The sequence below is a fragment of the Peromyscus maniculatus genome, chromosome 12 (assembly GCF_049852395.1).
Source record: "Peromyscus maniculatus bairdii isolate BWxNUB_F1_BW_parent chromosome 12, HU_Pman_BW_mat_3.1, whole genome shotgun sequence".
Classification (NCBI taxonomy): Eukaryota; Metazoa; Chordata; class Mammalia; order Rodentia; family Cricetidae; genus Peromyscus; species Peromyscus maniculatus.
The window spans coordinates 4,854,763-4,925,108 of NC_134863.1; the positions used below are offsets into that span (position 1 = coordinate 4,854,763).

Genomic DNA, 70,346 nt, shown 5'->3' on the forward strand with positions numbered 1-70,346 from the left:
TTAATCCAACTTCGAAAGTCCCCATAGTCTTTCATAGTCTCAACACTGCTTTAAAGTCCAAAGTCTCTTCTGTGACTCAAGGCAATCTATTAACTATCACCCTGTAAATGCAAAAGTCAAATTATACTTCCAACACACAATGGCACAGAGTATACACACTATTCCAAAAGGGAGGAAACACTAGACCAAAGCAAGGCTGAAACCCAGCTGGGCACACTCCAAATCCTCTCTATCTGATGTCCGAGGGCTCAGCTGGCTCTTCAAATCTCCAGCTCCTTCCAGCTTTGTTGACTGAGCACACTGCTCTCTCTTGGGCTGGTCCACTCCCTGTCTGCACTATCCTTGGCAAGTGTATGTCTCGGGCATCCACAACATCTTGGAATTTCCAGCACAATCCAGGCTTCACCTTCACAGCTTCACACACTGGCCTCGCTGGGCCTCCACACAGGGACTCCCCTGTCACACACCTGGCCTCAGCAGCTTCCCTTACTGGAAGGAGATTCCACAACCCCTTTTCTCCTGTGTCCTTCATGACTCTAAATCTAGAACCACACAGTGGAAGATGCCAAGTTCTTTGCCTGCTTCGGATGCAGCCTGGCCTGCTTGACTAACGTTTGCATCCGTTTCCATTTGTCGTTACTCTTTACCAACAGACCATTCCTCAGGGCCGTTCTTTCCACAAATTGCAGGATCAGCTGGCTGGAGTCTCACCCCAGGCACCACACTCCCTTTATTGCACTTCACATCAGACTTCTCTTTAAACTCCTCATCTCCTTGAGCACAGGACTCGATCCAACTTTACATTTCCTGGTGCTCTTGTGTTTCTCTTTGCCCTGCTTGCTGGCTTTCACCGTGGATCTGTATAAGTGATCAATAAAGACCACGTGGCGCAGTCAGTGCTAGGCTGTCTTGAAATCTCCTCTGCTAATGATGCTAGTCCAGAGCTCTTCCATTTAGCTTCCGGCAGGATTTTTTGACAAGGGCAGGAAGCAGCCACATTCTTTGCCACAATATCGTAAGAATGGTCTCTAGGTCAATAGCTAATATTGTTTCCCCCGGAAACCTCTTTAGTTGGGCCTCCCTAGTCACACTACTGTCTTCTGAGACACTCCTGGAACGGCCCATCAAGTCTCACCCGTAGCATTCAACTGCTTTTCTAGTCAAAGGTCCTAGAGTCGTCCATGTGTCCCCAACAAGCCGCAGGTTCAGGCCTGTCACAGCAGCACTCCAGTCCCTGGTACCAGCTTCTGTCGACGTCACTGTTCTGTTGCTGTGAAGAGTCACCATGACCAAGGCAGTATAAAAGGCTTATAAAAGGGAGCATTTAATTGGGGTCTTGCTTACAATTTCAAAAAGTGGGTCCAGGGCTATCAAGGCAGGGATCACAGTAGCAGGCAGCAGTCATGGCGCTGGAGCAACAGGTTCGAGCTCACGTCTGATGAACAAAACGGAAGCAGAGAGAATGTGTTTCTGGCATGGGCTTTTGGAACTTCAGAGCCGGTCCCCAGTGACGCACCTCGCAGTCCTTTCTAAACAACCTTCCGGCTGGAAGCCAAACATTCAATTACATAAGCCTATGGGCTCCCCTGGGCCACGGCCAGAAATGTCTTTCAGGAACAGGGTAAAAAGCAACGTGGGCTGGTGGGGCAGCTGGAGGAGGGTGTCCCTCTCTCGAGGAGACCGGCTAATGTTAAAGCTACCATAGGGAGCACAGAGTAGATCAAGAGGCCGCTCCTGCTCCTCAACCCAGCAGCAGCAAGCATGGTGGCCAGAGGCTGGGGAGCTGGGGTCCTCCCTCCTGATACTGCAGCCTGGGGAGCTAACAGAAACAGAGTCGAGTGTCGGGGGGCTGAACCCTGGTAGCATGGCAGTGTTACTGGAATTTGTGGTGGTTTTAATGAGAATGCCGCTCATGTTTTTGCATACTTCTGTCTCCAGTGGAACTGTTTGGAAGGATTAGGAGGTGTGGCCTTGTGGGAATAGGCGTGTCCATGTTGGAGGAGGCGTGTTGCTAGGAATGAGGTTTCAAAAGCCCAGTGTCTGTCTGTCTGTTTCTATCCATCACCTATCTATCTGTCTGTCTGTCTGTTTCTATCCATCATCTATCTATCTATCTATCTATCTATCTATCTATCTATCTATCTATCTATCTATCTATCTATCATCTGTCTGTCTGTCTGTCTATCTGTCTATCTATCTATCTATCTATCTATCTATCTATCTATCTATCTATCATCTGTCTGTCTATCTATCTATCTATCTATCTATCTATCTATCTATCTATCTATCTATCTATCTGTGTGTCCCTCTCTGTCTGTCTGTCTCTCTTTTTATCTATGGATCAGGATGTAGCTCTCAGTTACTGCTCCAGCACCATGTCCGCCTGCAGGCCACCATGCTCCTCACCATGATGATAATGGACTAACCCTCTGAAACTGTAAGCAGGGCCCCAATTAAAATGTTTTCCGTTATAATGGTTCCCTTGGTCATAGTGTCTCTTCACAGCAATAGAACAGTAGCTAAGACAGAATTGAAACATCTCATGAGGGAGGCCCATGAGACTCAAGAAGTCACATTTCTGGGAAATTAGAAACTTGGGAAGATTCTGGAAGACCCCTCTAGATTTATAGGAGTGAACAGCTGCTGGGGGAGGGGACTCTGACCAGCTGTGGGGAGAAGAGATTCTCAGGCCCGGGGAGCTGCCGCAAGCTGTGCAGAGAGCTCCAGGGCTGCAGCTTTTGGGAATTATCACCACACTTGGGTTTCACAGTGGAGGGGCTGCCTTTGAGTCACCCCGATTTCCTTAAGTTAACCCCCCCCCCGGCATAATCCCATTAGTAACCCCAATAAAAATTCATTGGTTCACCAAGTTGGACTTCAGGGCCACCTTTATTTTAGTCTGTCACGGGTTCGTGTTCTGGGGTGACTAAATGTGTGTGTCGTGTCTCCCTAGGAAGTCTCTCATACAACAGCCCTTCCCAGGGGTCCCGGATTGTTGAGTGTGGGGTGCCCACCCCAGGCAAGCCCATGAGAATTTGGAAGCATGGGTGGATCTGGAGATGTTGGGGTGTCAGAGGGTATAAGAGGATGGCCAGTCTGCTGTAGAGCACCAAGGAAGTCAGCCCGGTGGCTCACCCATGGCCACAGTATGTCATAGTGTGTCATAGTATGTCATAGTGCAGGCATGCCACACACAAACACACAGGAGAGTGCACCTCGGGCTCCAAGTCTATTTTCACGTTGAGACCCTTGGCTGCAGATGCGTGGAGCTATTTCTAGGCTCTCAGTTCTGCTCCATCGGCCTATGTGCTTATTTTGAGGCCAGAACCATGTTGTGCTGGCTACTGTGACTTTGCTATATATAAAACAGTGTGATGCCTGCAGCTTTGGTCTTTTGTGGTTCCATAGGAATTTAAAGTCTACTTCCACCCACTACTGGATCTGGATCCGAAAGAAATGACAGCAGCACATTCCTGTTGACTGCAGCCAAAGTGTAGAGTCAACCACTTGTCCATTCCAGATGCCTGGATGAGGTCCATGTGGTTTGTAATACTTCCTGGACATTAAAGTTGAAATCCTGTCGTTTGCGACACTTTAGATGAACCTGGAGGATGTTCTATTAAGTGAGATAAGCCAGACACAGAAAGACAAACACTGTTCTCCTCCACATGAGAGGCCAAGAAACAGACCCCTAGACGCGGTGAGCAGGATCATGGCTATGGATGGTCAACGGTTATTAGTGGTAGCCAGACTAGAAGACGTTCTGGGTTCTATTTCGAAGCAGGATGAACATGGTCAACAAGACCACAGCATGGCTTCCCAAAGAGCTGCAAAACCTGACAACTGTTTGAGGTGCTGGGTATGCTAATTACCCTGATTTGATCACTATACAACATCTCTAAACATCCATTGTGCACAATATCTAAACATCTAAATATGCAGAATAACTTTGTGTTGGTTACAAATAAAGCCTTAAAAGATAAGCAAACAGAGCCTTGCTCCAGCCCCCTGCCCCGGTGCAGCGCACATCCTCCAGCGTACTGTCTGTCTGCTCCACTCACGGCTGTCTCCTTTTTGGCTGTCAAGTGGCAGCAGGCTTCAGTAGCCACCGAGAAAGAGAGGAAGGAGGACGGAGAGGAAGGAGGACGGCGCAATGGCTGCTCTAAAACCCCAACACCGTCAGGGAGCCGGAGAGGATGTCGGGCATATTTCTAGCCAGTCTCCTTTCCTGAGCACACGGATGCACGTGTGTGTGAGTACACAAGGGAGGACAGTTGTCCCAGGCCATGCGTGTGAGGCACATGCACACCCACCTTTAGAAGAAAGAGACACATGCACACAATGGAGGGCACCTTCTGCAGGACCCTAATGTCACAAGTACTGTCCCTGAGGCGTTTGCACCAGGCCTTACCTGTCTGCCACCTGCATGCCCTCCTTCCTTCCTGGGAATTCTCACTTGTCCTGTTTTTGTATTACTGGTGTTCCAGTTCAGTGTCTAGCCATATCACCACAGGGGCATAAACATCCCAGAATAAGCCTGGGACAGCTCCAAGTGGCAGATGCCGGACAGGCCATATCAGTGACATGGCTCTCCATTTGCTGAAGGGCCCTTGGGCAGATTAGGAGACTTTAGCAGCTGTGCCCACTAAGTGCCAGTGGGGGTGGGTGAAGCAACGACTATTGGGAGGTGCCCAACACACGTTCTGGATGGATGTCCTGGGAGGGCATGATCGGTGGGGGAAGGGGTGGGCGGACAGAGAGAGGGAAGGAGAGAAGGAGGCAAGCAGGTAGTCAGGCTTGGGGGTCTGAGGGATTCTGTCCAACAGGATCTGTTGACACTTTCCTCCTCCCCACATGGGACAACTCAGCCTTCAGTCAGACTCAGCCACTGCTCCATACAGGCAACAGGACACCCTGTTGGCAGCCGCCGCCGCCGGGCTAGGTGGACAGCCCTGCACAGCGGGATGGGGAATGCTTGGAGGAGCCTCAGTCCCACAGAACCCAGTTTTTGTGACAGTGGCCACCATTCACTGAGCTCTGACAGCAGGGTAGTCTCCATGGGGTCACAGCGATGCTCAGTTCACTTGTTCACAGCAGGAGTGAGCATGGGGAACCCGGGGCTTTCTCTAGTAAACAATGGACCAGAGGAGGCCAGAGTGCAAGCAGGTCTGCAGGCTCTTTCCTACCCTGGTCTCCAGGTTCCAGCTTTCCCAGTCCTCTACAGCCTCGCTAGGGTCTCCCTACATCCTCCCTACATCCTCCCTACATCATCTCTACATCCTCCCTACATCCTCCCTACATCCTCCTTACATCCACTCTACATCCTCCCTACATCCTCCCTACATCCTCCCTACATCCTCCCCATAACCTGCCTACATCCTCCCTACATCCTCCCTACATCCTCTCTACATCCTCCCTACATCCTCCCTACATCCTCCCTACATCCTCCCCACATCCTCTCTACATCCTCCCTACAGCCTCCCTATGACTACCCAGCACGTGCACCCCCCCCCACGTCCTTTTCTGGGGTCTCCACTCTCCTAAGTCCCTCCCTCCCTCAGCCCTGCCTCCCACCTCTGGCCCCTGCTCTGGGTCTGGCCTCCTTGGGTCCTCTACCTCCTGCTCCAGGAGTGTCATGTGTGTCCAGGGGGCCGGAAGGCTACAACCCGGAGTAAGGGCGAGGCTCTGGTCCAGCCTGCCCCTGTCCCTGGTGTTAGCCTCACTTTAAGCACACCCCTGTGTCCCGCATCTGGGGCTGCTCAACTTGAACGGTAGGAGCAAGCCGCTGTGAAAGGACCCTCCTCCGGCCTGGAGGTCCCTGCTCAGGAGACAAGGTGGGATGGCCTTAGATTCCTGAAGCTCTACCACGGGGAACACAATCGGGACTCGGCAGGATTTCCCGTCTCGGAAACCCATCCTTCCGGACACTATCCTGCCTCCCTTGCCCCCTACTGGGGAGAGGAGTCAAATACAGCTGCTAACCTTCGAGGGCTGCTGAACCTCTGCGCCCTCCTCCTCTGCAGCCATTAGAGACCGCCACGCTGCCCACCGGGCCCTGCTGACCCGGCAAGGCTAAGGATCGGCCTGGCCTAACAACCGACTGCACTTCCAATCCCACAGATGGCCAGACCCGAAGTGTCAGAGGCGGCCAGCAGAGGGCAGCAGAAGGCCATGGAACCATCGCTCCCGCATCCCGGAGCAGCTTTGTCCCACGTCTAGGACGCCCGGACTCGAGCCCAGCTCTGCAGGAGAGTATCAAGCCTCACGTCCTATACCTACCCCAATACCAACTGCACCTTCTCACTGCCCTCTGAACTTTCTGGCCAGTTCAGAGCCCCCTCAGGCCACCACAGGAACACGTGAGCCCCAGGGCTCAGCCCTAACCTTCCCTAACATATGTCCCCCACAGCATGCAGCCTGAGATCTGGATGACAAGTGAGCCGATGGGACCACATATAACATCTGTGGACATCACAGCGCGGCTCCTCCAGAGTGGTGGTCCTGTGCAAGCCTGTGGCCACACACTGAACTAGGTGCAAGCACTCTTACACCCTTCCCTCTGGGGGCCCCCCATATTACCTTGGACCCAGCATCATGAGGACTGCGGCTGTGGTTAGTCTCTTGCCATTATCCAGGAAAGGGGATCTCACTCCTTCAAGATAGAAGGTTCTAGTTCCTTCCCGTTAGCCTACAGGAAGAGGTCTTAGACTTTGTCAGAGACCTCCCATAAGCCCCTGACAGTCTTTCTTTGGTGACCATATGTATAACTAGTCCTCGCTCCAAAGTGACCACTCCTCAGTCCTGCTCACTCACCTAGACCCACACATCCTGGCTAGAACTGTCATACCAAAGCCTCACCACTGGCCATGACTCCCCATGGCTCTGCCAGTTTCTACCTTTCCCAAAAGCTTCCTGCCCTGAAGTCCCTCACTGTCCTGTTCCCAAACCTCTTTTCTTAGTAAGGATTTCTATTGCTGTGATGAAACACCACAGCCATAAAGCAATTTGGGGAGGAAAGGGCTTATTTGTTTACATTTCTGTATCATAGTGTGCTATCAAAGGACGTTGAGGCAGGAACTCAAGGCAGAAACCGGAACACAAAGAGCTGATGCAGAGGCCATGGAGGAGTGCTGCTCACAGGCTTGCTCCCCATGGCTTGCTCAGCCTGCTTTCTTATACCATCCAGGACCATGAGCACTGTCCCCCGTGGGCTGTGAGCAACAGTACGGACGTGCTCAAGGAGCTAAGGCCCTGCCAGAGCTTGCTTCCAGAAGCTGTGGGCAGTGGCTGGAGTCCATTCAAAATATGTATGATGCTGACACCATGGACTGGGGTATGGAGAGACCACAGCCGTTCCTGAATAGTGACCAACAGGAGGAACTCTGAATGCCCCTCTGTATACTTAGAACTTGCTGTGTTCCCCGCCTCCCACCATCCTCTCCCAGCCCCCTCCTCCCAGCCCTCCCTGGTCCCCTGAGTCCTCCCTCAGATCCCCACATTTAGCACATCAAAGACTAAAGGGATCCCAGCCAGTAGCTCTAGAGACCCAGGCCTTCACACCAGTGAAGCGCTAGGCATTCGGACAACACATGACACAGTCTGGTGAGCACTGGAGAGGAGAGCTGAGGTAGCTGGGGCTTCAGGCTCCAGGCTCCAGGCTCCAGGCTCCCAAAAGGCTTGAGCACTCCTGAGGCTCCAGAGCTCTGGCCTGAAGTGGAAAGGATGGTATCTTTCATCAGTTCCCTCAGCCCTGTGATTGGATTTTTCACAAGTCTGAGAACCTTGCAAGTGGGTGACCTCCAACACTCTCTGAGTGTTGCCTTAGCTAGTGGCAGAGAATACCGAGCACAAGCTGGTGGCTCAGACAGTGCTGGTTTCAGATGGCCAGTGCGGTTGGTTCGCCCATCTCACGGAGTAGCATTGTATTTCATGCATGCTTGAGGAAAAAGGGATAAGGATGAAGGGGTGGATAGCAGGTGGATAAAGGGCTCTCTCTCTCTTCCTCCCCCTCCCTCCCTCCCTCTTCCCTTCCTCCCTCCTTCCAATCTGGGATTAGACCCTTTAAAAAACTGAAATGCAGGCTGGGTGGTAGTGGTGCACGTCTTTAATCCCAGCACTGGGGAGGCAGAGGCAAGTGGATCTCTGTGAGTTCAAGGCCAGCCTGGTCTACAAAGTGAGTTCCAGGACAGCCAGAGCTACACAGAGAAACCCTTGTCTCAAAACAAACAAACAAACAACGTGAAATTCAATATCGGCTTCAGGGTGCCAGTTCTCATTGCATCCTGCATCTGGGGTCAGAACTCCCCCGATACACGGCACCAGGAATGTTGTCTCCCGTGTCGTGGAGTCTCAGAGAACAGGGTTTGAGCCCTGAGGGGAGAGGTATGGAGAAAGGTGAAGCCAAAGGTTAGAAACCAGGACTGGGCTACAGCCTCCTCACCTGTGACAGGAGGGTCATTGCCACCAGTGCTCAAGGTCCCCTGTGTGCACAGCCAGGGTGGCATAAGGAGAGGAGGATTCCCGCGCTGGACTAGCTCCGCCCTTGAGCCGCCCACATTCCCAGCCATCCCGATGTTCTCAGCTGTCTGCCTCTGTGCCTTTGTACAGGTGCCTCTTCCTGTGTCTGGCTAATTCTAGTCTCTCTCTTTTAAAATATTTTATTAACACTTGAGAATTTCATGCATGCTTACAATGTTTGTTTGTTTTTAATCATATCCACCCTCTAACTCCTAGATCCAACCCTCTCCCGACATTGGTCTCTTGTTTGAGATTTTTCCTTAGAATTCTCTTTTTTAAAATTTGTGTGTGTGTGTGTGTGTGTGTGTGCGTGTGCGTGCACACGTGTGCACCTGAGTGTATATGCATACCACACGTGCATAGGTACTAGCAGAGACCGATGTGTGATGGGAACCAAACTCAGGTCTTTTCTAGGCTCCACTTCTGCACCAGCATGCTGTCGGGGGGCGGGGGGGGGGGTCTCATCTCCTCACCGCTGGTCAAGTAGGTAGCCTTCATGGCCCCTGTCCTGGTACATGTGCATAGACACTGGTGTGGTGGATGGTAAAGGCTCCTTCACTTGGGGGCAGCTCTCTGAGTACTGAGTACCAGCCCTGCCCGTCACCTGTCCATGGGTCGGTGCTGTGCCTGGTGGGGACTGGTTCTGAGCCCCGGGCTGTGGGGTAAGGCTACACCCTCAAGGACAGTGCCGGAGTACAGCCCGGTGCTCCCATGTTCCCTTACCATCACCAGCTTTCCTTCCTCTTCCCAGCCTTGCGAAGCCACTGCCTGCTCACCAGCCCAGCCCTTTGTGCCCACGTGTTGCCATGGAGATGGGCCATTCACAAGCCTGGTACTTCAAGGCTTCCTACCTCTTCTGGTGGGCTAGGGAGTGAGTAGCTGGAATGACAGTCTGAGTTCCCAACAGAAACAGCCTCCTCTCTTTGTCCGGTCGAATGCCACACCCTGCCAAGGCGGGCGTATCGCACCCAGTAGTTCTCACTCTGGTGTGGGTGGCTGTCGCCGAGCCCTACCTTAGGAACAGGTGTGCTTTTACAGAGATATCCAAAGTGAACATAATGAGGGAAACGGAAACGTCTAGTCTGTGAAGGAGGTTGACTCTTGGGTCACCCTGCAGCCTGTGAAGATACTTGACACACAGGACACCAAGGAGTGGCTGACGGCAGCCAGCTGAGGGGAGATACCCTTCCTTCCCGGGCACAAAGTGCCACCCCTCCACCGACAGCTTCCTGCTGGGACTCTGAGCTCCAGGACGCGGCCCCAGAGTTCCTGCCATCCTTCCCTTAGGCCCCAGAACCAGGGCCTGACAAGTGGGGGATCTGGGGTGAGCTGCAGTGCCTAGGGACACCTCGCCTGGCAACAGAGCTGGTTGCTAGCCCTCTCCACGTGTCCTGCCTATCGACACTGTCTGAGTCACCCGTCGAGAGCCTAGCGGGGTCTTTGAGGCTCTCCACTTCCTCTCCATCCTGTGTGCTACTCGGAGTTTTCATCTCCCCATGACCCACCCTTTAATCATCTCAACTCTTGCAAGTAGAAAAAATCTGCAGCAGGATTTCTGATGACAGCTAGTCCCTCCCTCCAGTCCTAAGGTAGGAAGAGGGATGTGTCACCTTCTCCCAGTGGCCCTTAGGGCAGGTCTGGGACCACCCAGCCTCAGTTTTCCCTCTGTCCTGTAGCCAGTGCCCTTGACTGTCTGGGGGGGCTGAGCTCTGTGCTGTGCCCAGGGACATTATGTTTCTTTAGGGACATCTTGACTCTTGCTCCAAGCCAGGAGTTCCTCAGTCCCAAGGCAGGTCTGCCTTTCCACTGAGACAGTCAAAGACTTCCTGAAAGTTCACTCGGAGGGAAGGAAGTCGGAGCACAGAGCACAGGACAGACTGGCCCTACAGCACCTGAGCTCTCTGCCCATTCCTGACCTGTCCTAGACACCTGTTCCACCTCAGCAGCCAGACCCAGTCAGGTGTGCTGTATGGCTGGTGACCCAAGCCCTGGCTCCAGGAGCAAATGTGGAAAGTCAACCCAGTGAGGTGTGGGTGGACAGGTCTGGCGGTTGGGTTGGTGATTTACCGTAAACCCTCTAGCAGTGGGTTCTCATTCTGGAAGGATGCTGGCGATCGACTACTTTCCCTTTCTAGTGGAAGGGTCTGTTCTTGCCGGGCAGGGCTGTCAAAAACCCACAAGGAGCTGCAAACTTTAGGAGATCTGAGTGGATGTGTCTGGACTAGGTCAGACTCTGGCTTCCGCGGCAGGAGAGACAGTGCATTGGCTGCCCACTCCCCAGCCTTTGCGGCATCCTTGGAGCCCCAAACACTGGGTCCAGTTGTCTCTTGCTGTGTGAGACTCCAGCAGGCCTGCATGGTTGTGTCTGGAGGCCCGGAGGCTGGGACTTACCCGCAAGCCCTAACAGGCCAATCCTGAGGTTCAGCACACAGCAGTTCGGGGGCAGATCAGCATGGCCGCCCTCCCATCCTGTACTTCCACAGACAAGTTCCCAGATGTTAACAGGGCTTGGTGGAGGAAACCCCCGCCATAGACGGGGTCCTATCCGGCCTCTCCTTGGGTCAGCATAACTGGAAAGACCCCATTGCCCACATGGCGACCCACACCTGTAAGGGAGTTAGAGAGGTGGCTGGTCTATCCAGAATGCTCCCACCAAGAGTAACAAGACCAGGCAGAGGTTCAGTCAGGGGAGGAGGTTTGGTCTTCAGACATCTCTCACTCTGCTTTGTACTGAGAAATGGAATGGAGCCAATGAGGCCTGGAGTCCACATCACAGCCACACTCACATGGCCAGGTGTGAGGTTGCCCACCCTCAAGCCCTTGGCCTCACCTTGAGTTCAGGTGAGGCCGCTGCCATGCTTTGCTGTCTGTGCATAATCTGGCTGACCTCAGCCGGGTTCCAGACTCACAGGGGCGGGCAGCAGCATGGAAGCCACCTGACGAGGAATCCAGCAGGATAGGCACACGGAATAAACCAGCTGGGGTTGGTGGCTCCCACAGGAAGGGTACAGGACTCGGGGGCAATGGTCACAGACTGCCTGAGTTGGGCAAGAACTACCCCGGGCAGAGACTGGGGTGGGCTCTGCTTGGCATTGCTAATAAAGTCATCATTTTAAAATAAGCTTTCTTTGAGACTAGTTCTAGATCTGCAGCAAAGACAGTACAGAAAGCTCCCATATGCCACATAGCCAGCCTCCCGCTGTTAGTACCACACTCCTGCCATCGCCGATGAGCCAACACTGAGAATCCTAGCAACGAAATCATCCCTTCTCCAGATTCTCTTAGTTCTGACCCAAGAGCTCCCTTTTTGCTGTTCCACGATCTGACTGTCGGTCCCAAACTCCCCATGAACAGGGACAGATGCGTATTTGACTAGCTGGGCCCCCCACAGACACTCTGTGACCCTCCCCCAGGCTTTCCAGGCTCATCTCTGGGGGTCAGGCCTGCTGTGGTGGTAGAGAAACATCAGCTCAGGATGCCTCCCTTTCTCCGGAGTTACTGGAGACATTCTCCCAAGCCTATTTCTCCGTCTATGACATGAGTCCGGATTGCTGCTGTGACGCCACCACCCATGGTACCCTGAGGGGCTTTTCTAACTTGTGTTGGGGCAGGCACCCCTTCTCAGGAACCTGAGGAACAGACCATGGTGTCTCTTTTTCCTACAGCCAGATGGTATGGGGTTGGAGGGGTCAGGGCCTGCTCCCTCAAGGATGGTGTGTCTTCTGAAAGTGAGAACTATAGATCTTATTCCTAACCATCACCTTCTAAGCATACAGCCATCCTCCTGCCTCACCTTTACCCAGAAATCAAGACACAGAATGGACAGGGCAGTGTGGCTGCTGATGGTCTGGAAGAATGGCTTCCTCTTCCTGAGTTTCTGGGGCTCAGGCCAGCAGCTACCCGGCATTCAGGCCTGTCAGGCACCTTATCTTGACATAGTCAAGTCTGTCTGTCCATAAGGTCAGCCATGGGGTTGAGCTGACCTCAGCCAGGTTCCAGACACACAGGAACCTAGGGCAGTGTGAAAGTCTCCTGACATGGAGCCCCACAGGACAGGCATATGGATTAGGTATGAGGAGGCCTAGTCACCACACAGGTGGACACGTGGTCTTGGTCACTGCAGGTTAGCCACCCTCTGCTCTAACCAATGAGCTCATCGGAACCAAGCCAAGAATCCCCGCCTTCTCTGGGACCCCTTCTCTTGAATCCCTCCTCTGGCCCTCTCCATTTTCAAGTTTCTCCCTCACAGGAAGTAGGTCTCTCTCTGTGGTGATCAGTCTTGTCGACTTGGATTGAGAACCACCTAAGGGATGAATGACAGATTTCCTAGTCACCTGTGACACTTTGTGTGTGTGTGTGTGTGTGTGTGTGTGTGTGTGTGTGTGTGTAGAGGGGATCAGATCATAAGGACGCTAGCCTAACTTGGGTGGTTCCAACCTGTGGCTGATGGGCCAACGTGCTCCCCGGGACAGCTGTGAGTGTGGCCTAACAAACTCTGTAAAGTTAGTTCAAACATTATGAGGTTTTGTTTTGGTTGGTTGTTGTTGTTTTGTTTTTGCTGTTTTTGTGTGAGCTTTGTGGATGATGTCATGCCTGTGGGCGGATTCACAATACGGTATTGTTGAGAGGTGTTGAAAAGGATGAGGTAGGGCACAGGTGGAGAAAGCAGGGGCTGGGGGCATAATCTTGGGGTCTGTACCTTGCCCTGCCTGTTTCCTGGATGTCCTTTCTCCACCTCGTCCTTCCTAAAGTGACCTGCTCTGCCTCACCATCCCCTCCTGCCAGGAAACCCTGAGTCACAATGAATCTTTCCTCTTTTTAGCTTCTGGTAGGGCTAGGGGTATAGCTCAGTGGTAGAGCATTTGCTTATCACACAAGAGACCTGGGTTCAAACCCCAGCACCTCCAAAACAAAAATAAAGGCCCTACATGGTCCACATGCCAGACCTCAAGATCTTTGTTCTTACCAAAGCTGGAGTGTCAGAGCCAGACATGATGGTGCATGTTATAATCTCAGCGCTTGGGAAGCTGAGTCAGGAGGGTTGCTGTGAGTTCAAAACCAGCCTGGGCTACTGAGTGAGAGCTTGTCTGGACACACACACACACACACACACACACACACACACACACACACACACACACACACACACACAGTTAGGTATCTTTATCATAGCATGCAAAAATAATACACCTCACTTCACTATCAGAGAAACTGAGGCTGGAAAGACAGAGACACTACCCAGACCAGCTGGGTCTTTGGGAGACGGGATTTCTTGGTCCCAGATGACACAGGAGGGATGTGATGAGGAGTAACTGGCTGGAGCATCAGGACAGACAGAGGTGCTCATATTCAGAGCTGGGACCAGGAGAGGCCCCAGCTGAATTTGGCACCGCTCCTGAACAGCAGGGCAAGAGCTAATTAATTAACATAGGCCATTGCTAACCGGGCGCTAATGAAGACAAAGAGGCTGAGCAGGCAGCTGTGAGCGCTTAGCATGGACCTCTGAGCAGATGGGACAGCCAAGGGTCCCCTGGCACTGAGCTTCACTGGTGGCAGCATCGAGGGTATCCCAGTCTCCTGTTTAAATGGACACTCCCCCACAGCCTGCTCCAGTCACCTCAGAGACTCAGCGCACAGGCAGAAGTCTCCCTATCCCGCCAGTTGGAGCAGCAGGTGCTTCTTTTGTAGACCGACAACCCCTCCCGCATCTCTCCAGCAAACCTCCAGGTGTCCCTAGCCAACCACTAGAGGGCGCAACCCAGGCACAACCCAGCAGGATGAGCCTCCGCCCAGTGTGGGAGGGGAAGAGTTGGAGGCTAGAGAGGTGTAGCTGTATCCCAGTGTATCATGAGCATGCATGCTTCTCGCTTAGTTTGGGTGAGGGTTGATGTAAATTGATGGGTTTCTTTTATGTCTATACCTATTTTTTTCTCTGTATAACCCAGAACAGTCCTTTGTGAAATGAATTGCTGATATTTTCATGTTTTATCGTTTATCTGTTGATTTTGTCTCTCCCATGCAGCTACTTTTTATTTTTATGAAGTTGAATATACCCATTTCTCACTTTATAGCTTCTAGGTTTTTATCATTCTTAAGAGTGATTTGAGATTATAGTTATTTATTTGTGGATTTTTATTTGTTTGAGACAGGGTCTCACTATGTAGCTCTGGTTGTCCTGGAACTCTCTATGTAGACCAGGCTGGCCTCAAACTCACAGAGATTCTCCTGCCTCTGCCTCTACAGCACTATGCCAAGCTTTGTGCCTTTTTTCAAAGAGTAGTTTATTATTTCATTTTTACTTCTTAAACCTTTGGTCCTTTGGGTACTTATTTTAAATGTGAAGGGCTGAGGCAGGGGTCCAAACTTTCCAATTGGTTTGTTAACCGAGTTGTCCTAAAACTCTGTATGAGTGTGTATTTAAAGTTAGTTTTTGAATAATTCACCTTCCTTCCTGGATTTTATCTGTCTCTTCCTCATATTGTAGTTGAGTCTTCTGCAGGATTTTCTTTTCCATCATCTGATGCCCATGGACTGTGTTAATTATTGCGGTCTTAGAATGTAATGTGTTCCAGAATTCAGAACGGCTAGTCACTCCTCTTCCCCCTTCCCCCTCCTTCTTCTTAACTTTTCCTTCTCTTTTAAAAGATTATTTTTATGTGTATGGGTGTTTTGCCTGCATGTATGACTGTGCACCACATGCGTGCCTGGCGACCTCAGAGGTCAGAAGGTGTCAGATCCCCTGAGACTGGAGTTACAGACAGTTGTGAGCTGCCATGTGGGTGCTGGAAAATGAACCTGGGTCCTCTGGAAGAGACGTCAGTGCTTTTGATCACTCTCTCCAGCTCTTTCCTAAAACAAACAAACGAAACTTTATTATAAAAACTTGCACCCGGCGGTGGTGACACAGGCCTTTAATCCCAGCACTCTGGAGGCAGAGGCAGGGGGATCTCTGTGAGTTTCAGGACAGCCAGGGATATGTAGAGAGAGCCTGTCTCAGACAAACAAACAAGTCATAAACCATAATTACTCCAACCGCAGCCTCTGGCACCGAGTGGGCTTCTGTCCGTGGAGCAGCCGTTTCGAACAGAAGCTGAAGCTTCACGTTGGATCTTGTCCTTTCACTATCAAGTGTATTTTTACTCCTTCTTCGCCAGAAAAAAACATCCATGAGAGTTAGGATTTAAAAACAGTTAGCTTTACCAGAACACCCTTTCATGACTGGCGTTCATTACTTCATCCGTCCTTTCCCACACCATCTTCTGTTTCTTCTTGCCTTGTGACCTTCAGGATTGCTCTGGATGGATAACCACGCAGTCAAGGGACAGTCGGGCCTTTAGTGGGTCGGCTCCAGCACTGGGCTTTGTCAGCTGGCTCATCACATTGGCCTTTCCCTGGACCTCAGACGGATGCTGTTAGCATGGTGCTGTCCGGGGTGGTAGACCCAGGTTCGGCCTCATCCCTGGGACAAAGGAGAGGCCTAAGGGAGGGGCCTAGCAGAGGACCTTCTCTGAAGTCTAGGAAGATAAGGTTCCTGGCTAACAGGGGAGGCTCCATGGGCTGAAGTGCAGCCTCTGTTGCATACATACGTGTGTCTGGGCACCATCAACCTGGCCATGCCAAGCCAGCTGGAGAGGCCCAGTCACCAGAGCAGTAGATGGTTCTAGACAAGGGTGTCACAGAAAGGATCCGGGAGCAGGAAAGATGGTTTTGGCTTCCTGATGAGCTTCTCAGTCCAAGCAGTATTTCCAATAGGTGGGACACAGTAGCCTGTGGGCATTCCAACGGAGCCCGAGCCTGGGGAGTGAAGTCTTCGGGAACCTAACACCCAGCCACCTGAGAGTGGTGGCCGGGCCCCTGGGATCCTTGGCTAGCCCAGTTTTAGCCACACAGACTCATCAAGCACAGTCCCACGGTGGGAGACTTGGGGTAAACCAGCACATGAGTGTGAAGGTCCAGGGCAGGGAGTGGGGCCCGGAGCAGAGAGTGGGTGGGAGAGTGGTCAGACCCTGGATGTCCACCACAACCTGGGAGACACGCATCCAAGACTGACTGCAAACCTTGGTCATCTTGGACTGTTAGCAGAATCCTGGCTAAAAACACCACAGACTCCAAGGCCTGTTTGCTGCCTCCTCTCAGAACCATCTTCACATAGCGCCCCATATGAGCCCCTGACCTCCCTCACTGGGAATGTGGAAAAGTGCATTCTCTATACTCAGTGTGTCTCAAACCCCAGACTCAGCCTCCAGAACCAGCTTTTGGGAACTCTGTCTCATCCAAAAGCCAGGTCTGGTGCCCAAGGGCAGGAATGAGAGGGGGAGGCTGGGTCTAGGACAATCTTAGCAGCGTGGCGGTCCCACAGTTCTCAGGATGCAGAACTGCTTGTGGAATGTGGAATGTGGAATGTGGGGTGCAGCTAGGCCGGGCTAGGCAATCTCCGTCCCGTCCCTTTGAGCTTCCGGCTGACCACATACCACGGATAGACTCTTTGTTCTGTATTATCTGAGCAATCCAGAGCAAGACCCTTCTCCCTGGGTGCAGGGTCCTCATTTTTGTACCCTAAAGGGATGAGAAGAGTCGAAATCCAGCAGAAGTGTGAACTAACCTCCCAAAGTACCACAAACCTAAACGTTGAGGGCAATAAGGAAAAGATGATGAAGGGCCTTCTTAGTGCCCGTTAGATGGGACCACTAGGCTGAGGCAAGCTAGTCTAGGTGTGTTCCCAGTTGAGCACTCTAAGGTAACCAATGGGGTCCCCATCGGGAAATAAATAAAATATTCATGTTCTGAGGGTGGCCGTGGCCCAGGCATGTGCCTTGGCCGTGGGAGAGCTGGGAGAGCTGCACTGAGCAGGGTCAGCAGTGGAGCTGGCCTCAGAAACCCTTCACTGAGGGCACAGGAAGATGCCTTCTACCCCCAGCTCACACAGCGGCAAGCTATGGCCACTCTGGATGAGAGAGCTGTGCCTTCCTCCCCCAGAGCTCATAAGTCTGCTCAGACCGTGCCCCCAACCCAGTTTTGACTGCCCTCTGGGCTCCTGGCCTGAACAGCAGCTCCTGGTTTAGCTATCACTGCTAGATAAGTGATTCTAGGAAAGAATCCCCTTCCCACGGTGGCCCAGGAGGGGCCAGGAGCCACAGTGACGACTTGGGATAGCCCTGGGACTGTGCTTCCCTGAGCCCTATACCAGACTTTGGGCCCTCTGGGACATAGCATTCATCTCCAGCCCTCCCGTGGGCTAGCTGTGCCCACTCCAAGATCACCAGCTCAGCAGCATTCCCCAGGAGACAACCCCGGGAATCTGTCCAACAGCAACTATCACAGTCTCCCAAGCACGCCTAAGGTCGGGAAGTTCTGGGAACTCACTAATCCTTGTGGGAGCTGGAAGAAGGGGTAGACCCAACCTTTGGGCCCAAGTGTCAGCACTGAGGCTCCACCTCTCTCCCTGCCCCGGCTCTCATCCTAAAGATGGGCCACAGGGACCACTGAGGACTGACCCTGCAGGGCACACACCCTACCCAGTATCCCCTAGAAACCTCTCAGAGGTGGGGTGCACACATGATGTTTCGGCAGGTATGCTTAGCACTGCAGAACCCAGGACGGTGCCCTGTAGGAGGCCCTGGCTCAGAGCCACGTCCAGAAGTGCTGGGAGATGGGCAGACCCAGTGGGATTCTGGGACATGCCAGGCCCCTTCCCTGCACCAGCCCCGATGCTGCTGTGTGCGCCTTTGATGAATAAGAGATGAGGAAGCTGATTAATTATGGCTTGATATGCACCGAAGTCGGGCGGAGGGACTCAGGGTGGGTTCCTCGGAGGTTCAGAGCTGATGATGGCAGGAGGTCAGGACCCAAGGTGGACGACGGCCAGAAGCCCCCGCGGGAGCAGAGGTGTGTGTGATCCAAAGGGGGCTGTCACAGTGTTCGTCTGCCTAAACACTCCGGCCCTGTTTCCTGTCTGGGAAAACAGGTACTGGTGTGGCCATCACAGGACCAACAGCACCATGCATTAGCAGGCCTGGCACAGAGTCCTCTCAGGCCTTGGGCATAAAGCCACCTTCTGTGGTGAGAGCAGATGGCCCCCATCTCCCTGGCACTGAGATCTCATCGCCAGCCACCCACTCAGGTTGGTGGCCTTGGCATGCTCAGGCAGCAGGTGCAGCCATACAGCTTGACCTTCTCGATTCTCTCCTGGTCCCTCCTTGCGCTGTCCCAGAGCATGCAGAACAAGAACCACGTCCCCTTAGTTCTTCCTGCCTTCCTAGAGAACACCAACAGCCTGAGGCGGCGTGGGTGTCCTAGAAGGATGCCCAGTGGGGCCTGTGCCCATAATCTCCCCAAGCCCTTGCCACAGTGACCACTTTCCAAGGCTGTCAGCCCTGACTGGCCCCATGCTGAACTCTGAGTGGACCTGGAGGTTTGAGTCATCCCTGTAATCCCTGCTAGGATCCCACATAGTCCTCTCAGGGGACAGGAGAGATAGACAAAGAAGGAACAGTGATGTGACCACACCCCAAAGCATTAGCCTCTGCTTCATCTACATGCAAAGAGCTGGGCTGAGGTCACACAGCCAGACAGGGCAATCTCATGCCACACACGGATCACTGAGCGGAGTCTGGGGCCAGGAGAGGGGGCAGGTGAGGAGTGCCCGAGCACTGCAGGGTCAGGCCTCACTGAAGGGTCAGGCCTCACTGCAGGGTCAGGCCTCACTGCAGGGTCAGGTCTCACTGCAGGGTCAGGCCTCACTGCAGGGTCAGGCCTCACTGCAGGGTCAGACCTCACTGCAGGGTCAGGCCTCACTGCAGGGTCAGGCCTCACTGCAGGGTCAGGCCTCACTGCAGGGTCAGACCTCACTGCATGGTCAGGCCTCACTGCAGGGTCAGGCCTCACTGCATGGTCAGGCCTCACTGCAGGGTCAGGCCTCACTGCAGGGTCAGACCTCACTGCAGGGTCAGGCCTCACTGCAGGGTCAGACCTCACTGCAGGGTCAGGCCTCACTGCAGGGTCAGGCCTCACTGCAGGGTCAGGCCTCACTGCAGGGTCAGACCTCACTGCAGGGTCAGGCCTCACTGCAGGGTCAGGTCTCACTGCAGGAGGCAGTGCTGGAGTAAGCTAACCCTAGGGGTGAGGGGCAATCTAGACAGACCTCCAGTCTCACCCTGCAAGTGCCAAGATTGTGCCCAGGCCTCCAGCCCAGGTAGGGAATGACTGATATACCCAAGGCTTTGGGGAGAGCTGTCTACAGACTTCACATCCTCTTTTGATCCCCAGGCCACATGAGCATGAGGCTGGGAGAACTCACATCTTCCAGCCCAAATGGGCCCATCCTCTCAGCACCCCTCTGGAGCTTCCCAGAAATCAATCCTTGTCGATCTCATCAACAGGACAGTGAGTGGCCCGACTTCTCCAGCTGGACCTCTGACTCTTCTCCAGGGGTCAGCTAAGGCTGTCTGTGTGTCTTAACCAGACTTCAGCCCCTACTAAGCCCTCCACCAGCCCATCACTAGCTGCCAGCTGCCCTCCCTCATCCTCGAGGCCCTGGGTGTGAGGGTGCCGTGCCTGCCCACCGGCGAAGGGATCTGTTCCTTGAATTGCCCAGTAACTGCCCACACCCTGATAAATATGCCTCTCTAAACCTCCCACACCCCCTGCCTCAGAAGAGAGCAATGTCCTCCAGCTCACTCTGCTCCATACTGGATCCCCTTCAGAGCTGGCCTACACCTTACCCGGCATCTGGAGAGGAGCACCAAAGTCCTTACCGGAATGGGTATGCAGACCACAGAAACACGCTCACAGATTATGGATACCCAGTTCACACTATAAATCTTGGCCCTGCTCCCACCACACAGACCTGTGAGCAGGCAGGGGTTGTCCAGGCCCCAGCCCAGAGCACCTAGGAACAGATCTAGAGAGACTTTGATCCAGAGACTTGTGGCTCTAGGAGCCTCCATGGTCCCAATGGCTCTCCTTCCTCTCCCACACCTATCCCAGGCCCAGCAACGGAAGGAGGGGGTCTCAGTCCCTACCTCTCCAGTGGGCAGTCAGCAGAGAAATGCCTTCTCCAAGCCTTAGTGCCAAGATTGTCGCCCAGGACTCTAGCTTTGTCCTCAGATTTTCAGCCATGTCACACGGCCTGAGGTGGTCTTTGAGGAGAGCTCAGTTTCTGGTTTGGGCACTGCTGTATTCAAGGATGCCGGAAGAAAGGTGTTGGTCTAAATGATAGGCCATGGCCTTCTGCTGGCTCTTTGAGGTTGGCCTTGGGTTATCCATCTGTCCATGTGACAAACCTCCCATGTGGTGGGGAGGGGGATGAGAATTCAGAGCCACTTCAGGGGCCAACCTGATGGCACTCAGTGACCAGTGTGCAATGGAGACGTGGCTGTGAATGCCCATTCTGGTTCCACCTCATCTCCCAGATGCCTGGGAACTGAACCCACTTTCCAGTGACCTGAAACTCCAAGACTGGGACAAGGCAGGCAAAGGTGTGGTTGGGGACACAGAGCACCAGCCAGGGAAGGCCTGAGTAGGGTAACCTCCACGCCTGGTCAGAAGGCCAGGCCACTGCAGCCACTTCAGCGGTCTCCAAGGCTATGTATGCCATGCCTACTTGGTGTTGGCATTCCCTAGTGAGGCAGGCAGACCGTGAGCCCTACCCAGCTCCCTGGGGGCTCCTGTGCCTGAGAGACACAGACAATGGCCTGGCAGCCAGCTGAAGTTTTCCAGAATGCACTTAGGAACTCTAGGTAGAGCACCCAAGCAAGAGCGGGAGACGGGGACGTGTGTGTGTGTGTGTGTGTGTGTGTGTGTGTGTGTGTGTGTGTGTGTTGCCTTCTATTAGTCTGGCTTGGAGGAGGGTGGGTCCAAAGGAGTCTTCGTACTCCATCGCAAAAAGGGAAGAGATGGGAACCTGTGCAGAGGCAGGGGAAGACAAGGCTAGAGTGCCCTCCTGGGACAGGGGGGTAGAGTGGGCTTTACAACCGGGGAGGGGAGCACCACTGCACTGTTAAGCCTCGTCCCTCAGTTTTCTTACCAGTCGCCGAGGACAGTTCTCAAGCAAAGGGATTTAAGGGGCAAGCAGGAGGCGGGCCACGCAAAGGCCTGCTGCGCCCCTCCGATGCCCAGCACTCCCTTCGCGACTCGGCCAGGCTGGGCCGCCACGCCCTCGAGCCCGCGCCCACGGCCCGTTCCGGGACGCGGTGCCTGCGGTCGCCTGCAGGGGCCGCCGCCTCTTCAGGAATGCGCCGCCTTTGTCTGGGGCCGCGCGTGGCCCGTGCACCGGGTGGCTGAGCGCCTCCTGCCACCTGGACCGCGCGCCAGGCACCCTCGTCTCCCCTCCCGCCGCCCGCCGGCGGGTCCTGCACCCGGTACCCACCGGTTCGCGCCCGCGCCGCGCGCCCAGGTGAGCGCCCCGCCCGGCGCCAGGCCCCGCCCCGGCCCCGCCCCGCCCGGGCCGGCGGGGAGACCGGGCGGATTCCGCGCGTCAAACCACATGATCCCATAAAACATTCATCCTCTCCCGGCCCGTGCTGCGAGCGCCCCGCCAGTCCACGCCGCCGCCCTCGCCCTGCGCGCCCGCAGCCCGCGAGCCCAGCCCGGCCCGGTAGAGCGGAGCGCCCGAGCCTCGTCCCGCGGCCGGGCCGGGACCTGGCCGGAGCGGCGGCGCCTGGATGCGGACCCGGCCGCGCGCAGACGGGCGCCCGCCCCGAAGCCGCTTCCAGTGCCCGACGCGCCCCGCTCGACCCCGAAGATGAAGAGGGCGTCCTCCGGAGGTGAGTGTCCGCGCGGCTCCAGAGCCGGGCTGCGGCGGGGCGGCGGGGGCGAGGGCACGGCCCGCGCTGCCGGAGCCGGGGACCGGTCGCCGGGCGCTCCCGAGGGCCACCGCAGTGCCACGCCGCGCGCTGGCCGCTAGCTGCTGGGCCCCGAGAGGGCGGAGCCCGCGGCAGCCGCAAAAGTTGCGGCTTTGCGGGAAAGTTGACGGCGACGGCGGGGCCAGGGATGGCGGGTCCGAGGTTCCAGATGTTGGACCAGGGCCGGGTGGAGGCTGCGGGCTGGAAGGGCGGGGTCCCACCTGCGAGCGCACAGGCGGCGAATGGGTTAATAAGCGGGGTTTGCAGAAACGTGGGCACTGGACCGAGATGGGGTATCTCGCCTGCCCGGCGGACTCAGCTCTGAAGCTGCTTCTTTGGGGTCAAACGAAATAGGGATGAATAGGGGTGTCGGCGGCGGCAGAGGGCGTGGAGGACAGGGCAATCCCAGCGCTGTCCCTGGGGCAGGTAGCGAGGACACACACACAGATACACAAAGCAATGCCTCCTCCTCCGAGATCGGGAGGGCTCCTGAGAGTGAGAGGCTCCATTGAGGGGCGTTGGTGCTCGAAGCACCCCCTCCCTGGCAGCCCTGTGGGATCCCTCCTCCCATCCGGGTGCGAAGTCCCCGCAGTAGGGGCAAGGGCGGATGGGCTTCGTGCAGGCTGGGCATGCCTTACCTGGAGAATCTGGAGTGAACACATTGCCTTCCCCAGGTGCCCACCCTATCTACCCTGCTGATGTCCATGGTGCCGCAGGCTGCACACACGTTTCTTTGCACGTGTCTATGTGGGCTACATATGGTCTTGCACACCTCCAGTGCACACTTATACCAAATCTGCCCTAGTGTGCACAGGCGTAAACACTATGGGTGCACATACTCTAAGGGTACATATCGCTGTCCTCACTCCTGCCTACGTACCTATGACCACACGCATGCATTTACACATCTGCCTGCTGTGATCTTCATGCTTAGCACATGCTGGGGCCCCTTAGCAGGACCCACTCACAGGTAGATATGCACCGGTTTTGAGTAGGGAGGCTCTGGGCAGCTGGACCCACAGACAGAGGGGCAAGACCTGGAGTCTCCTTCACAGTGCTTGGGTCTGTGTGTGCAAGTACATGTGTGTAACATCGTATGTATCTGCACATATGTGATTGTGTGCATGACCACGTGTGCCTGAGAGCACATCTTCATATTTCAGTTTGCATCTGGGTGTGGGTGCCCCTGTGTACCCAGGAGGGCTGTGGCTCTACCCTTCTCAAATTGGGACCGAATGCCTCGGGAATGTGTTTAGGGGTTTTGCTCAGTATCCCCAGCCCAAGCTGTGAGGTTCAGAGTCTTCCAGCCGCTCTCCCACCGGCCGGGGTGGGGGCAGTGGTGGCCTGTGGTGGCCTGGAATCTACCTGGGCAGGGAAGATTCTTTCCCCAGCTTGAGGTCAGCACCACAGTAGAGGAGTGTGAGCCTGGGCACACTTGGCTGCCTCTGCTGCTCCACCAACTGGGGCATCTGACCCAGCAGGGCCTCCGGGAGGCCCTGCCTTCAGCACATTGGCCGTTCCATCCCGGTGACCTTCTGGTGCGCTGCTCTGTGTTACCCACCCAGCTCAGGTGGGTACCAGCTGGCCACTCCCTTCGTTAAGCCCAGACCCGTCTTCCCATCTCTCTCGTCCTACGCCAGCCCAGGGGAGGAAGGTGAGCTCCCATGGTAGGACCTCAGCCAGGTGTGGTCTGCCCAGATCCCTCCTGGCAAAGGGGAGCTCACCGGGCCTGACAATTCGTCTTCTTAAAGAGCTTTCTCCCTGTCTCAGCTGCTGGTGGTCTGAGGTTGTTGGGGGCATTTCCAAGCTGATGCCCAGTCGGGTCTGTCCACATTTCCCAAGGAGGTGGCTTTGTTTGTTTGTTTTAATTTTTTATACTATATATTTTATTATATTCTTTCCCCTTCCCTAATCCTCCCAGATCCTTCCCACCTCCCTACCAACCCAACTTCATGTTCTCTCTTTTTCAAGCAAAATAAAACAACCTAAGAAAAACAACAAAAACCAAAAAAAAAAAAGAAAGAAAAGAAAAGAAAATCAAAACAGACAAAAAAAAATCAGCAAGATTTTTACAAAAAGAGCTCAAAAAAAAGGTCCGTTTTGTGCTGATCAGTTACTCGTGGGCATGGGGCCTGTTCTGGACTGAGACAGGGTCTCACTGTGGCCCTGGCTGGCCTGGTCTCTATGTAGAACAGGATGGCGATGGTCTCAGAGATCCACCGAGTGCTGGGATTAATGGCATGTGCCACCATGCCCTGTTCCAAGGAGTTTTTATTGTTGTTTTGCTTTGAGGCAGGTGCAACCATAGGACCTAGGCTGGCCTTAAACTTGGAGTCACCTCAGCCTCCCAAGTGCTGGAAATGCTGGCCTCAGCCACCAAACCTTGCTTTCCTAGGAGTTTGGGCCCCCAGCATTTCTGCTTTAAAATTCTCCAAATACGCTTTTTCAACTCCTAGTCAACAGGGGTTTCCCTGGGACTCCTGCCAATTTAAGCCCCTCCCTCCTCCTGGAAGATGTGTTGGGATATTGAAGGAGGCTGTGAGCAGGGAACGTGGTGGTGGGGAGCCTGTGGCTCTGCCCTGTACCAGCAGGGCCCCTGCGAGCCTGTTTCCTCCAGGCGGGACTGACCTGTGGTGACAGAGTAAGAGCCATGCTAGTGGGGGGTCATCTAACAAGAAGTGGAACCCCCAAGGCTGCCCAGGGCCCTGGAAGGCTGTCTTAGCCTGCTGTCTTGGAGGCTCAGGCTGGCCCACTGGCTCTGAAGAAGCCCAGACTTGCTGCTGTTTGTCCCAAGTGGTAAGTTGTCTGAGGGGAGGGGTCGGGGTTGTGGGATCACGCCTCCCTCTTGGCTTCTAGACCTGGCTTCCAGCACCCTTTTTTTGCCAGCCTCCTGGGACCATGCCCTCCTTGGGAGGGGAGGGGTCCAGCTGGCAAAGGAGGCAGAGGGAGCCCTTCTGGGGGCCGTGGCCTAGAAAGTCTCCCAGGAGCCTCAGGCTGCGCATCCATGAAAGGGGTCAGGAGAAGGAAGACTGGTGTGTGTGTGTGTGTGTGTGTGTGTGTGTGTGTGTGTGTGTGTGTACACAATGGGAGAAGTATATGAGAGGGTCTGACCCTGTCAATTACCGAGGCTCCTGGCACAGCACTGTACCTGGTCAGTGAAGTTTATGCTGCCCCCCCCCCGCCCCCCGCGCCCCCCCCCCCCCCCCGTTCCGTGAGCCCTGACTTTCAACCCCGGGCAGGGCTGCCTGACTCTCAGCAGCCAGCCAGGGCCCCCACCCTCAGACCCATAAGAACCGGCGTGGCTGTTCTGCCCGTCTCTTCGGGGCCTGGCACCCTCTGCACCCTTCAGTATGCCTGCCCTGTGGCCTGGCTACACGCAGCCAAGGTCACCTGTGCCATCCACGTGGCCAAATCCCAGATGCTGCATTTGCTCACCACCCTCCATCACTCACTTGCTCATTTGTGGCCTGCAGATCCTACTCTGATCAGACAATGGAGGAGCTGAATCCTCACTGATTCCGGGGTTAAGTGTGGTAAGGGACAGGTGACCACACAGCCCTCAGTGGGAGCCTAGCAGTGAGTGTGGGGGACATGCCCCCCATCTCCCTGCCTGTCCCCAGAGTGCGTGGGCCTGGCTGGGTCCCGTCACACCCGGTGTTTGGTACTGCAGATTCTTCTTTTGTCACTGTATTTTAAACACTTTGCACATCGGGAACTATTCTTGTGAATCATGCTTAAATGGTGAGTGTGGAATCCCTTCCTGAGAATGCACCAAAATGTACTCATTTAAACATGTCTCGGCCCTTTGCATTGACTTCAGCCATTCAGCTCGCCATATACACCCTGACAAGTCCTCGTCAGGGCCGGGACGTGTGCCCCTTCCCACACACCTGGGCCAGCTTCCAGCCAGGGCCTAATCTGCCCCACCCCGCCCCCAACCATCTAGGTCTTTTTATACATGTCACGTGGATGACATGGTAAGTAGACCAAGATTCCGGCTGTAAGGGTGGCCATGTCTTCAGCGGACTCTTTGGGGGCCACCTCTCGCCAGCCCTGTTCACATAGCTCCTAGTACTTTGTGTGCTGTGGAAGGTTGGAGGCTGAGGTGGTTGGGGTGTTCCCATGCACCCCCATAACCTTCCCCCAGGGCTGCTAGACCCAGCAAATGGAGTCAGGAAGCAGGGGCTGTTGCTCACCTTCCCAGGTGTCTTTAGGGAGGTGCCGAGCAGGCAGAAGTCAGCTCCCTAAGTTGACCCAGGTGGGCCTGGCAGGCAGTAAGCCCCATTCGGCACACTGGCACGTGGAGGTGTCCGGAGCAGCTTGCCCAAGAGTGCTCTTCGGCCCTCCTGGGAATGGGAGGTCCATGGGATCTTATTGGATTTCACACAGAGGTTTGACGGTTGAATCTGGGGTAGGCTGGGTTAATCTGCTCGGGCAGCGCCTTTCCCACAGGGTATCTCAGGGCCTTGGTTTCAGATGGGGGCAGGCATCTCCAACAGGCAAACTATGGAACGAACTGCATGGCCTGGCGTATTCAAGAAGCCATTTTGGGAAATGGTGTTGGGGGATCCTTGCGTGGGTGGAGGGACCAGGGGATGGGTAGGACGTCCCGCACCAAGCTGCACCCCTGGGGCACCTGGTGGATGGAAGGACAGGTTTCTCCTGGCATTGTAAGGCAATGTGCAAATTTAACCTTTGAATTTATGACTCTATTTCTTTGCAGCAAATGTCACGGGAAATGTCAGGGAAGGGCTGGAGCTGGGTGAGGGGCCCACTGAGGTAGGGGTGGGGCTGAACATGTTAGAGGGCCCAGGGTCTCAGACCAGAGTGAGGCTCTAGGGTGCTCGCTGCCTCCAGGGAGCCCTCTCAGATTGTCCCCGACCTGCCTGCAATCCCCTACACTGTGTCCTCGATTTGTCCCAACGATTGTGACCTTGCTAGGATGCTGGCTTTATTCACCCTCCTGCCAGGGCCCAGATGGGGCCAGCTTGGGAACCTGCCAGGAGTTCCCCCTCCTCCGAGTCCGGCAGCCGTGGGATCAGCTCCTGCGGTGCAGGCTTCCTGTGTGACCTTGGGCCCCACCGCTCTTTGCTGGTCACTGAGGTGTCATCTGTAGTCTGTGGCTGTTTACCAGAGTGGCCCTTCCAGCTTAGTGCCCTGAGGACCAGGAAAACACAGAGTCCTCCTCAAGATGAGCAGTGCTGTTCTCTGGGGGAGATGGCGGGTGTCATGAGTGGTCACAGTGGAGCTGGCTTGTGGCATCACTCGGCAGCTGGGCCAGGAGCAGGCCCTGCACACTAGCTACACAAGAAAGACTGAAACATGGATGGAAAGCAGAAAAGAGGTGACGGCGTCTGGGAATCACGGCTTCTACCCTTATGTGCCCCACCCCCACCCCGTGTGGAGTCCCGCTCAACCTGGCCTGGCAGTAGTTAATGCACAAAACCTGCCTCCTTGCCAGGTACCAGGCTAGTGCGTCCAATTAGAGGTCTGTAGTGCCCAAGACCACTCAGCCGGCACCCATCTTAGCCAGATAGGCTACCCCTTAGGGTCACCGGCTTGAGCATCTCCTAGGTGGTGCAGGGGTGAACAGGCACCCGGGCACTTGCTCACACCAGTGAGGCCACTCATCTTTGCCGATCCCCCGCTGTGTTCCCCTGAGCATCCCAGGTTCCCCAGACTCAGCCAGATGGTGCCATATCCTCTACACCCAACATCCAAGCCCAGAGTCTGTGCCTCCTCCTCCTTCTCATCCCCAAAGACAAGGCCAGTGTCCAGTCTGACCTCTTGCCTTATTCCCTTCTAGTCCTCACTGCAAGCCCATCTCCGAGCCACCCCCTCCCTGGCCCATAGGCACAGATGCTCTCCATTCCACCCCGGGCTCTCTGCTTGCCGTGTGGCCTCTGCGCCTACCTGAAGTCTCTGCTGGCTGCCCCTAAAGCTCATTTGCTCTTAGGGTGGGCCAGAAGATCTTGTGTGGGAACTGTCTCTTCTGCCCTTGGATGGGGACCTTCTTGTCACTGGGGTTCCAGGTGCCTGCCTCCCCACCTCCACGTCCTCCAAGCAGCCCACCCTGGCATGACGGTTTGGGGAGCAGGAGCAGTGGGCAGTCACCCCAGCAAATAGCTGCAGAGGGAGGTCCGGTCGGCTGCTGGGTATCAGCAGAGGCACATTCTTCCCGACCACCTGCTTGCCGCTGTGTCTGCTGGGAAATACCCAAGCTGGTGGCTCTCGGGACTGGCAGTCAAGGGCAGCCTGGTTGGCCAAGAAGGCTGCAGGTGAAGGCTCCAGAACCCAAGGCGGATGCTGGCGCCCGAGCCTCCCTGTTGGCATGTGGGTAGTGTGAAGGTGGACACGCTGATGAAAGCCAGCTGGCGACAGGGAGTTTGATTTGGCCATGCTGGCCAGTTCCTGGTCATCCGGGTGATGGGACTCCTCCCAGCAGGCTGCCACACTCCTGTACCTCCCGCGTAGACCGAGGGAACTGGCTGTGGAAACGGGTTGGTGATAGCTTTGGAGCCCTTGGTGGGAGACAGAGCCCCCAATTCCTGTACTTCCTCCGACTCTTGGTCAGTCCCACCCACCCTTGCCCCCACCCCCAGACAGAAAGTGGGAATAGGTGTGTGGGCCCTGTGACCTCCTGATCACTAGCCTGTGCATAGCACTGAGGGCGCAGGAAGAGCCCATGTCTGGAGCACCCCCACCCACACACACACACAGCCTGTCTGCCAAGAGCGTCCTTACCAGTTGTCTTGAGGGGAGTGCTCTAGCTCATGGTCACTGGGAAGAGAGGGCATGGTGGGGTGAGGGTGGGGTACACACGCCCCAGGCAGGCCCAGCAGCAGCTAGGGAATGCAGAGAGAAGCTAGGATCTCCGTTGGGGACTGGGGTGGGGGGTGTCTTTGTACCTTTGAGAAACGTGAGGCGCAGCTCTGCCTCTGGGCAGGAGACCGGCCACAGGAGCCTGGCTGACCCAGGAGTAGCACCTCCTTTATCTGGAGACTTTCCTATCTCCACTCAGCTGGCAGCCCGTGAGAGGGGCTGCTTGTGTGCCTACTTGGTCCTTGGAAGAAGTCCTGGCAGTGGACCCCAAAACTGTGGCTGGAAACAGAATTCCCCAGAAAGACAGGGTAGCTGCTATGTGAGCCTGGCCAGCCTCCAGAAGAGCAGTCCAGAGAGGGTTACAGGCCAGCCCAAGGTCACCCAGAACCTCCACTTGCAATGCTGGTGACCGCTTCTGCCTCCACACTGCCCTGCCCAGCAGCCAGCTCCCTTTCACGGGGCTCTGCGTGCCCCCGATAGCCTCTCACTCTTCACTTGGCCGAGATGTGTCCAGTGCCCCATCCTCAGACAGTACAGAGTGGCTGGTGCCCACCCCGCACCCATGATGGTGGCTTGGGAGCCTGGCAGAGCTGATCTCTCAGGTCTCCTTGAGGGCTGAAGACACAGACTTTCACCACCGTCTGAGGAAATAGCAGACTGTTGGTGTTCCCCAGGGGGACTGCCCCTTGCCTACCTGCATGCCCGTGAGGGCTGTGGTCCTCGGTGTGCCTCTGGGAGGGTCCTAGCCCTGCCCTTGGTAAAGCTGTTGGGCCCTGGGCTGCCCACGTGGAGGCTGGGTTCTGGGTGGCTCCCGTTGCAGGAAGGCGTCCGGAGGCATTGGCCTCTCCCTCCTTTTCCTCACCCAAGTCTTCTGGCATCACCAGTTACAGGCCAGCCCTGTGCTGGGCAATGGAGACCTGGAGATCTTCGTAACATCTTTTCTCCCCAAGCCATCCCAGGTTCCAAAGAGATGTCCTCAAATCTCAAGAGAGAAAGGTGTAGTGTGGGGGCCAACAGAGCGGATGGGGGCCCTGAGGCCTGCCCTCTGTGTGGGGTCCTCCCTCTCGGCTGGGGAGGGGGGCTGGCTGTGCCGGAGCAGATGTCTCCCTGCTCCATGGGAGGCAGGGGCGCCAGGGCAGGCTGGCCTTTGGGCAGGGGAAGGGAGGAGGCAGGAGGAACTCACTGCCCCGAGCCCCAGCAGGACACCCCCGTGGCTGTGTGTTCTGTGGCCTGACACGTGGTCTCTGCACACTGGGCCGTGTCCAGGCTGTCTTTCATCTCCCTGCCTCGGCCCCAATTTATGTCAGGCAGAGGCTGACACGAGGACAGGTGTGACAAGTGTCTGGCTTCCTGTTCGAAAATTGGCAAAAGAAAAACTCTTCCCATAAAGATATTCCATCTACATAGCTCCTGGATGTCAGTAGAGAGAGCCCATCACAGCCGAGACAGATGGTGGCCCTAATACGCTCCATTCTTCACCTGCTGCCAGAGCCACGGCCTGGCTAGGAGGTGGCTCGAGGTGGGTGGGTGGGTGGGGGGCATCAGACCTCTTCCAAGCCCCCCCTAACACTGACGCCTACTCCATTCCCACTCATCCCATAGGGCCTCAGTCACACCCAGCAACTCCAGGGGCAGTCCCTGGTCCCAGCATCTCCACAACCAGCCTGGTCCCCCTCTGGCTAAGCGCTCCCCACCCCAAGACAGCTACCAAGACCCAAAGCCTCAGGAGATGAATTCCCAGGGATCTCCAGACCCTTAGGTCACAGGACCGACCATCTTTATCAGCTGTGACAGCAGCCCTTGGGAGGGCAGGATTTGCCACATGTGGTTCTGAGGTAGCAGGTAGAGAGGGAGAGGGCTCTCAGGCCAGGGCCGCAGTTCTGGCCAGGTTGTGGATGGTCCCTATCCTTGCCTTGCCTGGGGACATCTGAGGTGGAGACCTGCTGTGGTCAGGATGTCCAGGACCCTAGTGCCCATGGATAGAGCTTGTGGGCACTGCCTCCAGAGGGCTCCACAGAAGCCCTGTAGGTCTGAAGGTGGGCGGGAACAAGGCCAGGAGTGTGGAAAGAGTGGGAAGGATCGGATCCAGTCTCCTTAAAGAGGTGGGTGGAGTTCAGGTGAGAAGAGCCTCCTTGAGGCCATGGGCCTGGGAACAAGGCAGGCTTGCGCAAGGAGGAGTTGCTGGAACAAAGGCCTGCAGGAGGTGAGGAAAAGGGGGGACTGGGCTTTGCCTCCACAGGGTGAGGACAGTTCCTCAGGGAGAGGCCAAGTGCCTCTGGCGGTTCTGAGCTTGTGAGCTGGACGTCTCTTACGCAGCCACGGTGCACCTGCCCTGCACGGACCAGGTAGGTTTCCTGACCTCTATTTCCAGATGAAAGAATAAACTTAGAGGTTGGGGACCCCACCTCAGCCTGCCCCCCCCCCACATACACAAGTGGACCCAGGACTCCCAAACCCTGATAAACTCAGGGCTGCCCTACAAGATTGACTGTGGTGTGCAGGGACCTCAGGACACAGGGCTGCTCGGGCACCAACATGAGACCAAACAGAACATGCCAGAAACGTTTTGGATTTTACCAGATCATACTCATGGCTGAAAACCTGAAAAGAAACTCTAAAGTTTTGAGAAGGAGGTTGTATTAGCTCATACTGCCGTAACAAAATACCGTGAATTGAGCATCACAAATGGGAGAAATTAATTTTCTCAGTTCTAGAGGCTAGGACTCCAAGATCAGTGTCAACGCAGATTCCAGTGAGCTACTTGTTCTGGCGGGCAGATGGTTTTCTTGCTGTAGGAAATGGCCTCTCTGGAGTCTCTGCTAGGCCACGGATCACCTCAATGCCTCACCCTTCAGACCTTATCTTGAGGTGTCAATCTTAGCCACCTCCCACTAACCCCTCAAATACCATCATGTCAGGGGTAGGTTACACTGGTTACACTCCTAAAGCATCAACATTTGACCAAAGCAGAAGGAGTTCCAGCTGGGGCTGGACAGATGCTCACGGGCTGCCCTTCCAGAGGACCCACATTTGGGTCCCCACCCGCATGGCATCTTATAACCATTTGTAACTCTGGTCCCAGGAGATCTGACGCCCTCTTCCAGCCTCTAGAGGCACTACATTCACATGGTACACAGATATACATGTAGGCAAAATACCCATAAACATAAACATTTCAAAAGGGAAAATAAAATAAAGGGACCCAGACTATTCTAGGATGTCACCTCATACAGGTCACACCCAGTGCCCAGCTCAGGCCTCTCATAGCTCTCACTACCAAGTCTCAAAAACCACTTACTTTTCTCCTGATCATGCTCCTAATGATTCCACAAAACATGGCTCCATCCTGTTCCCTCCCCGAAGCCCAACACAAAGCGTCCGATATCCTAGGCCTCTGGGCTCTCAAAATAAATAGATAAACAAACAGTAAGTCACATGGGGGTTGGGACTTCAGCATATGTTTTTTGGGGAAGCTGAGCACTGTAGCTCATGTTGTAATCCTGCTACTTGGAAGGCTGAGGCAGGGAATCACCACGAGGCCAGCCTGGGGTACACAGTAAATTCTAGACTAACTTTTCCAGCAGTGCAAGACAATATCTTAAAAAAAAAAAAAAAAAAGCAGTGGTGGAGAGGGACAGTACAAACATCCATCCATCACATGAGTGAAGCCACTTGTGAGGGACACTCAGAACCTCAGCACTTGGGTGCACAAGCCTCCCCCAGTCAGGAGATGATCAGTACCCCTCCAGCCCTGGCCATCCTCGGGGGATGCCATCTCTACAGCTACCCAGCATCTGCCACTTGCTGGAGTGAGCATGTGGCCGCATGTGCCAAACATGCAGAGTGTTCCTGCCGTACGCCTGTCACAGGCCATGGTTCTACCTCCATGGTGCCCCCAGGGCCCAGGGACAGAAACAAGGTGCACAGAGACTAGCTAGGTCTCTGTCCAGTCAAGTGGGAACCTTGGCATTGGATGGAAGGCTGGGACCAGCTCTCCTGCCTCGCAGATGAGAAACCCAGGCTCAGGAGGCATCAGTGATGACTGATCTCGCCCGTGTAGCTGTACTTAAGGGTGACTGAGTCTCTGCTGCCTTCCAAATCCTCAACAGTCACATGGGAAGGATGAGTGCAGCCAGACCTGGGACTAACCCCCTGACACCTGCTGGCCAAGTCATGATCACTTGGTGGCTGCTGCAGCCACCCCCAAAATAGCTAAGGAGTGGGTGGGGCCCGGGTGGAGGGAGGATGTGGCTGGCTTGTTGGATGCTGAGTTGTAAATATGCATCCCCAGGAAGAGGTGCTAAAGTAGGGGATGGTGCGGGGCCTCCGTGTGTCGGAAGAGGAGCGCCAGAGGCCCAGCTCTCCAACCCTCTAGCATTGTGCTCCAGGGAGGGAATAGAATGGAGCCATGTTTTGTGGAACCATTAGGACTATGACCAGGAAAGAGGTAAGTGGTTTTTGAGGCTTGATAATGAGAGCTGTAAGTGGCCCAGGCAGTGCCAGAGCTGGACAGTGGGCACTGGGTGTGACCTGTGTGAGGTGGCAGTCAGGTCTCCCAGATCCCCAAGGATTATATGGGAGAGATGTATGCAGCTAGATCTGGGAATGGCCCCTGACACTGTGGCCATACTATGGTCACTGGAGTGGCCCCCAGTAGGGCTTAGGGCCTGTTGGGGAGGGGACTCTCCCAGCCTGGTCCTTCCTCAACCCAAAGGGAGTCTGGGTCCTGGACTAGTATGGGGATCTTTTCACCTTACTTTTTAGACAGGGTCTCAACAAACCTAGAACCTGCTAATTTGTCTAGACATGCTGGCCAGTGAGCTCCAGGGGCCCTCCAGTCCCTGTCTTCCCAGTCCTGGAATCACAGGTTCACACTACCATGTCTGGCTATTCTGTGGGTGCTGGGGATCCTAACTCAGGTCCTCACATTACCAACAGAGCTTTGCACTTTTTAGAGCTGCAGATAGAGGCCTCAGGAAAGCCACCCTGCGAGTCTGAGCTGACCTATGTTGCACCCTGGACAGAGGCGCTGCCCAGAAGTGAGGTTAGAGGTACCCGGTCTCCCTGGCTTCACAGCTCCAGGGCCACTACCCTCCCCCCTTGATGCCTGACACAGCACCCTAAATGCAGCAGCATCAGGATGTAGCCAAAATACAGTGACCTCCTTTTCTGTAGGAGGCAAGAGTGCCTGGCTTCCACCCGCGCAGGTGAGAAGCCGCCAACAATTTCCATTCCAAATTGATTTCAAATAAGCAAGCGTTATCACACACAATCATATAGGAATAATTTATCACTCGTTAATAAAAGAGCAATTACTTATTCACATTGCCCCTGTCTGTGTGCTCTGGGCTTTGTTGCAGGTTTAAGATTGGGAAAATAGAGAAGCTGAGGCCTTGGGCTTGAGGCCTAGCGGCTGTAGTCCTACTTCCAATACAAGATGGCCCTTGCTGACTTTCAACTACGTCCCCACTCCCCACAACAGCCTGAGATGGAGACCAAAGCCCGAACAGGGAGGTAGCACTGTGGACAGCGAGAAGTATCTGCGTGGGGGTTGGTCACGGTGATAGAACCAGAGCACAGTGGAAGTGGAGGGACATCTGGGTTGGCTGAGGGAGAGGCTGCAGAGGTGAGCTAGTGAGCATCCCTGCAAGCGACTGAATTAACAGAGAGTGTAGAGTGGATCAGAGACCCAGGTACGTTCTGGGCCACCCTTGGCTGAGCAGGGGCCTGAGCCAGTGGACGGCATGCCCCTGCTCAGGATGTCCATGCTCTATGCCCTCCAGCTCTACTTCCTAACCCACGTTTGGCTCTGCTCAGGAAGGTGCACTTCCTCTTCTCTTTCACGTGTCCTTCTTTGTTCCTCTGGTGCAGTTGACTTGGTTTTTGTTTCTCTTTTTGCCCCATCTAAGAGAGCGAGCTCTTCATTGGGTCTTTCATATCCCCCCCACCCCCCACCCCCCCCACCCCCCACACCCGTCCTATCTTAGGCCCATGCCCTGTGGCTCCATGACTTTCTTCTTTCGTGGGAAGCACACTGACTTCTGGGAGTATGTTTTTGTTTTGGCTGAAGCACCTGTGAGGAAGATAGAGTGGAAGGCTGTCTGAGCATTCCCATGTTTGCAAATGTGTCCAAGCCGGACTGGCTGGGGCCGGAATTCCGTATTTCAAAGCGTTTCTTCGGAGTCCTGCAGCATTGCAGTTACCTGGCACCAGGGTGCTCCGGGGAGCTCTCTGCCACCTTGCATTACTTGTGACCAGCTTTTCCTCCTGGACTCAGCTTCCCTGAGTCCCCAGGAACCTAAAGTTTGCTGTAAATGCCCGGTGAAAGTCCAGGCCCTTGGCTCTAGGAAATTTTCTGGTATTATTTCTTGGGTAATTTTTTTTGTCCTCCATTTTCTGTTTCCTCTTCATAGACTTGCCCTAAAACACATTTGACCTATATTTGCCCACTGAATCTCATTCAGTTTTTCTTTTTGTTTTTCTTTCTGGAAGATTTTCTTGACCTTGTTTTCCAACCCTTCTATTGATTCTTTTAATTTTAGCAATTCTATTTTTAATTTCTAGACACTCTTTCTTGTTCTCTGTTGACTCCTTGGTCATAGCACCCTGCTCTTGTCTGAAATCCACTTCTATCCCTGGGTGCAGTGATTAGAATTTCCCCCCAATTTCTGGCTGTTGGTGACCCTCCGTCTGCCGCTTCTTGAATGACTTCCTTTGGTGTCTGCACTGGTGCCTTTTCCCACGTGTGTGATGGCTGCTGCTCACCTTTTCGGAGGCAGCGGGTTCAGGGTTCTGCTGAGATGGCGCATGTCAGCTGGCGGGTCCCGAACCATCAAGCAGGAGCTGCCCTGGGCTTCCCACATACTGAGTAGAGTCCCTCTCTCTGGATGGTTCTCTCCTCCCTACTCTCCACAGGGCACGCTCCCCAGTCACTGTCCTTCTGGAGGGGAGTGGACAGTGTCTGTATCTGGCTCACTGAGTCTGCTGTGTGGTGATGGCTGGGCAGAGCCGGGAGAACAGTGGTCCCTGGTGATGAAGGAGCAGCAGCTGATGCTGCCGGATTTCCGGTCTCTTGGAAGGTGTGACAGGCTGTGCAGGACACAAACCTGCTGAGACCACTGTAGAGAGCGCAGGACACACAGCTAGGCTGTCAGGCACAGCCTAGCTGCTGGGCTATTCTTCACTACAGACAGGGCATTCTCTGCACAGAGCAGGGACAAAACAGTCAGGCCAAGCCAGGGTGGTTCTGTGGCTCCAGGACACACCTGTGTTGAACTGTGCCTCACCTTTTCCAGCTCCTCACCTGAATCACAGTGACCCAGGCCAGACATACAGGCTGGCTGCACCCATCTTGGGTGTCAGACTCTAGGTTAACTCCTGGGGAGACAGGACACTAGCCCCAGCCCAGACCTCGCTGGGGACACCTCAGTGGGGATTCCAGCTAGAGGCAGCCCTGGGTCCTGGAGAGGTGGTGCTGGCCCAGCATGATTCTCACATTGCTGTTGTGGTGACCGACTTAGGGGCCTGGCCTCTTCTCCAGCTATTCAGCTACTCCCGCGGGTGGAGCCCCAACCCTCAGCTAGCCCAAGGAACCAGGCTTGGGCTAAGAGGGGCCTGCTGCAGGGGATCAAGAAGACCAGAGTAGCTATCTGTTCCTGCCCTGTGATCCCTGGGGGCTCGGGTAAGGCTGCAGGGACCCTGGGGCACAGATTACGTGCCTAGTCCCCTGGCCTCACTGTACCCTGTTGGGCTTTGCCATGTCTCAGGGCCTTTATGTATGGAGTAGAAGTAATGATCACCTGCTCACTGTGCACTGGGGTGTCTTGGTCACTGTTCTATTCCTGTGAAAAGACACCATGACCAAGGCAACTTGTATTTTTTTAAAAAGCATTTAATTGGGGACTTGCTAACAGTTTCAGAGGCTTAGTCCATTATCATCATGGCAGGGAGCATGGCAGCAGGCAGGCATGGTGCTGGAGGAGTATCTGAGAGCTGCATCCTGATTCCCAGAGAGAGAAAGAGACTGGGCCTGGGTTGGGCTTTTGAAACCCCGAAGTCCACCCCCAGTGCCACACTTCCTCCAAGGCCACACCTCCTAATCCTTCTAATAATACAGTGCCACTCTCTGGTGACCAACATTCAAATATATGAGCCTATGTGGGCCATTCTCGTTCAAACCACCACATGGGGGTTGTACCATAGGGAGGTCACGAAACCCTCAGCAGAGAGCTGTCCAGGAATGTTCCCTTCTTTCCTTCATCTTTCCTCTGTCCTGCCTTGCTAATGAGTCTCCAGTGAGGTTGAAGTTATGGTGGCCATGACAGTGCCTCCCTAGAAAACAGCTGCTCATCCAAGACACTCTGGAATGGTTTCAAACCTCTGGTGCCGGAATGGAACCTCCTTGGGACAAGGCCACTGCTCACTGACCTGTGATTCTCTGCCTTTGTGTGAAGCTGGCTGCTCTCCCTGTGTGCTCCAAGCTTGTCTCAGTGTTTTCCATCCAAATCTTTGCTTGTAGCTGGTATAGTGCTTATAGTGCCGATGGTGATGGTGGTGGCGGTGGTGGTGATGTTGGTGCTGATTGATGATGGTGGTGGTGGTGGTGATGGTAGTGATGGTGGTGGTGATGGTGCTGATTGATGGTGATGGTGACGCTGATGGTGGTGGTGGTGATGGTGGTGCTGATTGAAGATGATGATGATGGTGGTGATGGTGGTGGTGATGATGATGATGGTGGTGGTGGTGATGTTGGTGCTGATTGATGATGGTGGTGGTGGTGCTGATTGATGGTGATGGTGGTGGTGGTGGTGGTGGTGGTGGTGATGGTGGTGGTGATGGTGGTAATTTCTTCCTTCTGGATCCTGAATGTCCCCCAGAGGTTCTTGTGCTGAACGCCTAGCCCCAGTCCATGGTGGGAAGTGGTAAAATCTTTAGGAGATTGGCTCTAGGGGAAGAAGTTAAGTTACTGAGTGTGCCCTTGAACACGTGTAAGGCCCCATTCCCTTCTCGTTCTTTCTCTTTTTGTTTCTTGGATTCCATGAAGTGAACAATTTCCCTGCCTTGCCATGGGCCCAAACCTCCAAAACCGTGAACCAAAATAAACCTTACCTCCCTGATAAGTGGGCTCGGATTTCATGACAGTGACAGACAGCTGACTAACACCATGATGATGATGATTATGACAGTGTGGTGATGACAGTGATGACCATGCACAGTGATGATGGTGATTACGGTGTTGGTGACATTAATGACGACTGATGGTGACGGTGACAGTCCTCGTGGTGATGGTGGTGATGTGACAAGAGTGTTGGTGATGACAGTGATGATGATGATGGAGATGCCCACTTTCAGTTTGTGACCCTGGCCATACATAAGTAGCTGGTTCTGAGGTCATCAGAAGTGGTCCAGACCTTCCTGTTTATCAAAAAGTACTGCTTTCACCTTTTCTGAGCTAAGTATTCTCGCCCATAACAAGTCCTTTGTTCTTAACTGTGAATGTCTGTTAGCCAAGGCTAGACTCTGCCATTCTGCTTCAGCTTCCCTGTTTGATTTCCAAGTTGTGTTCTATTATGCATGCTCAGTTTCTTGCCCCCTGACAGTGTCTTCAGCAAGATATTTGATTTTCCCTGACCCAAACAGAATTTCGGTACTCACTACTTCCCTTTCACACTGACCGCCAGTCCTCCCAGATGCTGATCTTGCCCGGTGTTCCTCTGAGCTAACCCTGTGCTAAGGTGAGAGACCACCGCGCTCGGCCTGCCCAGCCACGTATGTTTGGCGGGAACAGTCTTCTTTGACCCTCGGGTTCCTTTTCCTTAGTCAGGAGGTTGCGTAGCCTTGGCTGCACACAGTAGGTGTCCAGTCACAAAGCAGATGGGCAAACTTTCTGTAGGAAGGGCCCAGCATTGTGGGCCACACCATGCATTGTGCCAGCGTTACTGGACCGAAAGCAGCCATGGATCGTGGGTGAACACATAGATGTGGCTGCTTGCCAAAAATCACCCTATTGCTAATGTAACAGCCAGCTCTTGGGCCAGGTTGTCCGGGGCCTCTCAGCCTTTCTTCTAGCCCCATGGACTCAGTGCTCTGGCCTTGGAGGGTAATTCCATGGGAGCATCTAGCTGAAGGGGTTGTATGTCCCTCCTGGCATACGTGTTCCCGCTGGCCCTGCCTGCCCGCCCTGCTGATGTCGCTGCCTCTGTGACAGACAGAGCTCTCTGGAGGCTGGGGCAGCCCAGCCTAGCAAGGTGTGCAGAGGCTCTATTCACCGACCTTCTCCAGTGGGTCCTGTCTGCCTGCTTCCCTCCTGATGAGTGGCCGAGAGACACAGTAGGTGGGTCCCAGAGGCTGCAAGCTGACCATGGCCTTAAGACCCACACATACTTTTTTTTTTTTTTTATAGCATAGTAAGTTCGGCCTGGGCAGAGGCCACCTCCCTGCTTGGTGGATCATGTTTTACAAATGCAAGAACGTGGGGGCGGGGTGTCATCTACTTCATCTCGCTGCAGGTAGCAGACCCTCCTCTGGGTCCCAAGGTCTGCACAGCCCCCTCGTACCAAGGGATACTGCTTCTGTAATACATTCATCCTGTTTTGCATACCACGTGTACTAACAACACAGTTCTGTGTCTACCCTCCCCACCCTTACTGGGTGTCCTCCAGCATATGTTCTTATCTTCCAGTTGAGGCCAAGTATATATAACTACCACGTGCACCCCAAGTCTCGTGTTTACCCCACATGCTGACACTCCAGGCCTCACAGGTCAACAGCAGATTTGGGGATAGGGTGGGAGACCCAGAAGTAGATATGAGACACAGAAGGCAGAATGCAGAACTATAGACCTGCCAGGCTAAGCACTCCATCCAGGGCAGCATCAGCTGGGCAGGAGGGGGTAGGGGCATTTGTGTGCCAGTCCTGGGGCTTAGACTATGGCCTAAGGAGGTCTCTTTCATAGGATACCTATGGTAGGGATATGCCAGTCATTGGTTGGTTGCTCATTAGTGTCCTGGGGACTGAAGTCTGGACTGGAAGATGGATTGAATTAGCAGCAGGACCACACAGGCCTGGGGTGGGAAGCAGGTAATTAGGCAGCATGTATTTGCTGGCCACCTGATGGGGGCCACTAGCCTCTCGTTGGGGAGGGGACACTGAAGTCTCCAGGTTCGGTGGGCATCAGCCAGGCAGAACCTCCAGGTGCTTGGCACCATCGGTCACAGAGCCGAGTTCACAGGGCGGGGTCTGGGAGGAGAGTATCAGGGTGAGCAGAGTTCACAGGGCGGGGTCTGGGAGGAGAGTACCAGGGTAGAATATACTGCTGAGCCTGGTGAGGCTCTGGAGCCCTTTAGGTAATGGAAGTGGGACCAAAAATGAATTCCTAGAAGAGATCGGCAGCACACACCTGTAATCCCAGCTACCTGGGAGGCTGAGGTAAGAGTATCTCAAGTTAAAGGACGGCCTGGGCAGCTTCATGTCCCTGTGTCTCAACAATAAGACAGAAAGGGCCGGTCGTGGTGGTGCATGCCCTTAGCTGCAGCACTCAGGAGGCAGAGGCAGGTGGATTTCTCTGAGTTCTCTGGTGACAAGAGGATAACCTGAAGCAGTCAAAGGCCATTTCCAACAGCTCTGCTCCAGTTGCAACATGGCGTCCAGCAGCCAGAACACATGCAAGGCCTCAGTTTCCCCACTGGGGCATGTCCGCTTGGGTCTTGTCTCTGCCGGCCGTGGTCAGTGACCTTACCAATATCAACCTGGCCTGCCTGTTTTGCTCTATAGTCAAGATCAATAAAAAACAAGGCCTCAAGGGGCCAGGGCAGGGCAGCAGATGCTGGTGGCCACACCCCCAGAGACCAGGGTGGCCTTCCTCTGTGGGGGCTGCTGCCATCTTCCTGCCCCAGAAAGCACAGTGTGAGTGCAAGCTGTAGTCACTGCACGTGTCCGTGGGCCCCAGGGTGGGTGTGAGAAATGAGTGAAGACGGGGTACAGATGGGTCAGTAGGGACGGGCTGTGGGGAGTGGGGAGTGGGCCCAGAGAAGGTGTCTTGACTCTCTGCAGTGTGGGGATGACATCGGTCCCTCCACCCTCTCCCAGAGCTATTTCTGGCCTTGTATGCTGAGCTGTTCTGCCTTGTAGCTGTGGTCTCTTCTGCACTGCCTCAGCAGGCAGCCCCTTCTACAGCCTCCTGACTCCGGCTCAGGATATCGGAGGAGGAGATATCCTCCCAGCCATAGGTAGTGAGGGCACGAGAGATCCCCGTGTCCCCGGGCCTATCCAGCAGGCCAGAAGTCCAGCACCCGCTGGCTGCCCTGGCCACATAGCAGTTGTCCTTCATGAGCTGGCTGGGCTCTCCTTGACAGTCCTCCAGGTACGCACACCCCACCCTCGCCTCACCTCCCTTTTAAACTGCCTCTGTGCAGGAGCAGGGCTCCACTACTCACTGCCTCGGTTTCCTGATCTGTAAATAGATGATGAGGATGGAAAGAGCATGAGATGCTCCGTGGCACTGACTAGAGGCTTTTGGACCAGCGGGTAGGCTCCCTCCAGAGTCTGTCGGGGTAGTCATTGAGAGAGACACCAGGACCCAAGGACGCAAGTCAGTGCCCTGAGTCTGTGAGGCTGTCAGCCTACACTGTCGCCCGCCTCATCGGGGCGGACAAGAGGACATCCCCGCGGGATGTCAGGCTAGGCTAGGGTGACAGTGGAGAGAGGGAATGTAAGAAGGCAGCGGCTGGGGAGATGCTAGAGAAGGCACTCAGCTCAGCAGCTCACCAGGCTGCTGAGGTGAGCTGCTGACCTCAGCAGTGCCTGCCTGCTGGCTCAAGTGGCTGCTGGGCAAGGCCCCAGAAGCCTCCACCCCACCTGGCCCCTCCCGTTCCCATTCTCCCTCTTCACATCCTCCGGTTCCCTGGCTCCTTTCCCTCTGCCCCTGCCCTCTTTCTGCTTCCTATTTCCTCCCTGGTCCTCTTTCCTCTCCTTCCATCTCTCCCATCTCCCTCCCCCTCCTTCCTCCTCAATGAGTGTGATTCTGGGCTCTTGACTCAAAAGAGCTGTTAGTGCGGGTGCTGGATGCCAAGTGCCCAGTGCGGCCATTGGCTGTATCCTGCCTGAGCAGGCTGCCCCAGGTGGAGGAGGACCCCAGGGTCTGTATCCAGTTATTGCCCTCCCTGGGAACTCTCCAAGCCATGTGCACTAGAATACCAGCTCTTTCCACTATCACCTCATCATGTCCCTGTGGCTCCCTGGATGACCTGAGCTAAGCCACTGGCCATGACCCAGTTCCAACAGCCAGTGAGTTCCCCACGGAAAAGCCCCGGAGGAGACCCACACACAAGTCTGATGAAAACTGACTTGGGTATGGCTGGAGAAATACCACTTTGTGCATAGCTTGGAAGGCTGGCTGAAGTGGCTGCGGGGTCCTGAGGGTCTCTGCATGGATTCCATGTGAGAGGGATGGACCCCAGGACCACTTTCTGCCCAGGGGGACATGAAAGGGACTGGTTGAGAGTGGCAGGTGGGGGCCTCAGGGGAGCAAGAGGGCCAGGCTGCTCCCCAGAAGGAAGGCTGTCTCCAGTGACAATCTGTGGGCAGGTTTCGGAGTGAAAACAGTATGGAGGGGTCCAGACCTGAAGTTCAGAGGCCTGTGGCTCAAAGCACTGCGGAAGCCACAAAGATGAGCCAAAGCAGGCCTGCAAGGCGGCAGACAGAGAGAGACTGAATATGGCAGCCCTGGGGTGGGGTCAGGGAACATCCGCACCGCCTGGTCAGGTGTCCGGTGTTTCCCCAAGCCCCTGCTGTGAACACAGGCTATGCCACAAAGTTGGGTTTGATTATCTCATAAAAAGATGCCCCCTCATGCTTGCTCAGCTCAGGGGTTGCCATGGAGACCAGCGGGCAGGCCCCAAGGGGGGCCGGGCTGGAGCCAATTACTGTGGCTCCGGCAGAAGAGCCTACCCCAGCCCCTGTGCTCACGGGACGAGTGCGAAGAGCCGCCTCTTAGAAGTTGATTTCCAACAGGAACACAGCTGTGCCTTCCCGTCCGCCTGGCGAGGCTGAGCACTGCATAGCGGCTCCCCCGATTGTCCACCTCCCTACTGTGGCTCAGCCCTGGACCCCCACTGACCCTAGCTGAGCTATCAGTGGGCAACCTCAGGACTGGGAGCCACACTCTACCACTCACTGGTGTGGTGGGTGGCACAGAGATCGGTGTGTCTGTGAGGTCCAGTTGGCAGCATGGCGTTCTGCAGAATAGGCAGTCTGTGGCATGGCAGGGCTGATAATGTGCCCCCTGCCCAGGAACCCATGCTAGTAAAATCTCCAGCCTGGCCCTGGGTGCATGAAAGCCCCCCACTTGCCCAGCCTTGGGTTCTGAGGTCAGAACCAGGAGGTGCTATGCACATGGTATGGTGTCCTGATGTGACAAGGGGTGTCCCCGGGAGGGCATGTAAGAAGAGAATGTGAGAGCCTCGTTAGACAGAGCCTCGGGCCCAAGTGCAACCCACACATGGCCAGCCCGGGGCGGGGCAGGGGGCGGGCATCCATGAGTCGGGGGCTCCTGGGCCTGACTTACCACTGTAGCTGCCAACAAATGACCCCAGGCCCAGCAAACCCAAGCTCCTTGCATGAAGTCACTGAGTCTGAGAAGAGGGTGCCCAGAGCCGGAAAGCGTGCAGGGCTGCTAGGCTTGCCTGGCCTGTGGGGCTCCGGAGTTGAGCGACAGAATGCACCACACAGACAAGGACCCTTTGTGGTAAGGGGCCCAGGGTGGAGGAGTAGCAGTCCCCAGAGGTCAAGGCTGGGTAGGGAAGGCTGGCTCCGGGTCTTCTCCCACCTCCAAGCAGTTAGCCAGCCTCTCGGCCTCCTGTCTGCAGAATCCTGCTCTTAGCTAGCTGCCAAGATAGGTGTTAGCTGTCAAGACAGGTGTTAGCTGTCAATGACGGTGTTAGCTGATAAGCCATAACCCTCCCAGGGGGATTCACATTTTAATAGACTCACTCCTGAAAGAGCCTTCGGCATTCGGCATTCCATTCGGCAGAAATGGGGCTCTAGTGACAGACCGAGGAGCTTGTTCCTAGGAATGTGGCACCCCAGCCCTCGTCCTTGGCCACACCTAGGTATATCTGGCCCAGGGACCAGGATGGGGCCTGATGCCTTGGGCCTGCCAGGGAGGTAGGATGGTAACAGGGATGGGCAGGAAGGCTGGGAAGGGATGGAGCAGAGAATGAGGCCGGGGGAGGAGGCTGCAGAAGGTGTTCAGAGCCAAGTCAGGAAGTGCTTAAAAGGGAGGCTGTGTGGAGGAGGGAGCAGCCTGCCCTGGGGGCCTGGGAGAGGCCCTCCCTCCCCACCTTCCCCACTCCCGCTCCTCTTCCTCAGATAGCTGGTAAGGAGACCTACCCCAGCCTCAGGAGACCCCACAGACAAAGCCCTTCAGGGGCTCAACATAGCTCCCATTTTGGCATGAGGGGTTCTCTATAATTCCAGGGGTTATCAAGAGCTGTAGAGGCCTGGACAGGGCGTGGATTGTGAGCCTCAGTCTTCCTCCACAGCCTGGGCCGAGGGACCTGGTAGGCCTAGGGATGAGTCTCAGGCTGCTCCTACGGTGTTTTTCAGACTCCCCTTTTCCATCTTAACCTGTAGCCTGGCGGGGCTGAGTTGGCCAGACCAAGGATAAGGCTAAGACCAATGGAGACAAACAGGTCCCGGGGCTGTGTGCCCCCGAGTCCTGAGACGGTGTGTGCAGCTACCCCAGAAGGCCTTCACATAGGTGTTTTTGGTGGCTGACTAGAGTGACCCTAGGGGGTGAGCAACAGTCCCGATAGCAGGTGTGTGAGGAAGGGTGGCATGAGGGTTTTGGGGTGCAGGCATTGATCACCAGTGTGGAATATGTGCCTCCAAGGACAGCTTCCAGCCCAGTATTGTCTGTATGTCATGGAAGGCAGAGGTCCTACAGCTCCATTCGCAGAGCTGGCAGGCCAACCCAAAGAGAACTGGTCCCAGCATCAGCTCCCACCTCTTAGGGCCCTGGTTTGATCACCTTTTCCTCTGCCTACAGGAAGCCGGCTGCTGGCATGGGTGTTATGGCTACAGGCCTGGCGGGTAGCAGCACCATGTCCTGGTGCTTGTGTGTGCTACAGTGAGCCCAAGGTGACAACCAGCTGCCCCCAGCAAGGCCTGCAGGCTGTGCCCACTGGCATCCCAGCCTCCAGCCAGCGAATCTTCCTGCATGGCAACCGCATCTCTCATGTGCCAGCTGCCAGCTTCCACTCATGCCGAAATCTTACCATCCTGTGGCTGCACTCTAATGCGCTGGCCCGGATTGATGCCACTGCCTTCACGGGCCTGACCCTCCTGGAGCAACTAGACCTCAGTGACAATGCACAGCTTCGCGTCGTGGACCCCACCACCTTCCGTGGCCTGGGCCACCTGCACACGCTGCACCTAGATCGATGCGGCCTGCAGGAGCTGGGCCCCGGCCTGTTCCGTGGACTGGTGGCCCTGCAGTACCTCTACCTACAAGACAACAATCTGCAGGCGCTGCCCGACAATGCCTTCCGTGACCTGGGCAACCTCACGCACCTCTTTCTGCATGGCAACCGTATCCCCAGCGTGCCTGAGCACGCTTTCCGTGGCCTGCACAGTCTTGACCGCCTCCTCTTACACCAGAACCACGTGACTCGTGTGCATCCACATGCCTTCCAGGACCTCGGCCGACTCATGACCCTCTACCTGTTTGCCAACAACCTCTCCATGCTCCCCGCAGAGGTCCTAGTGCCCCTGAGGTCCCTGCAGTACCTGCGACTCAATGACAACCCCTGGGTGTGCGACTGCCGGGCACGTCCGCTCTGGGCCTGGCTGCAGAAGTTCAGAGGTTCCTCGTCAGAGGTGCCCTGCAGCCTGCCCCCACGCCTGGCTGGCCGTGATCTGAAGCGCCTGGCTGCCAGTGACCTAGAGGGCTGTGTCGTGGCTCCAGGGCCCTTCCACCCCATCCAGACCACTCAGCTCACTGATGAGGAGCTACTGAGTCTCCCCAAGTGCTGCCAGCCGGACGCTGTAGACAAAGCCTCGGTGCTGGAACCCGGACGGCCAGCTTCTGCTGGTAATGCACTCAAGGGTCGCGTGCCCCCGGGTGACACCCCACCAGGCAATGGCTCAGGCCCACGGCACATCAATGACTCTCCGTTTGGGACTTTGCCCAGCTCCGCAGAGCCTCCACTGACTGCTCTGCGGCCTGGGGGTTCCGAACCACCAGGACTGCCCACCACCGGTCCCCGCAGGAGGCCAGGTTGTTCCCGAAAGAATCGCACCCGCAGCCACTGCCGTCTGGGCCAGGCAGGAAGCGGAGGCGGTGGGGCCGGGGAAGCAGAGGGTTCGGGGGCCCTGCCTGCTCTGGCCTGCAGCCTTGCTCCTCTGGGCCTCGCACTGGTACTTTGGACAGTGCTCGGGCCCTGCTGACCAGCCACCAGCCACCAGGTGTGTGTACATATGGGGTCTCCCTCCATGCCGCCAGCCAGAGCCAGGGACAGGTTCCGTGGGGCAGGCCAGGCCCTCCCTGACAGATGCCTCCCCACCAGCCCACCCCCATCTCCACCCCATCATGTTTACAGGGTTCCGGGGGTGGCGTTTGTTCCAGAACGCCGCCTCCCACCCGGATTGCGGTATATAGAGATATGAATTTTATTTTACTTGTGTAAAATATCGGATGACGCGGAATAAAGAGCTTTTTTCTTATGCTGTGGCCTCTTGGGCTGCGGTACTGTGGGTGGTGAGAAACGAGGGTGGGTCCCAGCATAGCATCTCCTTCAGACACCGGCACAGAAGGCCTGAGAGGAGAGAACTGCCCACCCTCACTGGTGGGGCAGTCTGGGCCGCAGTGGGGGTGGGGGCCGCGTACGGGAGTGAAGTGACATTCTCGCCGTCCCCCAGCTGCATGGGTGCCGTCCCCCAGCTGCACGGGTGCCATGGTCCCGTAGCTGACATCCTTGAGCTCAGCCAACTTCTCTGAAAGCTGGGCTGACTACTGCCCGGCTCGGCACAGCGCTGAACAAGCTGTCTTTGTGAGGACATCTACTCTGGGGCTGTCCAGCCCAGGAGGAGGCTGCGAGTGAGATGTACAGCCCATGCTCCCGTTGCTGGAGAATGACCAGGAGTGGGGTGGCTGCAAAGGCGATCTCAAGACCACGCAAGGACTGTGGGCACTTTCATATCGCTGCCCCGGGCCACAGCCCGCATGCCTGGGTGCCTCACACCACCCCACAGCCCTTGAGGATCCACGTACCCACGAACACACGTGAGCTCATAACAGACACACATGGCAGAGCAGAGCCTCGCAGACACGTGTGTGTGCATGTGCTTAAAAACGGCACAGACAAGAAGATGCATGTGTGAGCGAGTCCCTGAGGCCTGAGCTGGGAAAGCCTCAGACAAAGGGGAGAGCGCCTCTTGGCCAGAAAACTGTGGGTGGAGGTAGTGGTGAGGGGCACAGGACGGGGGTCTGCCTCTCCCACAGGGCGAGAGCTGGGAGGAAGGGAGGCGGAAAATGCAGGGACTGGGGGAGGGAACTGGGGGAGCCAGATGGCCACGGGGGCGGCCAGGGATCCAGAAACTCAGGGAGGAGGCTGGGATGGGGAAATGTGCTCACAGTCACCATCTGAGGAATGACGGGGGCAAAGGTAGGGTGCTGAGGCCGTCTGGCTTTGTCCTTCCTCAGCAGGGAGCCTCTTCCAGGAATCTCCCCCTCCCCCGGGCTGGGCCTGCTGGTGATACCGCGTATACCTGCATAGCTGTCCACACGGACACCTGCAGCTTGTCCTTCTGCACAGTGGACGCTGGCCTGAGCTCCAGGCCTGGGCATCACTGTTTGTCCCAAGGCTGGGGACGCTGCAATTGGAGCAGGTCTCACAGGTGAGGTCACTGCTTGCCTCGGGTCTGCCAGCTCCTAAGGAGGCATCCTCCAACACCTTGTTTGCCCTCCCAGCCCTGGCAGAGGCGGTTCTGTGCACAGCCTGTGAAGAAGACAGCTACCAATCGGCACTCCCCGGCACCCTGGGAGGCTGCTGGCCTGCACCTGGTGGACAGGGGTCTTCCTCGACTCCCCCCACCCCCAAGGAGCTCCTGCCCATTTGAGAAGACCAACCCAGCCTGCTGAGTCCAGGGGAGGGGCAGAGCTGGGAGGTAAGGCTACGTGTTCCGAAATGTAAGTCAGGACGATTGGCAAAGAACCTTAGGGGCTCTGAGCTGGGCGTGTACAGCAGATATCGGCACTTGTAGTGGCTTGCAGAACAGAGGGTCCCATCTCAGTTCACGTGCCTTTAGGATCAGGGGGTTCACTACCTATGCTGAGCTTACTCCGCACTGACAGGCTCTGTCTTGCCTCGGGCCACTTTCTGTTACCAACAGCTGGCCCGCAGGTGGGCATTGGAAGCCAGCCCCCAGTAATGGCAAGGAAGGCTACCACGGGACCACGTGCTGTACTGTAACCAGGCTAACAGCCGGAGATGCATCACTTGGGTGCTGCTGTCCCTGTCCTGTCCATTCCCCTCCCCAGAGAGAGGAATCTGGGACATGTAGAGTGGGGACAGTGGTCTAGCCAGGCTGTCAGTGAAGGTGAGGCAGGGGCAGGGTCTGCAGGCAATGGTCGGAGGTGTGCAGAGAGCGCGCATCCTTTTTGACTGTCTCAGGGCGGGAGGGTGAGCAGGTTCTGATTTCCTGAGACGGCTCTTCTGGCAGTGGTGTACGCTGTGGGGCCTGCACACAGGAAGGGCCAGACCTGAGGGGTGGGTGATCCAGAAGGCAGGGGATGTGTTTCAAGTTGGACTTGACAGGATGGTTGGAGGCGGTGGGCAGGGCTCCCAGGCGTCTGCCCTAAGCAGCCGGCAAGGGGCGCCTGTCCCCGAGGAGGGGGTTCCAGGAGGAGCGGCTTGTTGAGGCCCAGGAGACATCTGGGCGGGGGTGTCGCGTGGGCTGTGCAGGCTGAGCTCAGGAGAGGGGCCCGGCTGGAGGACACATTTGGGAGTCGTGAGCATTTGGGTGATATTTACAGCCCAGGAATGGATGAGATCACCGGCCGGTGATGGGGAGGGACCTGGAAGGGGTGGGGGTTGGGCCAAAGCCCCAGGACGCCACTGTGGCCCACCCTAACCCCTCTTTACCCCTCCCCACCTAGGCTTGGCTCAGCGGGCTCCCTTAGGTAAGGTTCCGGGCATCAATTGGGCCACTGTCCAGCCTGGGTCTCAGGGTCCCTGAGGCTTGTGCAGGATGCTAATTAAAGCCATGGAAAGCACTGTGGAGAGTGTCAGCCCCCCCTTGGGTGCCCACTGCTTTGCCATGGACACACCTGGCCCCCTTCCAAGGTTTCTAGGCCAACCACAGGGCTCCCTGTGATAGAATCCTTCCCTGTTCACAGACCTGGCTCAGTATCCCAAGCCCTGTCAAGGCCACACCACTGAGCATAATTTCTGGAGATTGACATCTGGAGCCTGGCTCACAGTGGCTATAGCTACTCTGAGAAATGGGCCCAGAGCAAGCAGCTCTTGAGGCTCTGGGCTCAGAGCTGGGATCTCCTGAGGTCACTCAGGACCCTAGGAGGGTGGTGAGGTATGCCTGCAGGTCCCTCAGAGACCGAGGTGTCCCAGAAGCTGCTTCCGGGCTGCACAGCTGGATTTAGAGAAGCATCTGTCCCGTTAACCTCGCTGGTGGGACTTGGCACAGTAATTGGGAGAATTGCTTTTTAATCCTTAAATTAGTTCTGAAATAATAGAAGCAGCAGAATACGCAGCAGTTGATGTCCAGTTAGTGTCCAGTGAGACTGGGAACATGCCAGAAACATGTTTGCGGAGAAGTGAGACTTTGTCAGACCAGCTGGGCACAGAGGGGAGCTGCAGCAAGATGGGGAGCCCCTCCCACCGTGGGGGCGGGGGGACACATGCCTTAGCCACAGGCCAGGCCCCGGGTCTCTGCCTCCCCAGCACGGGGTGGGAACCTTACGTCCAGGGCCCACGGGGACACTGCTGATACCCCTGGTGTGAAGGCCAGAGGAGTGTGGAGATGTGTCTGAACAGGGATGGACCTGAGGTCACACTTGCTTACACAAGTGCCTATGATTTTAAGCTTGCCCCCAGGACATTCTGGAATACAGAAATGTCACAGAATTCTAGGTATCAACCTCTCTCCGTGTGCTGGGCAGCCCGGATGTCATTTGGGAGGGAAGACAACACTCCAGGCCGTGCTGACTACGTGACCACTGCAATCAATTGTCTAGTCGTCATATGGCCCCAAAGTCATCTCAAGCCACTGTGGATTCAGCCTTAAAATCGGCATCTCCATGCTGCCTGAGCCCTCTCCACACAGCCTCTCACACTCCAAGGCCAAGCCATAGCCTGTCTTCTTGGCCCTCACACTCGGGGTTTGAGGAGCAAGGGCCCCCAACGTCACGTAGCAAATGGTAGAAGGAAACCTGACCGGGCTTAGCAGGCTATCAGTTCACACCTACCTCACTTCTGTGGGCACACCAGCAGGGCAATCCACTTGACATCCTGAGACACACACACACACACACACACACACACACACACACACACACACACACACACACACCCCTACATCTGCCTGCCTCCCTGGCTCAAATAGCTATTCCACACGAGGCCTGGCTGGCTGCACAGCGGACACCCAGCTCCCATTTGGACCCTGCCCTCTTGGCGGGTACTGTGGCTGGACCTGGAGAAATGCCCTTCATGCTTCAGCACAGGCGGGGAGAGGCAGGGCCCCATTCATCTGGGCATCTGGCTGGTTCATGCCCCTGTTAGGCACCGACTGTGTTCCAAAGGAAGCCCCGGGAAGGAAGGCTTCCTGAGGGCGGACAGGCGCCGCTTGAGGTTGCTCAGGCAAGCACGGACCTGGGCTGCTTCAGGGCTGGATGGGCAAGAGCAGGCCACGCGGCGGGTCCAGCCCGTGTGAGGGAGGAGTAGCGTGTTATTCTCTCGAGTGGACCAGCCTCAGTTCTCCTGACAAAGCAGGAGGGCAGGGGCTGCTCGGTCGCAGCCCCAGCGTGGTGTGGTCTGCCCCTCGGTTCTCCAGAGCTGCTCCTGTGTGTGCTGGGGCCTCATTAAACCCACCACCGACCAGCCCAGCAAACACGAGGGACTAGGAGGCCTCCTATTTGTCTTCACAGAGAACTGTGCCGAGATTTATGGGCAATAAAGGAACATCCATCTCAGGGCGGGAAGAGGAGCGGCAGCCGGGCAGCCCCCTCCTCACACCAGAGCACTCCAGTTGCATTAATGATGCCGCCAAGGCTTTGCAGAGCTGCTGACAAAGGAGAGAAGAAAACATGGACAATTAGAGAAGGATGAAGACCTCGCAGGGCGAACTCTGCACGCAGCTGCCAGCCAGGCCACCCTGTGGGGGTCCGGGGACACCGAACCGAGCCAGCGATCTGGGGCCCGGGCCCGGGGCAAGGCCCGGCTACTGTCTGATGGTGGCCTCACAATTATTTTTGAAAAATGATGGAGGAGGGAGGGGAGGGGAGGGCAGAGATAAGAGGGCGGAACTTGTGCCCCGGCCGAGCTGTGGGTTTCTGGGCGGCCGTTGGCACACTGCTAGGCAGAGGGCGTAAGAGGTTTGGGCCGCAGGGGCTCAGGGACTCTGCTTAGGTGCCCTCCCTGGGGCTGCGGCTTCATCTTGAGGCTTCCTGGCCAGCCCTCCCCGGCTCCCATGCCGTCCTCTCTGCCCATCTTGCTGCTGTTACCTGTCAGCCTGGTTACGGCTGCACCCTCCCTCTGCTTCCTCTAACTAGCGTGTAAGCTTGTGGTCTGTCCGTCTGTCCACCTGCCGTCTGTTCCATTGACTAGCCCTTCCCTGTTTCTCCCTCAAAGGCTCTGCTCCCACAGAGTGGCCTTGGCCTTCATGCCACCTCATCCCCAGCCAGTACCTTCCAGGACCCTGTCTTTCCCAGTTCCACACAAGAAACCCTCCAGCCTGTGGAGGGACAAGTTGGCCATAAGTCCCCGACCACAGCGGGGACTCCAGCTGGGGAGTTGAACTCTGGTCCCTCCGCCACCCTCCAGAAAGCCTATAAGGGTGGCTCCTTGGGCCCCTCTTGACCCCACTGCTGGGTTGGCATCTGAATGAGGTCCATGGATGGTGCCGCTCCCCCTGCCCGGTGAGTCAGGGCAGCTGCACTTGGGGGGTGGACGAGAGAAGAAGTTGCCCACAGCCCACTCCCCGAACTCAGGCCAGCAGCTGACTGCGGCTTCAGCACCTCTGTGGGGTTACTCTGTACAGGCTAATCTCAGGGAGCAAACACCTTCAATTCAGCACTACCCAGAGGAGTGGGCCACGCCTAGTGTACCTGCCACTTACCACTGAGGCAGCCTGGCACCTCGGCCAGCTCGGAGGAGTCAATGCAAATACCACCCGGAGTCACCATCCTGCTCCACCAAGTACAGGTACAGCACCCCGCCCCCATCCCGCAGAAGGACAGAAACACAGCTGGCTCAGAGGCCACAGGGACAGACAGACAACTGTGAGGGGAAGCAGACTAGCAAAGCTCCTTCCCTGGAGTTGCTGCACTTAGCAGACACAGACCCCCATCCTCCCCCCAGGCTGGTAAAGTGAGGGCTGCCCTACTCCAGTCTCGGTTCTGTGAGAACTGAACCTGAAGGCAAGGCTCACCGGGCCAGGGTGCTGGGACCGGGTAGTCTTCATGTCCAGGCCAGCACTGGATCAGGCAGAGAGCACCTTCTGCGTTCTAGGGAGCAAATGGTGAGCCATTCACTCTCAGCCCCATGGGCCTTTGGTGAGGGAAACGGCGCAAGGCCTGCCCGTAAAGCAGGTCGAAAGGCAGGATCCTGCGTGCTCATGGCTCAGGGTCTGGGGTCCCGGATTTCTCTGTCCAGGAACTGTGCCAGACTGCCAAGAAGCTGTGCCAGCCATCACAGCACAGCTATGATGTGCTTCCTGCCTCCCACCGGCCCTGGCTCACCATATATGAAGCAGGAGTGGTTCAGAGATGCAGGACTTGCCTTACAAAGCCAATGGAAGCAGTGATACTAATGAGGACGTCTCGCGGGGGCTGGGGACAGGGCTGCGTCAACTCTGGGGGAGAGGACAACCTGAGGCTGGCCAGTATGAAGAGGAGTGACGGGACACGGGCCCAGAGACCCTGACCCTGGCACCCTGGTCCCTGGCACCGCCCTGCTGACCATGAGAGTGAACGGAGCTTTGTGAGGCCCAAACAGGAAACGGGGCCACGGCCCCACTTGTCAGTTCCACAGCTTTGGGTGGACAAAGCCAGGGTGGGGGTGCCTAGAACCACCTGGAAGGTTCCACCCATCCTTACCAGTGCCATCTTGTCTTCCATGTCCTCCTGCTTGGCTGTCCCCCACTACAGGGACCCCAAGCATTGCTGGACTTCACCCCGAGGAAAGGGGCTCAGCCCCGCAATCCCTCACCTCCTCAGGGCGGCCCAGGCTCCAGACCCAGCTACGGACTCCGGGACTGGCAGGAGCTGAGCTTACTTCTGGAGTGAGGTGGCCCAGGGGTGATGTGTAGAGAAAGGGGGTGACATTAGGAATGGGCCCCATTCACCGGCAGACCCTGCAACGGGGCATGCGTGGGAGCGCAGACCCGCCCTCCCGAAGCCTGGGACGGGGTCTCCTCTGTGTGGGGCTGCCCGCTGTGAGGACCTCCTTGGTAGACGCCCACAACCCAGGAAGTCTCCTTTCGCTGGCCTCGGGTCCCACCCACCCTCTTCCTTCCGTTTCAGCTTGTGTGTGTCTCAGGGTCAGCAGCACCTAGCAGAATGTCCTGCCTGTGCTTCCTCCTGGAGCCCAGGCTGGAGGCTGTGACCACCCGTCCGCTGAGGCAGGAAGCCCCGGCACCCAGGACAGCACCAGGCTCTTCTTACCCACAGACCTGACCCCTGACTGGCAGCAGCGGAAGCCTCCGTCCCTCAGACCCTGCTGCCCATAGGTGCTCCTAACTCTGGCCCTGCTCTGCTCACCCCCACTGCCTCTTCTGCAGTTGGCTTCAGTCTAGACAGGCCCAGGCGTGCACCCAATGGTTAGACCTTCCCGTGGGCCTCAGGAGCCGCCCGTGGAATTTGCCACGTCCTCCAGGAGCCCGCTCCCCGGCCGCTGACTGTGTGCTAACACCGTGGGGACACGGGGCCCAGGCCAGACCTTAATCCACAGGGAAGAGGAGTCCACGGGGTCCGAGGGTCTGGCCTGGTGGTTGAGACCCCGCAGCCTGCTTCCTGGGACCCATGCCAGATCCTCAGACCCTAGGGACGAGCTCCAGCAGGGAAAGGTGGGTTCTGGGGTCAGGCAATGACTGAGCAGTCCCGCCCCCCCGGATCCACTTCACTATCATACGTCTCCCGATAGTTCTAGAGACCTGAATTGGCAGAAGAGAAGATTAGTCCCTGAGAGAGATCTGCCTTGAAGTCTCCTTTCCAGGCCCCAAGCTGCAGGCTATATAGATCCCTCCTCGGCACTATTGGCCCGAAAAGAGAGTGAAATGCACCTGTAATTGGGGTTTGTGAGTTGAGGAACTCCCTGGTCTTGCCTGGGACGTCACATACAGCACCCAACCCCAAATCTCTATGTGGTGAACTTGTGCCTTAGACCCACATGGTTGCCTGGACTATGGCAGAGCCTTCATGATCTGCCTGCAGGGGTCCTCACCTCCACCCCCATGTACTTCTCCTCAGAACCCGAGGTGGGCCAGAGTGCACACTTTGGGTGTCTCTGATGTTGCTGGGGGCAAGCTGAGTTCTGCATCCAGCATGCCTGCAGGTGGACTTCCTGGGCCACCTCTCTTGGTCACCACTGTGCACTGCTGTGAACCCCAAGCTGTGCGTAACCTTCCCGGACCCAAGAATTCCCTGTGTCATAGGCCCAGTGCGCCCTGCCCCCACAGCTACCCTCCTAATTGGGCATTCTCCCTGACAGAGTGCCACGCGGCTGTCTTGTTCTCATTCTCATTCTGTTGACGTTGGCACAATCCACTCTTTGAATCCTAGCGGTTATAGAGAAGCTGGAGCAGCTGAAATAGCTCCCAGCCCCTGGGGGCCCTCCAGTAGGTACAGTAAGGATTGCTCCTGGGCAGATGGGGATGGCAGATGGATATGGCCACACTAGCTCAGGCCAAGGCTTGGCCAGGCCCTGAAGTTCAGCTAGTCAGCATGGGACTAAGCCAGTGTGTGTTGTCAGCGGACTGGGCCAGTCCGGGTGGCGGGATCAGGAGGGCCCAGATAACCTACCTTCGGAAGCTGCAGGACTCCACAGGGTTTCCTGACCCAGAACTATCTCCTCTCAGCTTCACCCACCTGGTCCACACAGTCTGGTTCCTTGTTAACATGAGTCCAGGCCGCTAAGCCAGTGCCCTGGGTGGCTTCTATGCTGGTTACCATTGGAACACAGGCTTCAGACAAACTGAGCAGTACTCGGAGAGACTGTCAAGGCCAAGAGGAGAGGCGTAGCCCAGATAGACAGGTACATCTGGCTGGCCATCTGCTGCTGCCATTCTTGATGGTCATGTTCCCTCTTTGAGACTTAGTTCTTATCCTTTTAACATGAGGTAATAGTGACAACCTCAGTGAAACCAGCAAGGACGGAGGCTCCAGGCTGAGAAACTCCTGTACTTGCTTAGGCCCTAAGACCCTGTCTCCACAGTGCCAGGAGACTGGGCTCTAGTCACAGTCTAGAAAGGCCAGGACCAGGGCCAGGCACATGCTATGTTTGGGCAATTCTAGCACCAGCCTCCTGTTGCCAAGTTTCCCATCTCTTGGGGCTGAGATGTCAACAGGTTTTAAAGATTATTTGTGTGTGTGTGTGTGTGTGTGTGTGTGTGTGTGTGTGTGTGTGTATCTCTGTATGTGTACACATAAATATAGGTAGCCAAGGATGCCAGAAGTTAAAGGTAGTTCTAAACCTGTGATGTGGATGCTGGGACCTGAACTCATGCTCCCTGGGAGAGCAGTACACAAATCAGTAAAAACCATCTAACCATCCCGATTTCAACACACTTGATATATTTTGGGGTTCCCCCAGCATGTGCCCCCTGGCCAAGCCTAATTATTACCTAGACCCCTACATATATGACTTCCTTCTGTTACCAAGCAGCCTGTCCTAAACCCAGCCTGGACTCCATCAACCCAGGACCCTCACCCAAGCATAGCTCCTGCCTGGGGTCCCTACGATGGGTCCCAGTCCCTAGGACCCCAGCTTCCTTCATGAGTACCCAGCTGCTTGAGAAGGCATTCCTCCGACATGCTAGTTCCAGAAAGCAACCTTGTGCTAGAATTTGTTGTCCTCCAGATGCTGCTGGCCTTTACCTCTGAGTCCATAAAGATGGTTAAAAAGATGGACCCCGCTCTGCAACCTCCCATCCTCAGGGACATAGGTCAGTTTCGTCCCCATTGTGCTCTGATGAGGAAACCACCCCAAGGCTTGGGAGATCCAGCAGCCTTGGCCCTCGTCTCTGGCAGTATCCAGCCTGACCTTGGGGTCCCTGTTATCAGGATGCTCCGGCAGCAGCATCTCTGCAGCCCCAGCTCAAAGCTTTTCTACCGCGTGATGATTGCCACCGCTTACATTAGAATTAGAAGCTGCTGCTGAGACAGGCAAACCCCGCCTACTGGACAGCACCTAAGCTGTAGATTTCAGAGGAGTGCAGGCCTAGCCTGGAGAAGTGGCCACATCCAGTCAGACTCTGGAAGTGGGCAGTGACCTCATGCTGGCCCACAGCACAGCGAGAAAGTTCAGAAACAAGGCTCCTGTCCAAGAGTTGAGACCCCTGCTGGGATTAGGGGAAAAAATCATCCAGAAATAGTCATCCTGGTGCTGGGCACCTTGTGGTGTGGCAGGAGGGGACCAGCCATGGTCATCAGAAGCATTTACAGGGGATCTGGGGCTTGTAGAGGGGGCAGCTGTGCCACTGGGGACTCACAGAAGTCCAGCCATCCTCTTCCTCACCCCTGTGGGTCTCCTGGGGATAACACCTGTGCAGATGGAGGATGTCGGGCCAGGGACCCACAGCAGCCCTGCCTGGCAGACTCTACTTCTCCCATCAAAGCAGGGACCTGAATTCTTTTTACCAGAAAGTGGGGTCTTGAGGCAATGAGTAGCTGAAGGCCCTGCTTCTGTCCTTCCAACCTCCAGGCTCAGGCCCCAGGACCTTTCATAAGGCATCATAATAGCCCGGTCAGGACTTCTAGATCAGTGGTTCTCAACCTCCCTAATGCCACGACCCTTTAACACAGTTCCTCATGTGGTGACCCAACCACAAAATTATCTCCATCGCTACTTCATAACTGTAATTTTGCTACCGTTATGAATCGTGCTGTAAATGTCTGTGTTTTCCGATGCTCTTGGGCAACCCCTGTGAAGAGACCATTTGACCTCTGGTTCAGAACCGCTGTTCTGGGTGGTATGGTGGCTGGGAGGGTTCTCAGTGGTGGGAGTTGGCAGAGAATCTCTGGCAAGTCCCTCGGATGCCACAGTGTGTGTGGAGTCAGAGGACACTTGCAGTGGCTGGTTCTCTTTTGCCATCACGCCGGTCCCGGGGACCAAACCCGGGTCGCCAGGCTTTTCAACAGCGCTGCTGGCAGCGGATCCGTCTCGCAGGCCCCAGCGCCGTTGTTTCAGATGGAGCGAGTGCTTACCGTGTGTGCATTCGGTCGAGGGAGACTTTGTACTGCCTTCTCCGGACAGGGCTGAGCTGGGGAGGGTCAGGGCGTCCAAACACTGGCCCCCTTGGCATCCCCAGCACCCCTCCTGGTCTTTGTCTAGCTAGTTCCTCCCTGTCCTTTCTACCTGCTCCCTGAGTCCGTCCCCACACGGCCTCTTCAACCTCCTCTGCCTCCACACCCAGTTCCTCCCTGGTGGACCTTACGCTGCCCGCTCACCCCGCTGCAACCTCACACCTTGCAAACCACTGCTCTCTCCCAGAGTGCCAGTGACGGGCCAAAGGGACACAGATGTGGCTGGGGGGGACTGTGGTCCTGCCTCAGCAGCCTGCTCTGCCTGCCCTACACTGGCTCAAGACCGCCCTTCCTCACTGGCAACCAAAGGCTGGCTGCATCCATCACCCAAGAGGCAGCTCCCCCACGCTGACTGTAAACAGCTAGTAGCTTCGTGAAGAGGAAAATAAATTGTTTTAACAGCAGAGCAGTTCCCTTCTCCGTACAGCGAGAGGCCGCTCCCCAGGAGCTCCCATGCCAGGCTTAAGCTGCTCCAGCCTGGACAGCTGCACAGATCACAGACTGTAGAGGTATCCGTCTTGAAATAGAGGGTCACATTTTCCTCCAGGGAATGACAGGTCCCCCTCAGTCCCTTACTGGAACTTCAGCCCACCTCCGACTTGCAACTCAAGGATCTGGCCCCATGTCTCAGCACTGTGGGATATGAGGGCGTTTTCAGGGTGCTCACCTAGCCAAGCTCTGCCTTGAGGCCCATGCTGCAGAGCCCCACTGTGTCCCCCAGCTCCTGCCAGCTACACAGTGGGCACGGCCCCTCACAGACCCCCTCCCAGAGCCGGGAACTAGCAGCCACCCTTCGGCTACCTACCAGGAACCAATGTGTTAGTATTTCACAGCCAGCTCTACCCACCTAAAACCTCTCCTGTCCTCACTGTGGGGTCCACAGCATGTTCTAAGCATGTATGTGTCTGTGAGTGTACTGACAACGGCACGCTTGTCTGTGCTCTGACTTTACAAATATACAGTATTTCTGCAAACAAGCTGCTTTTATGTATACATGTATGCACACATGCATCTATGTATACTGCTTTGATGCTCATGGGTACATGTGTCTATGAGTGTGCTGCACTTGTGTACAAAGGTATAAGCGTGTGTGCATGTGAGCATGTGTGTACGTGATTGCCTGCTATCCCGTGCGTCTACCTCTCCGAGCTGACACCTTCACCTCCATTTTGGTCTCTGGTCCTGACGTTTCCCCTTTCCTGCCCAGAGAGTTACACAGCTGTCTTCATCTGATTCAGTACCACTGGAAGACACAGGAGCAATGTGGGCACCTCTCTCACCTGGCTGTATGGCCAGCATTCAATGTCCTACTTACGATCTGCCAAAAGAGGACACTTGGGCCTGACATACCAGTTGAGCTCAGAGATTATATTCCTGTTACTCTGGCCTTGAAAAGGGCCCTGAAGCTGGGCAGTGGTGGCGCACGCCTTTAATCCCAGCACTTGGGAGGCAGAGCCAGGTGGATCTCTGTGAGTTCGAGGCCAGACTGGTCTACAGAGTGAGTTCTAGGACAGGAACCAAAAACTATACAGAGAAACCCTGTCTCAAAAAACAACAACAAAAAATAAATAAATAAATAAATAAATAAATAAATAAAAAATAAAAAAAATACGAAAGAAAGGAAAGGAAAGGAAAGGAAAGGAAAGGAAAGGAAAGGAAAGGAAAGGAAAGGAAAGGAAAGGAAAGGAAAGGAAAGGAAAGGGCCCTGAGGTGGTGTTGGGCCTCTGATCACCCGTCCTGTAGGTGAAGGGTGGGGTCTGGGCTAGACAGATACCCATGCAGTAGAGCAGACCACGTACGATGCACTACCCACAGCGTCAGGAAGGTGAGTCCGTGAAGCCTGCATCCTCGCCCGGGCCTGGCCAATGCCTCAGCTCCTTCGCCTGGCTGGCACAGCAGCTCAGCAAGACAGGAAATCCATATAACGCTGAGGGATGCTTCCAGTGAGGTCAGACCTATCGGTGGGTGGAGGGGGAGGCAAGGGGAGCTGGAACAGTGGTGTCTTGTTAAACCTAGCCCCACATGTCTTCTGAGTGAGCTACACAGGGCCATCACATGGCCATAGCCAGGCCCCTCCCAGATCCTTTCACTCCCAAGAGACATCAGGTACAGGACCGTGAGTTCAAGTCCTGACAAGAGCTGGTAGAAACTCCACATCCTGGTAGGCACTGGCACAGGAGGCCATGACAGGGACACTTTGCTAACGCAGGAGAACCTCCCCCTTTGGCCCCTACCCAAAGTGGTCCTTCTCTGCCTCTCACCCACAAGCAGACAGGGCTTCAAAGGCCCCTTACTGGGGCCCTTCTTGCTGCTGCTGCTGCCTGAGGGCATAGCTCATCTTCTTCCCAGGGGATCCGTTGCCCTGGATACCACCTGCACCCCCACCCTGGGCTGTCAGTGCAGATCAGAGAGGCTCCCTCTGGCTCCCCAGGCCCCTGAGCTAAGGATGACTGATGGGCTCAGCAGCTTTCCTCCCCATACCCGCTTGCCAGAGCATGTCTGGGGTATTGGGGAGTGTTTGTGAATGAATGGATGTAGGAATGAATGAGTGAGTGAGTGAGTGAATGAATGAGAACAAATACCCCCAAACCTGGAACCACCCCAAGCATGGGAAGCAGAGGTTTAGCGTTTTGTGGATAGGAACTCTGCAGTCCTAGCCCTAGCCTTGTGGCCAGGACGATAGAGCACCAGGTTGGGATGTGTGTGGCCAGGGGCCAAAGACCCCACTACATCTGTTTAGGATGGGCCAGGGATGCTGTAAGGTCTGAGGGGAGGAGACCCAGGGGGTCACAGGGGCGCCTGTTGCTGATCTCCCACACTTCAAGGCTGTCCCTGGCAGCCCCTAAGGCCAGCGTCTCTGTGTGTGGAGTTTGGGCCTTAGGGTGGGTAGGAGTGGGACTCGTCATGAATGAACTTAACGTAAGTCCTAGAAGCTCCTTCCACTCAGAACCTAGTAGAATTTCTAGGAATCCAGTGAACAGGCAAGCCCGAGTCAGTCTGGGATCTTTGTTGCTTGAAAGCCCTGATTTGAAGGTGTCTCATCCCAGCTCACACAAGAGATGTCTGTCACTGGACACAAGTACGGAGCCAGAGGAAGAACCTGAGGCTGCCAGGAGGATGCTCAGACAGAAAGCCTTTCTTGGTCAGGTATCTGAGCTGGGGCAGCCAATTTCTGTAGATTTGAACCTCATAAAACCGAGCCTGAGAAGTAACTGCTTGGTGTAGGTCAGCAAGCCCTCAGGACAGGGAAGAACTGTGGGCCATAGGGATGTGAGGGAATGGCCACCCCAGAGGTGTGCCACCGATTGCCCCTGTGCCGGAAGGTCTGGCCAGAACTAAAGCCTGTGAAGGGTGAAGGGTGGGGTCTGGGCTAGACAGATACCCATGCAGTAGAGCAGCCCTTGGTCTTCCAGCCCGTCTGGTGGCCAGTGTCCACTGGTACTCCTGCAGGTCAGCCTATCTCCCCCCGTCCCCGGATCCAGGGGTCTGAAACAGCCCGGCGCAGACACTCCCCACAGACTCAGCACCCACACTCACCGAGCAGCCACACCGAGGGGAATGTGGCTGCTCCCACCTCACTCAAGGGACACTGGAACTCAAAGTCACCTACCCACTACCCGGGTCCTGGGTCCTGCCATACAGAGACCCCCTCAGCCGGGCTCCCTATCTACCCTTCCGAGGAGCCTTCCTAGGAGCCCTGAGGCCCCCATGTGGAGAAGGGGGAGCCTGCCTCCTGCAAAGGCGTGTTTTCATTAGTGAAAGATGAATAATTAATGCTATGGTGCCTTTGAAAACTGTTTTGGTTTTTGTTTTAAACATTTTTTTCTATGTATAGAAGCAGCACTTCCGTTAGGCACAAAATTTATATTTTAATAAACACGACAGTCATTTCTTCAATCCCAGGTGCTCCCCTGGGTGGGCTGGTATGGGGCAATGAGGCGCTGCCATTGGGTCCTCTAACTGCCAGCCCCGGCACCAACACACGAAGCAAGCGCAGAGTGCGTGGAGCAGGGAAGGGCCACCCCAGAGCATGGCACAGGTGTAAAGGGCTGAGGTGCATCCCTCATGCCAGGCCTGGGGTGGGAGGCTGAGGGCCCCCTCCCACAGGGCCACCAAAGGCAAGGAGTGACAAGGCCATCTGTCTCAGGAGGTGCAGACTGAGCCCAGTCCGACCGTCCGTGGCTCCACAACACGCCAGCCTGGGAGTTGTCGAACGTTGATTTCTTGGCTCTTCGGGCACATTCACAAATCAGATTGCTTGGTGCTTTCTCAAAGGTTAAGTCAGAAACACTTACTCCAAAATTGCAAGCCACAGAGAGTTTGAAGAAGACAATATGTTGGTGCTCTCTCCAAGGCCTCTCCCAGGCTGCAGCCAGGGAACTGGCGGAGAGCCAGGTCCCAGAGCCCATCAGCTCATCCGAGGCCAGCAGTGTGCGTGTCCTTCTACCCAGCGCATTGCCTGGACCTGGACAAGAGGCTAAACACAAGAGTTAGGATGTCTATTCTTTTTCTTGCAAAAAAAAAATTGTCATTAATTTTTTAAAGTGTGCAATATTGTCCTCAACAAAACACATTAAAAAATGAGTTGTCTGTTCCTAATAAATATTTTCTAGATTAAGTATTTGTAATGCTATCAATTATTTATCTCCATATATGGAGAATGCATAATTTGTAATAAAATGCAGAAAGGATTTTAATTTTTCTACACAATATATGAAATTGAGTTTTTGACTAATACATGAATAAATTGACTCTAATCCCTTCCTGTCACCGTGTATGGTATTGTTTTAGGTATAAATCTCTTATTTTATAGATGTTTTCAAAAAATTAATCTCCGATATTTAAGGATGGGCATAAATCTCTGTAACGGGCATTTCAGTAGTTCTCACATAGAAGCCTGTCTTCTCCTCACATGGCCCTGAATCACCAGCCACGCACGCCATAGTCACTCCAGGGCTCCATAAACAATTAGACTTGGTAATTTTCCTCGGTGCTGTGCCAACTCTGATGGGGCAGCACCCACCCAGCCCTTCCGCAGGCAAGAGGGGTAGTCACAGCCTTGTCCTGTGGGCAGAAGGTTCTAGAAGACTAGGACACAAGGCAAAGACATGGCCAGGAACATCCACATGAGGGTGGCAGGGGAAGGAGCCGGTCTGGTCCCAGCAGCATGGCCCACGAGCTGAATCCAGTACCTATTTACCAAGCACCTGCCCGAGGCCAGAGACAAGGGCATTGTCTCACTCTGGTATGATGTGGAGAAGTCGCCACCAAATCTGGGCCTGGCTTGGTGAAGCCGAGAGGGCTTCCCGAAAGAGTTGACGCTATGGGGTAAGTACCACCACGTTGACACCTGTCTGTCTGTCCAGCAGCTCACAGGAGGATCCCGTGAATCTGCTCTTACTCTGGGTCCAGTTTTGTCACCTGGAATCACAGGGTATAACAATTAGTTCTGGTTGGCTTAAGAAACATCTACGGAAGTGAAGCCCAATTCTGGGTGTCCCTATGAGGCAGGCAATTCAGTCACCAGAGCCCTGACTTAAGGAGCAGATATAAGCCTTGAGGGATTCAGTGATGGTGTTAGTGGAGGGGTGAAGTCTACTCAGAGGAAACGGTGAGAGGAGGCATGTCCTTGACCATGTCCTGGCCTGGTCTCTGCGCTTCCTCGGCTTCAGCTGCTCCCACTCCCATGATGCTCTGCACAAGCCCTTGGGGCCGTGAACCACGAGTTGAGCCTCTGCAAGTGAGCCAATAATAAGCTTTGCTCTCTCAAGGATTTAGGTCATAGCTACACAAAAGAAAGAGTCACCGTGACATTGTCTCCTAGGCCACTTCACATGGCCACAGCGGGCCTGCCAGCTGTGCAGGGTCGCAATGGCTAACCTCCAGGAGACTGACCCTGCAGTAGACAGCAGGGTCCAACTTCCAGTCTGCACTTAGCCAATTACAACACCTTAACCGCCCACATTGATTAGATGGAAGGAGTCACATGACCTAAACTAAAGCAATAAAAAGACTTCTTTTGAATTTTTTAAACCAAGGCAGGAGAGGTTCTGGAGGCCCAACCCTGCTCACAACCCTTGTAAGTTAGGTCATAGGGAAACCTATGCTCTTTAGTTGGGTGGTGGTGACACACGCCTGGAATCCCAGCACTTGGGATGCTGAGGCATGTGGATCTCTGTGAGTTCGAGGCCGGCCTGGGCTACAAATCAAGTTCCAGGACAGCCAGGGCTACACAGAGAAACCCTGTCTTGAAAAACAAACAAACAAACAAAAAGAAAAGAAAAGAAAAAAAAAAGAAAGGAAGAAACCTATGATCTTCACCCACCCAGTCCTGGAACCCTTCTCCACACAAATCTGAGGCTTACAGCAGAGTGAAGGTGTTCTCGGGGGCAGGGAGATTCACGGACCCGTAATTAATACAAATATACTAATAGCCCCGCATAGGCTTTCTTAAAGCAGATTAATCTGTGTGGGCGTTTGCCTGTATGCATGTCTGTGCATCACATGCGTGCGGTGCCCTGGGGATCAGAAGAGGGTGTCATGCCAGATCCTAGAACTGGAGTTGTGGGTGACTGACGGCTACCACGTGGGCACTGGGAGCTGCACCTGGTCCTCTTACCGCTGAGTGACAGGAGTGCAGAGGGAACCAGGGCCACAGCTTTGACTAAACCCTGACAGTGTCTACAATGTTGGGGACTACCAGGATGATTTCATACCAAATGCTTGGTGAGTGGAGAACCAGAGATTAAAGTGTGTTTTTGAAAACTGAGAAGTGAGCCCTCGGAATTAAAAACGGGACATCTACTTCCCACAGCTAGAGAACACAGAGAGCCCAAACATCATGAGGAGAAAGTGGACAACAGGGCGGTGAACTAGGCCAGTCACAAAAGGACAAAGGCTGTGTGATCTCACCTTCCACGGCCGTCACATCCACGGGGACAGAAAGCAGAGTGGCAGCTGCCAGAGGCTGAAGCAGATGTTTAAAGGACACAAAGTTTCATTTTGAGAAGATGAAAAGTTCTGCAGATGGACGACAGAAATGGCTGCACAATAATGCACAGACACGCGATGCCACTGAGCAGCGCACCTGAAAACGCTTAAAACGCTGAGTTTCGCACTAAGGCCATGTTACCCCGACTGAAGAGCGAATAGCCCCCCCAAAGTTCATCACAGTCTATAGGCCATTAAATATTCTAGAATACAAAGAGACGGGTTTCTTTGTTTCACGTTATTGCTTATGCTACAGGCTCACCTGCAGGCTGTCCTGAATACACAGCCTTTAATGCAATAAATGGATCATTTTAGTTAAAAGGGGGAAAACACACAAAAAGAAGGAAATGACCATAAAATGGGACACGCGAAACCAAAGGACCAAAGCAGGACTTGGCTTCAGTCCCGTCGTGATGAAAGGTTTCCAGTCGTCCTCTAGAAGACAGACGCCACCGACCAGTCAAAGCCGTGAAATGCCCTCCAAGAGGCTTCCCTGGAGGCCAAGGCCAGGCCAGAGCACCAAGTGAGGCCCCCAGGGAGGCAGGCAGGCAACACAGGCCTTTCTTCACAGTACTGCGGGGCCCCTGTGGCTGGGCTTGTGCTGGGCCTGGGGATACAGAGGCTACTGGAAAGGACCGGATGTTCTCAAAAGACCACAGCCACACAACAGGAAGCAAGAGTCACAAAGAAAAGAGCTGGTGTCAAAGAAGCCCTTCCTGGAAGGGAGCTCCATCTCCCCTGGGACAGTCCGCCCCTGGCCCACTGAAGAGCTGGGCGCCGCAAACAGTCGGGCTCAGCCAGGGATCCCAAGCAGGAAGGGACCCTGGGGCTCAGGGAACAAGCATTGCTCGTGGGCGGTAGGCCTGCGGATTTTCGAAGCCCCTTCTTATATTTCTACAGCTCTCCAAACAAACACGGTAAAGAAAGACACGAGAACCAGAAGCCACCTGGAGATGGCAGCCATGAGGGACCAGACCTGGAGTACGGACAGGAAATGTGTTGGCGATCTGGCCATCCCTCTCCCGGGTAATGCTCAGTACCTCGGAGGTTTCAACTGGGAATGGGCCTCCGAGGGCAGTCCATAGAGCCGCCCTACCGCCTGGAGCCGGACAGTCTGGACTGCTGGGTGTGATGCCTCGTCCCTTCTCCAAGAAGCAGCCAGCGACAGAGCAGGGTTTTCCTTGTCTGTTTCCGATGCTCTGCCCTCCCGGGGCCTGGGGAGCACTTGGGCTCCACAGTGAGGGGCCCACCTGGGAGTTCAGCTGCGTGTGCAAGCCATCTGACCCAGAACCCACGCGCAGCTGACCCAGAACCCACGCACAACCCTCCTTCTCCATCAGAGTCCCACACCCCAGGCTACCAGCCCCTGCCTGATCACACCAGGGCCGCGCACTTAGCAACTGGGAACAGCCCCCTGGGCCACAAGCCTGGTGCAATTATTCAAGCCCCTGTCTCTCCCATTGAGGGAACACATGCCGAGGTAAAGGCTCTCGCCCGTGTTTTCCCCTTGTCCCCTGCCTCCAGACACTTTAGTCCATGTGCCCGTGACATGTGTGCCCCCCTTGGGAACTGTGAGTAACAAACGATTTTTTTCAAGGGCAGTTGTCTTCTGATCTGTCTCCCTCCTCCTACCTGAATAACAATAAAATCTATTTTAAAACAAGCAGCCTCATCACCAGCTCCAATAAGTGACCAGGACGACACCACAGGGCAGCGAAAGGGGTGACGAGGCGTGAGGCACCTCCACGGTGTTAGCCAGGCACAGGGCTGGGCAGGGGCATAGCAGCCCCCCATCTTTCGGGCCCAGCCACCCAATTCCTTCATCATCTATAGTGTAGGTCAGGGAGAGAATGGCCTCAGACCAGCTACAGGGTCAGGGATCAGGTTTCTGCTTCCTAGGCTGTTGGGGCCTGCTGGGCAATGGTGTGACACTGAGCCCAGGGCTGCTGTAAGTAACTAAAGCTCCAGAAGTACTGTGGGTAATAGTACCCCTTCTTTGGGTACATCGGTTCACCTGACAGGTGCTGTCTCCAAGGCCAAGCATGTCAGTCACCTGAAAAGAGCGATCACCAGCCAGACAATAGATACAGCCTCGATGTCCCCAGGAATCTCCCCAACAGATGAGAGATTCTGTCTCTGCATTGACAACAGACAGAAAGGTAGCAGCAGCCAGCAGGTACCAATATGAAAGTCACCTCATCAGAGAAAGCCGTCAGACTGGTTAGAGGATCAGCCTACAGCCTGGACGTGCAGAGAACAAGCCGGGAGGCTGGGTAGAGGTGAGCAGCAAATGGGTGGGCCAGAGAGATGAGATGCACAGGGCTGGCTTAGGACAGGGCAAGGCATGGAGTGAGATAGACACATGCCTCTGGCTGCCCCGGTGGTTCCAAATCCAAAGGGACGAAGACCAAGGATAAGGCGGGCACCAGGGACAAGGTGGGGATTGGGCAGATGGAGTGTGTAGTTGGAGTTTGAGGTGGGCCAGCTGGGCAGTGGTGGCCCAGCCCTGCTCCCTGCCCTTGGATTCTCTGATCCCTGGTGAAGGGTCTGAACATTTCCAGATGTTGTGGGAGGGGCCCAGCCAGGAACGGGGAGCCTGGGATCCTCAGGCAATCAGGGTAGCTCTAGGGGACACAGATGGGAAGTGGTCCTAGCCTAGAATCCCAAAGCAGGACCAACTCCTAGACAGGCCTAAAGTCTGAGGCCCGAGCTCTTACGTTTTCCCTGTGTTCAGACACACTTTGGGGGCTCTGATTGTGGGCATCAGCTGCCATGGATGTAATCGTCACAGAACAGGCTTACCCAATAACACACATGGACTTCTTTCTGTCCAGTCCCCTGCCGTGGTGCAGCCAGGAGCCCAGGCCAGGACCCCAAGCTGGTTTTAATAGCTTGATATACTTCCTCCATGACCTCTGTAGCCCAGGTAGTGGCACCAGATGGCATTCAGATCCCCAATTCAGATTCTAGGTCCCATGCCTCCAGGGAGTGCTTGTGGGTGCTGGAGAGCCTCGAACCTCAGCTGGCTGAGGTTTCCAACAGCCCTTCCTGCCCTCAGTGCCACTGTCATGCACATATGTACATGCGTGTGAACATGTGCATGTCCACCACTGTCATGCACATATGTACACGCATGTGAACACGTGCATGTCCACCACTGTCATGCACATATGCACACACATGTGAACACGTGCATGTCTGGTGTGCGTGTGTTGCGTGTGTGTGTGTGTGTGTGTGTGTGTGTGTGTGTGTGTGTGTGAAACATGTTTGTGCAAGTGCAGTTCTGCCTTAGGTGGTGGTTTCCCCAAGCACAGACACTACTTGAAGCTTTTGCACGGTCTTGTATTGGGAACATCATGATAACTGATTCGCAAGTGTGCGAGGCCAAGGCTGACCCCCCTACCCCACCTACACACACACACACACACACACACACACACACACACACACACACACACACACTGCATCTGTGCCTAGAGCAGCTTCTGGGAAGACCAAAGCCAGGTGGTGCCCAAGTCTGGGCACAGGCAAAGGAAGGAGCCCTTGTTTTCTGAGCAGCAGTGAGAGCCTAGAGCCCCCAGGAGAGGACCTGCCTGAGCCTGGAGCTGCCAGCCCACCGCGGGAAGCATAGCCAGAGAAGCCCATACCCGATGAGGATTAAGACAGTAGGCGAAGTCAGGCAGTGGTGGCGCACGCCTTTAATCCCAGCGCTCAGGAGGCAGAGGCAGGCGGACCTCTGTGAGTTCAAGAACAACCTAGTCTATAGAGTGAGTTCCAGAACAGCCAGGGCTACACAGAAAAACCCTGTCTCAAAAAAAAAAAAAAAAACAAAAAGAAAATAGAAAAGCCTGGGGTTGGGAAAGAGGTGGCGTCTCTTGCCCAGGCTGGAGGCTATACTCCATTTAACAAGGAGAAATGTAGGCTGTGACCAAGACTTCAAGAATTTCAGCTTGCCTCTGGAAGATGAACTCTGCGGCCTCAGTGGGAACAGCCTGACTCTCCAGTGAGGACGGAGAGTCTGCAGAGGAGTGTTGCCCTGAGCAGTGCTTTGAGTGTGGTGCTTGTTCCCCGTGAAGATGAGGGGGGCTGGGGGAGCAGGGGCTGAGGGGCATCTCATGAGAAGAGATCCAGGTACGGCATGTGGCATGGCTCTGGCGGGGTCCCCGAGGCACACTGCTCACCTCGCTCCTGCCCTTGCATGTGAAACTTCAGTCGCTCTGTGTGGGAGGTCCTGTTACGCCCGTCACCAGCTCTGTTCCTGCCTCTTTACACTCCTTGTGAATGAAGAGACAAGTTCTTGTCACCCGGGCCCACATGGGAGCGGAAAAGCTGCCAGTCCCTCAATCCTGCCTCGTCTCCTGCTCACCTCACGCTGCTGGGCCTCGCTGGGGAGGAAACGCATCCTCCTAGCAGAGAAGGGGCGGGTGAACAAGGAGGGGCATCCAAAGCAGACGCCTCGGCAGTCATGGAGGCTGCAGGAGTGAGGCTGTGGCTGCCTTAGCTCGGCTGGGACGAGGGAGAGGCAGAGCGGCGATCGGCATCAGGCGCACGGCTGCTCTGAGAAGGTGGAACTTTACCAGCCTGGTTCCACGGGAGGGTGGCACAGCCCACCCAAGGCTGCAGGCTCCTCTGGGCCTTGTGTGTCAGAGTCCACAGGCCCTGCTGTGGCCACCTCTGTACTGCCCTGACCAGAAAAGACCTCTGTCCACCCACCCAGAGTCTGGGCCCCGGAGATGGGCCATGGAAACTGTCCGGGATCAGGTCAGATGATCCTCCTCAGGCCGAGCTCATAGTCCATGTGCACCCTAGGCGCTGCATGCCTCAGTTTACCCTCCCTTCCTCTTAGAGCCTATGAACAAACTTGTGTGGTCAACCAGTAGGACGAGTGAAGATAATCCAGAGTTTGCTCCACTTTCCTGCGGGGAGAGGGGGGGAGGCAGGCGGACAGGACCGCCTGCAGGCTTGCCCTTGGCCTGCCCTTCCCACAAGGCTGGGGCTCTCCCATTGCCCCCAGTGTCAATGAGTCAAATAGCATCCTGTTTCTTCAAGGTGTCCAGGTTTGGTGACCAGTGGAAGTGGGTCTGTCTTGTTTGCTCTGTAAGCTGCCGTGTGTTGCTTGGTGGCCTTCCTGTCCCTTCTCCCGAGGTGTCGAGCAGAGCTGCATGCATGCTGGTTTGTGAGCACTGGTTTGTGAGCACACTGGAGGTCAAGCTCATGGGCCTGCACTGCACCCTGTAGGGCGTATATTACTTTGCAAGCCGGCCGGGCTCGTGCATTCTGCAGGCCAGTCCTGAGAGCAAAAGTAGGTGACAAGGGACACGGTCGCCTCCCCCACCCTTGGGATGCCACTTGAGTACACGTGGCAACAGAGCAGAGTGAGGGGCAGGCAGCGGAGTCACCATGCACACGCTGTGTGCCACAAG

At 55.5% G+C, this 70,346-nt stretch overlaps 1 protein-coding gene and 1 non-coding gene across 2 annotated transcripts; both read left to right on the forward strand.

The window, feature by feature from the left end:
- The first annotated feature begins 13,353 nt into the window (after nucleotides 1-13,353).
- Nucleotides 13,354-13,424, forward strand: Trnad-auc (transfer RNA aspartic acid (anticodon AUC)). The gene has a single exon. It is a non-coding gene; the product is annotated as a tRNA-Asp (tRNA).
- An 8,564-nt stretch (nucleotides 13,425-21,988) lies between these two features.
- Nucleotides 21,989-46,901, forward strand: Rtn4r (reticulon 4 receptor). The gene is made up of 2 exons (XM_076548460.1): nucleotides 21,989-22,280; nucleotides 45,226-46,901. The coding sequence occupies exons 1-2, from the start codon at nucleotides 22,259-22,261 to the stop codon at nucleotides 46,623-46,625; spliced, it is 1,422 nt and encodes a 473-aa protein (XP_076404575.1). The 5' UTR covers nucleotides 21,989-22,258; the 3' UTR covers nucleotides 46,626-46,901.
- Nucleotides 46,902-70,346: the final 23,445 nt, after the last annotated feature.

Excerpts from the sequence above, each read along its gene's own strand:
- Rtn4r (XM_076548460.1), top strand. The coding sequence starts at position 22,259 with ATGAAGAGGGCGTCCTCCGGAG. Across the intron at positions 22,281-45,225 it reads GAAGAGGGCGTCCTCCGGAG|GAAGCCGGCTGCTGGCATGG; the intron begins GTGAGTGTCCGC and ends CTCTGCCTACAG.